Source organism: Neopelma chrysocephalum, unplaced genomic scaffold (assembly GCF_003984885.1).
Source record: "Neopelma chrysocephalum unplaced genomic scaffold, ASM398488v2 Primary Assembly neopelma1_97017, whole genome shotgun sequence".
NCBI classification, from domain to species: domain Eukaryota; kingdom Metazoa; phylum Chordata; class Aves; order Passeriformes; family Pipridae; genus Neopelma; species Neopelma chrysocephalum.
This window is the reverse complement of record NW_020925659.1, coordinates 4,306-76,394: the sequence shown is the minus strand read 5'-3', so window position 1 is coordinate 76,394 and position 72,089 is coordinate 4,306. Positions and strand designations below refer to the sequence as shown.

Sequence of the window (72,089 nt, the reverse complement as noted above, 5' to 3'; positions counted from 1 at the left end):
CAGAATTAGAGCAATTGAAAAGTCTAGAAAAGCCACATTTTCCTGCTGCACCAAAACATCAGCCCAGGGCATCAAATTGGATGCAGCACAGCTCAGCTCCTACAGCTGCAAAACACTGTGTGGGGAACTTGGATGGGTAAGTAATTCTGATTATACCAGTGCAAATTACGAAGGGCTCTGAATCCTAAATTCTGAAAATTTTCTCCAGAAGCAGTGACAGAAGGTTTTTTCCTTGCTTGTTTTTAAGATAACAGCTCCTTTTCTTCCTGTCCTATGCCATTGCATTCCGCTACTGGAAAAATCTGAAAATTACTGCTTCAGGAAGGTTTTATATCGACCATGCTGTGGCAGAACATTCCCCCAGTGATGGTTAGTTGTGGAAGAGACTCGTCTGTCTTTGTGTCAGAGCTCTGGAAGTTGGGAGAAGTTGTGAGAAGTTGTGAGAAGTGCAGAATGAAGCACAGAATCTGTTGTCCTTGCATATTTCTGCAGCGGAGGCAGCCACAGGAGCTGAGTTTGAGGAGAAACAGGTATCTCCTTAAGTTAAAGAAAAACAAGAGGAAGAAAAAAACAAAACTGCCTTCAGAAGCAGTCCCATGCATAGTCTTGTTTGCAAATAAAAATGTAACCAAGAGGGACCAAAAGAGAAAGAACTGAGAACAAAGGAAAGCACAGAGTCACAATCTTTGCTTAGGTTAAAACTGTCTCCGCTTTTATCTGTCTCCAGCTGTTTGCAAGAACAGATAAAAGAAAGCATTATTTTCCTCCCCAGCTACCATCTAGGCCTGGCCAACCTTCTAACACTGCAATTACAGGCACTCAGCTGAGGTTTGTTTATAGCAAACAGCAATGCTTGCTCTCCAGCCTCACGCTACATCCCGGGCCACTCTGTCAAACATGGCACGTCCCGGCAAAGTAGACATCTGTTGCCACAGGTTCATGCATATGCCCTCTCCACATGCAGCCACGTTTGGGGCAGGGGGAAGACCCTCAAAGAGAAATATTTATCAGATGATCCACGGGCCCCAGAGCCTTAGACCTTTGGCTGCTCACAGCTGACTCCAGAACTACAACAAATGGTGCGATTGCTCCAGGCTCCACCACTCCGGGGGCATCCCACAGCTGATAAGGACCCAGACTGGGGAGCAGTGTGTTGGAGGGGCTCCCTACTCCCCATGGTCAAGAGCCCCTGGAGCTGGAGCTCTGCTGCCAGGCACAGGTCCCCAGGGGGATTCTGCCATCTGCCTGTTTAAAGTGATTTCTTTTGCCCAAAATCCACGCAGTGCACCGAGGTTTCCCCACACAAACCTGGAAAGCTAAACTTGCAGGTACCAGATGCTGAGAAAGTGTCACTCATCTGTCTCTCTGAGTTTATCTCCCAAGGTGACTTTACACCTAGCAAGTAAAGTTTCCAGGCTCATTCTTCAGCCTGGAAATGTTTGTTCCTGATGATTTTTTCATGACCAATCCTTCCATCGGTACTTTGGACTCATCAGCACTTGTTTTCTTCATGCTGTGTTTTGGGGTTCCCAAAGGAGATGAAAATTGAACTGAATCCTGCTAAAGAAAGGAATTTTATGATTAGGAATAGATATTTAATTTAAATTCTAAGGAACCGGTGCACCAAGGTTCAAGCTGCAACAAATTCCTGTCAAAAACTACATATTTTATTTGAATGGCCAAACTTTTATCCAACAACCTTAACAGCAGATGAAAACATTTTCTTTCTTAGAAAGTTCATTCCAGCAACATTTCCAAAAAAGCTGTGAAATTTTTTCAATGAGAAACTAATTCAAAATTACAGGGTTTTGCACAAAACAAAAAAGCTGTCATGTACTCCTAGCAAGGAGTAAAGTTGCCCCTGGGAAGTGTTAATGGTACCCATAGGTGCCAGTAGCCTTCCCTAGTCTAGTGAAAAAGGCCTGTTATTCCCAGCCAGCCAAAAAGAGGATTAGAAGTAATTCCCAGAATGGTTTATGCAGAGTTGTTTGGTTTTTTGTTTTGTTTTTTTGTTTTTTAATTGGTTTATATGAGATGGCTGAGGTTTACCCCCACATATTTCACCACTAAACTTTCATTTATTTTAACAGTGTGTCAGCAGGCTGTATGTCCAGATCATTACACCCACCAGCTTCCTATCATGATCAAATACACAACAACTTTATATTTTATCTTCCATCTATTGGGAGGGTGATATAATACAGCAGGCTGGCTCATGTACTGAGTAGCCCTGTGAATCACAGAATCAAAGATTCACGGAACATCCTGAGCTGGGAAGTACCCATAAGGATCACCAAGCCTGACTCCTGTATCCACACGGGGGATTAACCTAAAAGTTAAACCATATATTTAAGAGCATTGTCCAAGGTTACAGGGGTATGTCTTGTGGAGGTCTACCTAGACACCCTGCAATCATCACCTGTAATTCACCTTCTGCTCACCTTTTACATCATGGTCATGTATAACTGTGGGAGAATTAATGACACCCCAGCAGCTGTATACTTGCACTCTGCAAAACTACCCAAGCTTTACTGAGTTACCCTTTGTGATTGCAAAGCACATTCTTGGTCAGAGAAGATATTAAAACATGTCATTCCCCCCACATTTGGCTGATTGGCCTTGTCCTTGGCTGTTGCTGCTCTCAGGGTGACTTCTTGATAAGGACGTGAAGCTGCCATATGCCACTGGAATAAAACCAGATGCCTAATGCATGTTGGGCCCAGCATTTGTCTTCAGGTACATGCTGGCACAGCAATAGCTTTTATTAGCAGCTGCCTTCATCTTCTGCAGCCCAACCACATCTTTACAAAACCACACTTTATAATCCAGCCTGTGGGGCTTCAGTTTGGATATTATTTGCTTTGTGATGTTTGGATGAAATGCTGGTGATGGTTTATGCAGAGTTGTTTGGGGTTTTTGTTTTGTTTTGTTTTTTAATTGGCATATGTGAGATGGCTAAGATTTACCCCCACATATTTCACTACTGAACTTTCATTGACTCTAACAGTGTGTCAGCAGGCTGTATGTCCAGATCATTACACCCACCAGTTTCAGACACTGCTTCAGGGACAGAAGCACTGGTAAAGGCTCAAAAACAAGCCCTCAGAAAGGCACTGGCATTGCAGTAATAGTTAGAGAAAGCACATGTTCCAGCTGAGCCTCCAGCAGCTGGTTCCATGGACTCAGGTCTCCTTCTCTGCCAGCTGAGATAACTCTCTGAGCTTCACATGTTGCCTGGGGCAGAGCAGGGCACCTCTCACCTGGCACAGAGGTTTGTGAGCAAAAATAGACACACAGCCTGCCGTGCTTCAAACCACAAGACTGGGTTTGGCAGGATTGAGAGAGACATTTTCAACCCATCCATCAAGAGTTTTCTGTCACTGGACAGCACAGCAGTGCTGAACATCAGCTTCCTTTACAGGACTGGCACACAACATCCTGCATCTCTCACCAGCAATGTGTTCTTTTGCCTCTTGCCTGCAATATGATGTCTGCCCACTAAAAAGAAAGCTTCATATGACTCACACTACTTATAAATCATTGTAAAAGGTTTTTTTAAAATAATAAGAATTATTAATAAGAATAAAATAAGAAATAAATAATATTTCTTCTTTATAATAATATAATAAGAAATAAATAATATATTTATATTATAATAAATATATTTGTAACAAACCTGGGTAGAGCCCTTCCCAAATCTTTGCTCGTGAAGCCTGGCCATGGAATAAATATATAAATTTAATAATAAGAAGAAAAATAAGAATAAGAAAATAATAAGAAAAAAATAAGAAAAAAATCACTTATATAGGCCAAAGAAATAGACAGTTCTGCCTCCTGTACTGTCATAAAATTTCTAGTCCAAGCCTAGAAAGTTCTGTGGGGAAAGTTGTGCTTCTGGTTTTCATATCAACATTTTGGTAACGTAGCTGGAATTTCCTATTGCCTTCAAACATTGCTCTTTAGGGGAAAGAAGAAGTATAGCAGCATGCTTCCTGCTCTGTGTCTCTGCCTTCCCCTGCTCTTCACAGAGGCTTTTCACAAAACCCCAGCACTTGTCTGTGTGGACACGTGAGAAGCAATCCTGTGGAAAAAAAAAAAGACTTGTGCAGAAACAACGTGCAGCACAACATCTCCAGCAGTGTGATAACACCCAACAAAAGCCAATCCAGTCCATTCCTATACTGTGTTCTCCTTTTATCTGACCACAGCCTGTCATTAGCTGTGCTAACCAAAAACAACTGGAGAAGTTCAACAGTGCGGGAATATCCGCAGACCAAACTCCAGCCCAACAGCTGGAACAGGGAATCACCTGTGCAGGTAAAACTAAGCATGAAATGTGAATTCCAGGAGCCAGTGTTGCAACTTTCTCAAGTAGTTTGAGTTGATAATAAGACCATGAAGGCATTTGTCTGCTGTTCTCTTTGTACCTGTATCAGACACAGACATGCAGGTCCACTCACTCACCCATCCAAAATTTTCTTTTCTGGTTCTACTGGCCTAGTTTCCAGGTAGAGCATCTTTGCTGGCAGAGGGATGTAGCAGAGACATGCAGCAAAGGTGAGGGAGAGCCCACAGTTAGACAAGCCAAAACTGGTTACACAGTCACTGCTTTAACGTTAATAGCTTAATTAGTTAGAAAGATTGTGGGTTGTCTGATCCTGAAATGCAAAGGTAATGGGAAAAATTAAAAGCCAATGGGCAGAAAATTTGCTTGTGAGTTTCCATTGCAGTGTGTAAGCAGCACAAAATCCCATGGGAACAAGAGAAAAGATAATTATTTACTTGGCAGTAGTAACACTATTAATGGAATATTACAGAGCGTTTTGTCACCTTCAGTTCATAAAGGATATTGAAATTTGTAGAATTTTCAGGAAAAAATATATAGGTGTCATTTAAGATACGAAAATATACACTACAGTGAAAAGCACAGCAGATTCAGTTCATTATGAAAGCAAGAATTATGAGTAACTCGTTCCCCCAGAGTTCACACGGGAAGATACTCAGTCCCATAATTTTGTCGAACTGACAGAGCTATTTTGACTGTTTACACAGCAAGTACCCCAACAAAGCCAATGTAGCTTCCACCAGGAGACAAACACACCATTCATCACCAGTGGTTGGAATTTAGATTCACCCAGTATTTGCAGAGAGGCTGCTGAGAAGGAGACTAAAAGTCCACCAAGCCAAGAACTGGCACTGCATCATGCATATTGGTGTGTGTCCAGCCAGTGAAGGCAATTCTGGGGCAGGTTGTGATGCCACAACCACTGAAGGTTCCACAAGTGGAGAAATCCCAAAGTGATGCCACAACCACTGAAGGTTCCACAAGTGGAGAAAGAGAAACCCCAAAGAAACGGTGCGAGGAAGATGAGACGTTATTTGCAAGCTCTGCATTGATTCACTGCAAACAAGAACATGAAAAGTCACGGGCATGAATTGCAACCAACATCACCGTGTTAAAATGCATTTGTATTATTGGTAGTGTGCAGGTTGTATTGTGCCTACAAGCCCTGACCAAGACTGGGATTTTGCTGTGGTAGGCACTGTACAAATGCTGACACACTGATGGATTATTTTCTGACAGCTAACAAAGCGTCTGCCACCACAGAGTCTGGCTCCATACTCCGAGGCAAAACCCTCAGCATGCACACACTCCTTCCTCAGTCATGTTTTTATCTGTCCTGTTGGTTTTGAGGTTTATTTTCCATCTCCTCTGCACTGCTCCTGGATCACAACACCAGCACAGGCGCCACTCACCAGGAGATGGCATCATTAGAAGACAATAACTCTTAAACTTTGCAGTCAGATACGAGTGTGAGACTGAACGCAGCACTAATGAATGCCTTCCCGAGCCTCACAGTGCTGATAAAACCTGACATTGCCAAGGCAAACCACAGCAAGTGTTTGAATGCAAGGTGTGAATTCTTTAAACCTAATTTTCAAAAGATGAAGCTGCTATTATGTGCTGCTTTGGCTGCTAACTGTGTAACTCCCTTTATGTGCTAAGGCTGCTCATATTGTCCACACTTAGCAAAGACTGTTCTTACAGTTACTGTCGAATCAATGAGAGGGAGTTTTTCGGAGGCAATTAGGAGAAAGAAAAATCCTGGGCTGGTAAAAGGAGCATACAATTACAGAAATGTTATCACAGAACTGAAGTTATGGGCAATAACAGATATTTTTTTTTCAAGTGGCTTTCATATCACCATTCTACTCATGTTAAATCAAACTTGCAGTGAGTGAATAAGCTCTGTCTGACCTAGTGCATGGATGAGTAGTGATTCTTGTATCACTGTGCAAAGACTTAGAGAAAGTGAAATAATTACCTTTAATCTTACTGTTCTATCAAAGAGACCGAGGAACCCACTTGCTGGGTTAAGTGTGTCAGAAAGACAAATTATACCAGCCCTGTGTGCATGGATTCTGAGGTGCTGAATACTAATTTTAAAGGAATTTTATCAGATAGCCAGATGAAAAGAAGTAACAGGGACCTGTTACTTTTCAAGAGTATATGCTTTGCCTGACTGCTGGCAATTAAAGTTTGACAGCTTGTCAAGATAAACATACAAAATAGGCTTGAAAATATTTGTTTGCAAAATCACCATTTCATGTAAATATTCAGATCTTGGAACATTTTATAGAGCGGAGGTAGAAAAAAAGATTATTGTATTTTGATAATATCTTTTGGAGACACCATAAATAAGCACAAGATGATAGGTTAATTAAAGCACTTCACAGAGCTCAGCCTTATGGATGGATGATAAAGAGGAAAATGTGTCAGTGCGTGAAATAACATTCCCAAGAGATAAATTAGTTATCTGCTGCTGCATATATTGTTTTTCCTTAACACTTTCCTGCACTGACCTTGATGTTCTGCATATGTGATTATCTTAGTTGCAATAAAAATATTTCTCTAATAGCTCAAACTATATTGAGACAGGAGCTGTCATAGATGTTACCTGGTCTCCTTTGCTGTATCTTTTTTTCCTGAATACTGGTGAGAACTGCTGCTAGGCAAACTAGAGGGTTTCTTCAACCTTATAAAAAGCTGTGAGTAAACAGCCCTGCCTGTGATAACGTTCTCAGGAATTAAGAGTAAAAATGAGACTGGTACTCTAGTTATGCCAGCGTACCCCACACCACAGAAACACTAAGGTCAGGATAAACTGTGTGGTGCTCTGGGCAGTAAACTGCTTTCTTTTAATGAGTTGAGGAAAAGTCTATGTTGGATGCCCATTTTCCATCTTCATGCAACATCCTTAAGGGCACAGCTAAGCTGATATCACACCCATGCACCCATTAAACAGAAGGCAGCAAAAACCCCACAGGTTTTTACCTCTTCAGACAAGAATATTCCGTGTATTGACATAATGCTGTCTGTCTCTCTACCTATTTGTTCTCTCCCTGCCATAACCTGACTGCAAACCCATAGGCATTCCACAAGTGCTACCCCTTCATTTCCAAACAGCACGGTCAACCCATCTTCATTCTTGATATGTAGAAGTGTTTCCTGCCCAAAATGCTTTTTAGCTGGAACGTGGAGCTGACACACACTCACAGAGCTGTGGAGGATAATTCAAAATTAAACCCAAAAGACCCAAGATCTGATTTCTAACTCTTCTGTAAAGAAAAGGAACAGAGAAGAGCCAAGGGAGGTGGATTTCAGGAACATCCTGAAGATAAGGCAGGCAAAGATCAGCTCTGAGAGCCAGCTGATCAAAAAAGAAATCTGAGTGACTTTTCTTTTCGGATTTAAGGATCAATTTAGGGAAGAAAAAATGCAGGAGCAATATCATACTTCAGAGCCTGGCAAATACTACTCACCATCCTTAATCCAGTCAACAGAAACATAACAGGAAGAATTTTTCAGTTATGGCTGAAACTTCCAACAGATGATTCTACAGATAGTGGGTAGGATTTCATTTTGGTTGAAGGGTCTGTGCTTCTCCACAGACTGGCTTGCAGCACATTTCCTTGATCCCCTTCTTATTCTCTACTAGCATTTGTGTTTCAGGCAGGAATGACAACCCAGAATCCATGACTAACATGTTTTTCACCATTTTTGCAGTTGCTTGGTTAAAAAAAATCACCCCAAATTTCTCCACCGTGAGTGGTTGCACAGTGACCACAAGCCTGGAAATTCATGCCAGAACATCAGTCTGTAAAGGAGAGGTTGGTTTCTTTATAGTATGTGGTGAAAACCTGAAGCATCCCTCTTGTTGTTTAGTGAGGTTTAAGAATGCTGAGATATGTACAAAACACAAAGGAGCAAATCATGGGTACAGATGTGAAGTCACAGGGTGTAGGGACCGTGTTACTTGAAGAAGGAGTCATTAACATAAGTGTTAGATTTGCACATTTTATTTTTATTACATTTATTACATTTTATTTATTACCTTACGTGGTTTGCCTTGGTCCATGCAGTCTCCTAATGCAGCTGGTTAGAGGAACAGCTCAAGGACACAAGTTTGTAGATAACTTCAGCACCAGCTCATGGCAAAACCATGGCAGAAAAGAGGGAAATGGTCATATAAGAGCAGTAACTTCCAGGAACATAACAGGAGCTCAACCAAATTCCCCAAAAGGCCCAATGTCCTTGAAAATAAGTGGTCAACTCCCTTATAGTCTTGAAAAAAATCAGTTTAGAAATAGTGGCAGGACTGCTGAAAGACACCTCCAAAGGATGAACGTAAACAGGATCTATTTTTGTGATGAGAACCACAAATGTCTGTCAACTGCCTACACGAGGTTGTGAATATGAAGTCAAATAAATGGGGGAGTTATAAGGGATTCCAGCTTGCCAAGGTCAGAGGAAGCATTGGTACTGATTTCATGGGGCTCACATTATGTTGAAGGAGGTTACTATTTCAGGCCTATTTCTTTTATAGGGCCGCTGATTTACGTGGTTACCTTGACACTAGCATGTAAGAGGGATGTTTTGCTCTCCCTGCATCAACAGTCTCCTTTGTCCATGTGGCTTTTCATTTTCAGAGCTGCTAAGTACTCATCAAAGTGTGTTCTGGCTGCTGACCCCAAGAATATCTACATGACTTGTGGCACAGTTTGAAAAAAGAGCAGAGGCAACAGGAGTAAAACCCACTCAAAGAGTTCTCAGAGATTTCCCCACTTTCGTGTCTTCGCCCTACTAGTCTGAGGCACTCAAGCTAATGCACTTCCACTAGGAAATTCTACAATCTCCAATGCCTTTATCCATTAGGCAACCCTCTGACAGGAAAGACAGACATTGACTTAGATTCCTGAGATCTATTTGAAAGACAAAATATACAGCATTAGTGTATTCAAAGGCAGAAGGCAACTGATACATAATATAGTCCACTAGGGTCAGGTTCTCTCATCACATTAAAATAGGTAGAAAGTACTGGAGAGAGATTAAAAAAGAAAAAAATAAGGAAAAAAAAAAAAGACTGGCTTTAAACATGAAGTAGTGCAGCAAACATCTCTGCTGAGTGGTGAAGTCCAGTTATCCTGATCAGAAATGACAGTGACATGAAAACTGTCAAGAAAACTCTTCCCTTCAAGACAAAACAAATTTAAACACAGGTGGGAAGCAAGAAGTATATTGCCTCCTGGTGATTATAGGTCTTGTTCCAGATATAAATAATCTTTCAGTGCTTAGAAGTTTCTAGTTTTGTTATTAATGAAGTTATTGATTCTTTTGCAAACCTGTCAGAACAAGGTTGCCCCTATCGTCTGTCCTCATATGGAATCATAGAATCTTGGAATACTTTGGGTTGGAAGGGATCTTTAAAGGTCATCTAATCCTAAGCCCCTGTCGTAGGCAGTGACACCTTCCACTTAGATCAGGTTGCTCAGATCCCAGTCCCACCTGACCTTGAATGTTTCCAGAGATAATGCATCTACCATGTCCTTGGGCAACCTGTTCCAGCGTTTCACCAGCCTCATCATAAAAAATTTCTTCCTTTTATCTAGTTTGAATTTACTCTCTTTTGGTTTACAACCATCACCTCTCGTCCTATCGCAACAGGCCCTGCTAAAAAACCTGACCCCATCCCTCTCATAGGCCCCCTTTAAGTATTGAAAGTATTAAGTATTAAATGTCTTCTTCAGGTTAAACAGCCTCAACCCTTTCAGCCTTTCCTCACAGGAGAGGTGCTTCTGCCCTCTGACATTTTTGTGGCCATCCAGGCAATTCCTTACCCAACAAACATTCCACACCCTCCAAATCCACCTCTCTGCAGTTTAGAGAGAAGGGTGTTATCAGGGCTTGTGTCACAGGCCTTACAGATGTTGGGATAGATGACATCCATGGCTCTTCCCTTGTCCACTGATGGGTCACTCCATCACAGAAGGCCACTGAGGTGCTCAGGCAGGACTTGCCCTTGGTGAAGCTGTGCTGGTTGCCTTGAATCACCTCCCTGCTCTCCATGTGCCATAGCACAGCTTCAAGCAGGACCTGTTCCATGATCTTCCCAGCCACGGGTGGGAGACTGACAGGCCAGTAGTTCCCGGAGTCTTCCTTTTTAAGGATGGGCACGATGGTTGGCTCCTTCCAGTCACCTGGAAGTTCACCTGACTGCCACACCTTTTCAAACAGAATGGAGAGGGGCTTGGTGGCTGCATCAGCCAATTCCCTCAGGACATATCAGGTCCCAAAGACTTCTGTATATTCAGATCCCTCATGTGGTCATGAACCTGATCTTTATTTACAGTGGGAATTACTTTGCTCCCCCAGGCCCTGCCTTGAAGTCCATTTACTGGAGAGGGGGGGAGAAGAGAGATTGACATTGAAAACCGAGGCAAAAAGTTGTTGAGCACCTTAGCTGTCTCCTCACCCATTGTTTGACAGTCATGCCAGTCCCATTAGGGTTGGATCCATTCATATTTTTAGCTAGAGCAACAGGAAGACAACATGATATTCCAGGGAGCAGAGAAAACTACAGGGATCTGCTTTGAAAACACCCCTACACACTGACATGATTCTATAGAACTCTCTGACCATATTCAATCTTGTACTCAGTTCCTGAAAAGAGAGATTATTTTCAGGATAAAGCAACTCCAGAGCAACTTTAGCACAGGTCAAAGTCACACTGAAGAAATTTTGCCTCCAAGTTAAAGTTGTATAATACAGCTTTTTAAGGTTCTTTTGGCAATTGCTAGGGATATAATAGCTCCTTACATGAACTCGATTTATATGTCTGACACATTAAACATATTAAGATTTTGTCAGCAATACATATGTATACAACAGACAAGGAAAGACTTTGTCCTGCTCATGCTCAGAAAAAAGTTCCCAGCTGATACAACTTATCATTCCCTTTTTTTCCTTGCATTTCAAGTTAATGTGGTCCTCTTTCAACAACTATGAACAAAAGATTCAGCTTTTGATACATGATATTAGGCATTTAAATCCGTGCTTAGGAAGAGGTCTAAGTGGTCTAATTGGCCATAGCACTCACACTTAAAAGTATTTATTCTCTGTACTAATCTGCATTATCTATATGCACTAATGCAAAGGCAAAGAAACAGGAAAAAAAAAACCAAACCAACACTTCTATTTGCTTTCATCCATCCTTAAAGCTTGGCTGTTTCACAGATGACAGATCTGTGTCTCCAAACTATTGGCAACTAAACAAGCAGAGCTTTTGCAGCACTGGGATGCCAAAGTCCACTGCTCTGAAATGGCCCAGGCCACTCTTTGCTCTCTTGCAGTTATATGATCTTAATCTGCCATGACTTAAGTTTCACTTAACACATACCTGGTACCTTGGTAATCTTGCCACCAATCTTTGCTCACTCAGGATGGTTTTAGCAAGAGACTGTTGCAGTGGCAGCTTCTAAGAGCTGATGGTCAGTTTGGGTCTCACTGTTTACAAGAAACACGTTGGTGACAACCTTTCATATCAGACATTACTTTTCACGGCTGGGTTGAGTGCAAGGGTTGAAATCAGATTTATTTCCAGGGAGCACAGAATGGGCCCTCAGCTCTCACATTCATGTCCAAACTCTCAGGCCAGCCAGAATAAAGTCTGGGCTGTCTTTTTAATGCGAAGTGATACAGTCTTAATAGGAGCCAAGAAGCAGCAAAAGAGAGTCTGTTTATCATTTTGGTTAATTGGCAAGGTAAAGCCCTGAGATGCAACCCAGCCAGAGCCCTTCCCCCTGGTAGAGTGGAAAGCACCTACAACTGTGTTTGGTTCTAAGTAGAGTTTGAGTTTAATTAAAAGTGGGGTTCAGCTGGGGCACAGCAGGGGCACACCTACACTGTCCTTGAGGTATTTATACCAGCACTGCAACCACAGATTTATCCATGACGATTAAATTTACTTTTAAAAGCAAATAGGAATGCATAGGGACCTTTATCACCCTTCTTCTTACCTTACCTTCTTCCCAAGTAAAATAGTTCAAACGCATCCAAAGATGATCTTGAGCTTCTATAAAGAAAACAGTGAAGTGGTATTTGCCTCTGTCACAGGTACAGAATGGTCAGACACTGAAGTTCTGTGAAATATTAAAAGAAGATTAAAATGTTGTGCAATTAATGTGCTACCCTAACTCTCTGCTTTCCTATCACTAAAGTATCTGACATTACACCATGGAAATTAACACCAAAAACAAAGTCTCTGTTGACCTTTGCTAATTTTCTAGCAGTGAGTTTGAAGTCTCCAACAGCTTCAGGTCACCCCATTTAACTTTATCTAACAGAATCACCTAAAATTTGGCTATATAGGATCTGTAATGCTATAAAAAAAAGACAAGAGGCTGCATTCCCATTTCTCTCCTCAATTTGCATGCCCACAACCCCCATTCAAACAGTATGTGCAGTGGGGCATACTCTGCACTGGCTGATTTTAACAGAAGATCAAAAACCTCTTTCCTACATTCATTAAACTGATGCCTGAGGGTGTCTAAGGCAATTTTGTTCCTAACTCTGGTGCCATAGTAAGACGAAAAACATCCAGGGCAAAATTGCAGGCAGAATTGCAGGCAAATTCAACACATCATCACAGAAGCCTTTCTGGACAGGTCACTGTAGAAGTTCATTTGGACTGCAAGGTAATTTCAAACACATGGGAGTGCTCAGAGAGAGAAGGTGACACCAGTAGCCTTTTCCTTCCTTTGCAGCGAAATTCCCCCCTGCAGTGCATGGAGCCAGGCTAATTACACTTCCCTGGGAAAGCATCTGTCTATCTGGCAGCTCCAGTGGGGAAATTTCAGCCTAATTCAGCTTAAACTGCTCGAAAACTTTACAGTCCTGGAGAAAACAGGATCACGAAAAAGCTGCAGGCAGGCAATTAACAGGAGAATTAGAAAAAGGTACTAGTGGATCTTACATATCTAATTTTTCTGATCTGTCACAAAGGCAATATCATGATTACAATAAACACTAAGCAATCTCTAGAAAGGTTTTGGGTGTCATGTAAGTGGTGTCCATAAGAAGTCTCACTCAGCTAATAAAACATGTCAACTCTTCAGTCTGCTGCTTTACTGTCCTTGAGATTATCCTGTAAGTGGCATTATAAAGAAAACTGAAGTGTTTCATAGGCATGGATGATGTGATGTATGCAGAATGCATCCAGGATGCATTAAGAGGAAAAATCCAGAGTGTACATAAAAGATATTCTTGTATACAAAGAGGAATTCCCATTCCTACTTAATCCTGATTTTTTTTTCTGTTCTTTAAGCAAGTCCCCACTGGAGCACTAGAACAGCCAGTCTGACGTTTTTTTTCAAAGGCAAGTTTTAAAACCCTCCCACTGTAATTATTTGCAGAAGCACGAAAACCAGTTAACAACCAGCCTTCCCGGGAAGATAGACACCTAAACCAAGACTCCTCCTACCTACCATCTAAGTCATCTGCTCCATTCTGGAATTTGTGAAGCTTGGAGAAGGCTGCTAAGGCTGCTGTGACCTCTCCTGCTCCTAGACCGAGGAGGACAAAGTCCAATAGCAACAGAAATCCTCCCTCAGCTTATAACTCCCACTGCATCAGTCAAGAATTAGAAGGATGTGAGTACCAGATGCCCAGCTAATACAAAAGAAAGCTACCCCAAAACACAGCACAGCATCTGCTTGTAAAACTTACCTCTCTGGATTTTATTTTCTCTATCACCAAAGAGAAAAGAGGCATGAGGTGTTCACTTAATTGGCAAGCTTGTGTAGATTCTGTACAACGTCTTTTCCTTTCACCTCCTCTTCCTTAGGGTCAGGTCTAAGAATGCACACAGAGTGAAGGGGCCAGGCTGACAAAATACAGCTAAATGTACCAGGATTACTTGTGCAAGAGTAAGAGCTGACTGCTGCTTTTATTTCCAACTCTCCCACACATGGACAGCAGCACACAGCCAGAGCATCAAGGCAGAATTTGATGGCTGAAGGTGGTAACAGCCCGGGCCCCCCAAAGGTTTACACTTTGTCAGATACTTTGCAGATTCTTCTGTGTTGTCTGCTAAGCAGGTGTTTGCAGGAACTTTGGCAAACTGGAGATGAGAGCTGTTGTACAAGCAGGTCCTGGTGAGCAGCTCTGAGACTTGCTTGTGAAGTAAACAGTGGTTGACGTGCAGAAATACCTGTTCTGGTCTGATGATCCCGGGCGCTGAAGTTCCCTCCTGAAACTAGATCTTTGCAAAAGTTTATGGAAGGTATTGCCCACATTATACCATAAAAAAAACCCAAAACCAAAAAACCCAAGCAAACAAACAAACCCACCACCAGCCCCCCAAAAAACCAAACAAGGAACACCAAACAAACCAAAACAAAACCAAACCTCGAATTTGTTGCAATGTTGGCTAGTTGTGTTCAGTGAGAAGGGAAAATTACTCAAGCCCTGAGTCAAATAATGGCAAGGAAGCAGTTGTGCTGCTCTGCAACACCAGGGTGCTCAGCACCACTGCTGCACCAAGCCTGGGCATCAAACTCTCTTTATAGCACCATATTATTCTAATATCCACCCAGCAAATCGTATTTATTTGTGATCTCCAAAGCCAGCCAGAGTTTGAGCTGGTTTTCCAAAAGTAGAACAATCAACTTTACCCATGATATGTTTTCTTTTTTTCAATGCCACATGTGTGAAAGGGTTCTAAATCTCTGAGACCACCTTACCTTTGTTATCACACGTGTGGAGGGAAGAGTTGATTTCTGTGTTTTCATACCATAAGAGACGGAACAACACATTAGAGAATGTTAATAGGTGCTGGTTTTAAGGGGTTAAATGAAGTCACGAGTATTTGGAAATAGCTGGAACTTTCCTTTACAGAGAAAGGCTGCAGCTGCTGGGTTTTGCACAGGGTTTTCTCCTGCAAAACAGACTGCAGAAAAAATAAATAAGCAAATATGAACTACAGAAAGCATCCATCTAATGGCTGCTGCTTTTACTACTTGGTGTCTGAAAAATTACGACAAAGGAAGGTTAAAATAATCAGCAGTGGTATAAGTACTACTTAAGCCAGCAGTCACATATGGTGTATTAGCAATGTAGATGGATTTAATGAAAACTGAGATCAGTGCAGGCATCTGTCGTCAGCCAAACCTACAAAATATTTCCCTCAGAAAATGAAATGTAATGATACAAGTGTTCATCTGTAATAGAGTTATAACAACTCCAAATGGTAAAACTAGTGCTGGTCTGATGCATTTCATCAGCTGACACTAACCAAGCAGACAATTCCTGTGACAATTGCCTTGAAGAGAACAGACTGTGCAATGGGTCATAATCAAGCACACATCCTTAGATTAACAGCTCCAGAGCACCGCATACTCCTGTAAGTCATCCTGTAAAGCAAAACCAAGCATGATTTGTCACACCCTTTCAGCCTCCATTACAGCTAAGAATTTTTCGAGCTTCGTAGGGAGATTATTAAAATTGATAACACCAGCATGCATTTTAAAGAAAATGCTCCTCACTTGCCAAGTCGTGCTCTTTGAGGTATCTGCCAGTGTGGGAGGGATGCGTGCTCTCAAGGGGGCCTGTGTTTCATGGTCATCTCAGGCAGGGGGCTGCAAAGTTCATTAAATGATCTTATCTTGCTGCTGGTTCTGTTCAAAATAGCCTCGATACGATGAAGGATTTATGTTACCTCCACTTCAAATAAAAAGTACCGAGGGATGCATTTCATTACTGCCCTGTGACACTGGAGAAGCCGGGGCTGCAGTGGTAATACTCCTCATTTGTTTGTGTGACACGGAGGATTTATTTGCAAGAGGAGTCCGGCTCCAAAGGTAAGGAAGTGTTTGGTTTTTGTAGTGAGTTTTCCATAATAATGACAACGAGAAATGCATTTGTTCTCTAACTTAAACTCTCACAAAATTATGTTCTAGGAAAGATGAGAGTGTGAGGAAAATGCCAGGGAAGAGTGCCCAGTTTAGCAGAATTCTGAGGAAGCTGAGCAGCATTGATACAGAAAAAATATTTACGGATAATTTCCACGCCACAATCCTGAATAAAACACCAAGAGATATGGCTGTACATTCTCAGCTGATGTGTTAAATGGTGCCCAAGGTTTCACACACACGCTCGTGTCTCAAAGGTTTTTTAACAGAGATCTGCTGCCGAGAGACTTTTTAATTCTTTTTAAGGTGGTAGACACCTTCACACGAATCAGAATAGGTTTCTCTTGCATGTTTTCTCTGAATTGGATGATCTAATGAAGAACATGGGCCCTGGGCAAGATTTATCTTTTTTGACCCTAGACCATTGAGTCTTCTGGCGCTCAAAAATCAAAAAACAAAGCAAAGTGTGTTCAAGATCCTTGACTAATAAATATTAATTTATTCTATATACTTGATCTTATGAATTCAGTAGTTCACAGGAGCAGACTTCAAATGTACCTGGCAGTGGGGAAAATCTGATGATCAGGAACAATATTTGATCTCAAAAGCAAACCTCAACCGCTTCAAATGTGCTTTAGATACTGAAAATTAAAAGTCAGTAGAAGTCGAACAAATCCATAGAAAGCTCAGGAAAGGCATTTGGGCATTCTGTACTGCACAAGGAATGCCTGTTCTCCTCAGAGGCTCATCCCTGTGCCACTGCCACCAGAGTCCTGGCTGTGTGTGCCCTGGGTAGGGGGTGTGGGAGCCAGGGGCAGGGAGTGGGGGGACCTGGGGAGCAGAGGGGCTGATGGAAAGCTCCTCCAGGGATAGTCTAGTGAGACCTGCAGGAGTGGAGTTTTGGGCAGCACAGTATGAAAAAGCCACTGATCTATTAGGGAGCATCCACAGGAGGGCCACGAGGACGGTGAAGGGTCTGGAGGCAAAGCCTTATGAGGAGCTGCTGAGGCCACTTGGTTTGAGGGGAGACCTCATTGCCTTCTTTAACACCCTCATGAGAGGCAGATACTCATCTCTTCACTCTCGAGACCAGTGACAGGACTTGAGGAAATGGCCTGAAGCTGAGGCAGGGAAGGTTTAGGTTGGATATCAGGGAAAAGTTCTTCCCCCAGAGGGTGGCTGAGCACTGGAACAGGCTCCCCAAGCCTGACAGAGGTCAATAAGTGTTTAGAAAATGCTCTCAGGCACATGTTGTGATTATTGGGGAGTGTCCTGCACAGGATCAGGAGCTGGACTCGACGATTCTGATGGGTCCCTTCCAACTCAGAATGTTCTGTGATTCTGCGAAACACAGTTGCAGCAAGAAGTGGAGAGAGATTTTCCAAATGGAACAACAGAACTGAGGAAACCAGCCAGAAAGGTGTTTGAAAACAGAGTTCTGAATCAGTCAGGCTAGGTTGGAGGACTGGCATGGGAGGTGGAGAGCAGTGTGTAACAATATGAGATGCAAAAACCACACAGCTACCACAAGCCTTGCCTTAATATATTTCTTTGTCATAAAGGTGTCATGTGAGTGGAGGTCCAAATTTTGTTACAGTGCAAAGTATTTGAAGAATAGTTATTCTCTATATCACAAAAATAGACTCAGACCCATCAGCTTTCCACAGAAAAGCAATAATGGGCTGTGGGAATAAGAAACAAGAGAATGGTTGAATAGAGATTTCTACGTAGTGCCTGAGTGCAAACATTTCAGCTTACATACTAAAACTGTTAAACTTGCCTGTTAGAATTGATTTGCTAGACACACACCTGTAACTCCTACTAGTATTGCTCAGTCACATGTCAATATAGTTGTCATTTCCATACGCTGAAAAATCCCACTACATGCAAAAAGTCCAATTAAATTGATTGAAGTTTATATGCAGAGAACTGACTGATCACACATCCTGGCAAGAGCACGTACTTCAAATTCTGCCAAGCTAGGAAATACTGCTGGCAGAATAAATCACTTGCCTGGAATACCCTCATTTCACTGCAAACCTGTTTACAAAGGAAAAGCACTGATTGATAATCTGTAATGCCAAACTGCAAATGAAAGCAGAACAGCACAGTACACGTGCAAAGTCACACATCTTTGCTGGTGAGACACACCAATGAATTTTTCAAAGAGACCAGCACAGTGTCAGGGACTTACATGCACCAGAAGACCACACCAGCCTTCCCCTATCCTCGGGATGGTGCTCCAGATCAGCTCCTCTTGTAGCTGCTCATCACTGAGGCAGGCAGAGCAGGCTGTGAGGAACCTCTCTGCCAAGCTGTTTGTGAGATAAACTGCCCTGTGCAACCTGCCACACACACTGAAGGGTACAGGGAACTCAACCAAAGTGCTTCCTTCTGCCTCCCAAGAGTTTTATCCAGAGCCTGGAGACCTAAGTTAGACTTGAAACTTAGAGATCCCCAGGGGGGATCTCAAGGAAGCTTCAGTCAGCCCCCTGAGATATGAATTGCTGCCAGCTGCAGGAGCACAAGGTGAATGACATATCCAAGACCCAAGGAAAAGGAGGGAAATCATGGCCGTGGTTACTGGTCCTGCTTTCTAAAATCAAAGCAGATTTCTCTTGTTTTAACATCAAATATTATCATTAGTTAAATAGTCTACTCTTTTATATATCATGCAATTTTTTGTTAATCCAGTGCATTTGTATAATAAACAGATCACAAAGCAAATCCATGAAAAGTCAGGTGAATACAGTGTTTTATTATTTTTAGGGAAAGAACTCTGACTGACTGTGCTATGCAAGAAGCACAAGAAGGGAGAAAAATAGCTCTCTTGGCTCATGCTTTGTAAATTTTTAAAAACATTTCATATAACAATCTGTGTTCTACTACGGGAAGAAAATCCACACTTTTCTTTACACACCATTTTCCAGCTAAGAAACTTTTGACTCCCAGTTATCTCCATGAAAAAAGTGTGTTTCTGGTGGTGGTAATGGTTTCTCATTAGTTTGAGGCTTTGGCCTCAAACTATTGATTTTTTTTTTTCCTTACAAAAAATCAAGATGTCACATCAAACTGATCTTTTGTTCTGCCAGTATAATTTCTGAGTTCTGGCTAACAGTGACAGTATCACAGCTCCCCTAGCTTTGTAAGATCCCCTTTAGCAAATTGAGTCTGAATAATATCAACCCCCTCTAAAATTATTAAATGAAAAAATAAGCAATCATCTTCATCATGTATTGGATAAAACCTTGCCAGAGTTTTATCATGTTATTCCCTTTGTTTGAGAGCAGCTACATTTGTTCACTGGCTTGCAACCAGGGCTCTGTCAGAGGAGATTACCAGAAAAAGCCTCTCGTTATTGTCCTCTGGAAGGATTGTCACTAGAGGCTTAAATAAAGCTTCATTTAGTCCTAGCTGAGGCAGGGTAGTTGAAGTCAGAACTAACCGCAAGATCTATAAAAGTGCATCATAACTTTCTTTGTGCTTTAACAGAGTATTTCTGCCCAGCTGTTGTATCATACACAGAGTTTATTTGTTCAGGCTGATTTGGAGGCTGCTTCCATGAGGTCTTTCTATTCTTCTCTTTCCCTATTACACGAGGTCCCTTATCCTAACTACTTTGAATGAGGCTCCAAAGCATGAAAATAAACTGTTTCCAGGTGATAGCAGCTGCTGCAAAGCCACAATAACAGGCTTAAGTCGTGCAGCTCTCCTCTGCAGAAAGCTGAAGTAGGAGGGAACATAAAGAATTCCTGTCACTGAGAGCCAGTGACACACTGATAGACCAGGTTTGATGTCCCTGGTTGCTCACACACGGGTTTATGGCAGCAGTTTTGAAATGGATGGCAGGACAGAGGGGAATTCCAACATAAAGGCAAAAGAAACCAGGTGAGTTACTTCAGTGGGGTTTTTGTGCAGTTCCTTCAATCACCACGTGAACAGGCTCAAAGAGACAGTTTGAAACACAAAGTAATTTAGGGTGGTGTGATTCTACAGTTCAGAGAAAAAAATGCTGGCACATTTACACACTGGTGTTTATCAAGGGTCAGCAAAGTAACGATGCAGAAATTCTACTTTCAGTAACTTTGATATTTGCCCATATTTGAGTGTTCTCCAGCATCAGGGGGAATGAAAACAAAGAGGAATACTTAGACTTGAGGGAGAGAAAATTCAACACCAGGATATCCATATGTTAACACAATATAAAAGGTTGTAAAGGAAGGGTGGCTTGGACAACGCTCTTGGTGTGCCTGATCGAGCACACAGAAAGAAAACTTCAGGGATAATAGAGAAAAGCACTAATTCCTTTCCCCATACCCCTCACAAAACAAAAACAAACAAACAAAAAAAAACAAAAAAAACCCAACAAAACCCAAAACAAACAAACAAACAAAAAACACACCAAAAAACAAAAAGCAAAAACAAACAAAAACAAACAAAACCAAAACAAAATAAACAAAACCAAAAACAAACAAATAAAAACACAAAACCAAAACAAAAAACCCACAAAAACAAACAAAAACAAAACAAACAAAACAAACAAACAAAAAACAACCAAACAAACAAAAAAACACCTCCCAAACCTGTAGTGGGTAGTATTACACACACTTTGTAGTCTCTACAGATTTCTAACATCCTACTAAATAATGCCAGCACCAGATGTGAGGTGAACAGCAAGAGAAACTAATTCTGAACATCTTTTTTACTGGCTTTACAATTTTTTCCTTGGGATTTTTTGCTGTAGGGGCAGGTCACATCTATAAAATACATTCAAGCCAGCATCAAGAATTTGTATATAATACAACCAAACCATAAGGCAGAGCACTTGAAACCAGTAAATGATATGTGTATTCTGAAAGTATATGAATGGGTTCAATTATACCTTGAAGTAATGAGTTCCAGAACTTTGCCTTATTCAGGAGTAGTATTTACCCTTTTATATATATATATATATATATATATATATATAAAAGACATATTCCCTGTGTATTAAACAAGAATTCATAATAATTCAGAAGGATGAAGTTATTATGCTTTGGTATCTCTTCTGATAAAGAAACCAGGAGACATTATTTCCTGGCAATTTATTTCAGAGCCCCAGGGATGTATGGGAACTTTGCTTTCTGCTCTCCAGAAAGAGTTATTCTCAGGGATTAACTCCTAGAGTGGAAAGTCCATTAGTCTTACCCAGGTGGCTGTTACCATACCTTTTTCATACATTTGTAGATTGTCCCTGGTACACAAAAGGTTTGAAAGGGTAGTAGCTGCCACCTGGAAAGAATTGTTTGGGTTGGCATTGATATATATGTGGATATTTATAGAATAAATATGTTTTATGAAAACCCGTACTCGTATTAAATGAGCTTTTTTACCTGGAATTGGTTATCCCGTAGCACAGCTTGAGATGTACTTGCAATTCACATTTCAGGCTGATGTCAACACTTATACATCCAGCTGTAATTTGTTCAGGACCTAAAAAATATGCCCAGTAATTTTTTTTTCTGCAAAATTCAGGCTCAAGTACTGTGCTTCTATCGTTTGGAGGCCATGAGTTAATATATGGAGGTTTTCCAGGGAACCACAGTGAAGTCACAGGGAAATCCCAGCGAAAAAGGGACCTCTTCAGAAGGGCTGGTTTTGTCCTCTGCTCACAGAGTCTCTCAATTTTTCACAAAACAGCCAACTGAAATTATTTGAAGATGATCAGTTCCCAGTTTTCTATTTTCTTATGATGCCTGGCAGGGGAATGGCTGCAATTTCTTCAAGCTTTTCCAAGCTAGCCTTGAGGGGCTTGTTTGTTGTCTCCCTATGGCTCTGACTAACATAAATTACAAACAATTGCCATGGATTCAAACAATGCATGAGAGAGCCCTAAATACTTGCTAAAAAAAATTAAATGTTCTGGAAAATATCATAATGCCACGTTCATGCAAAACCACACAGCAATTTGAAAGGCAGCACGGATACACTAATTCCATATTTAATGAAGTTTTGAAAGTAATGAAATGATTTTCTGGCTGCGATGTGGGATAGAGGGAATTGACTATTAGCCCATGAAAAGTCATCCTGAGACAGATATTCTTTCCCTAGGATAAGATTCACTCCAAAATTTATTTTTAAGATGACATTAAATAAAGGGGAAAGTACACAATTGTCACAAATACATAAATATATGAAACGAATTGGCTCTAATTTGAAAATTGCAGAAGAGGGTAAAGTATTTAGTAAGTAAGAAGGCTTTTGTGAGTCAGCATCCTATGAAATTATGTACAGATTTTAATACATACAAATTTTCTCCATTTCCAAATGGAGATAAGGTAAGTGTTAGAATGATTAGCAGCAAGTTACCAGCACAATAGTCACTCCATCATTTTTTGCACGTGAAAATAGTGAGGCCAAAAACCCCAACAGATGTGCCAATTTTTATATTTTCCTTCTATTTGTGAGTACGGCAAAAGGTGCCTTAATGGCTAAATCAGAGAATACGACAGAACCACCCTGGATTGTGATCTTAAAGGTCACATTCAGATGTAAGTGAGAGATATTTTAGGTGAACAGAGTAGGAGCTCAGATCACTGAAGACAGCACATCCTGGAGTGTCACAGCTACAAAAGAAAAGCTTAAGCAGTGAGTGATTCCCACTCTTATCCTGCTCCTGCTAAAACAGGGACTGTTTTCTCCCTCAGAGAAAATGAACAGCCAATACATGAGGCACGAGGTGCGGGGATGTGAGACCAGTGACCTGAGGAACTTCTGGGAAAAGACCATCGAGCAACAAACTCGGTACCTGCAAAACGAGAAAGAACGTCAGCGAAGGAGTGCCCTGACAAAGTGGGTAATCTGCACCCAGAAGGGTTGTTTGATTTCGCATTGTAATTGGGTTTTTTTTTTAAGGAAGAGCGATACCTGTACTTAAGTCATGCAGTGAAATCAGAAAGTGGTTTTGGTCTGTGGAAAATAATAGAGCTTCCCAAATTGGCATGTTAATGTTAGTGTGTCTAAGCTGTGACTTCTCAGGATAGGAGAATAATTCACCTGGTCCATCAATGGGCCCAAAACACAGAACTTCCTGGAGTTATGAGGACAACATCTAACAGTGCAGGTTTGTCTTGAACATAAAGGCCCATGTTCAGAGCAGAGTACCTGGCCTACACCCCTTCCCTGTGGCTTTTTTTTTTCATAAGAGTAGAGTCTGAACTATTTAGGACTGTTTTATTTATGTAGGGTAATTGAATTGTAAAGGAGATGGCCCAGGCATACTGGCTGACTAAGGCAACCACCATTCATAGCTATATTTACCTCATTCAGTCACATTTACTGTAATCAATCACAGTGAGAAAGACCAGTCTGCAACCAGATCAGCGCTTCTACTTCTCATTATATCTCTGCAGGTTGAAGGCGTATACAAAGATATATATTTTAGTTATTTATTATGGTTATTTTGGCTGGAGATCATTCAGTGAGAAAGCATTTTTTCAGTCTCCCTCATACCTCTCTGCACTGATGCTTGAACACTAAAAGCGAGGAGGGCCTTACATTAATAAACCTGGATGAAGGAGCACTGGAATGAGTCTCTAGTGAGTTGTGGTGGTGAAAAAAAGTGGTTTTTTCCCCCTGGAGTTAAAAAAAATGGGGAGGTGCTGGGTGCTGTGACCCAGCAGGTGGCAGGAGATGTCCAGGGTGGGTGACAAACCCCTCTGGCACACATCTGATGCAGAGGTGACAACGAAACACAGAGCTCAGGTGAGCCCTCACCGGGATTTATCCAGCAAAAGAACTCGGCAGGGACAGGGCGATTTGCATGACAACGGGGAAAAAAGAACCGAAAGACAGCACCAGTGGGAAAGATGGAGGGTATAAATCTGTTCCCTGGGGACGAGCTGATCCGTGTTTCTGTCCCTAGGCTCAGAAATGAATGGATGGAGAGGCTGGAAAAACGGATAAAGATGTTGAGGACCCAACCTGAAGACCCATCTAGCTGAAGATCCCACACTCATTACGTGCTGCGGGGGGGGAAGGGGGAGGGAGAAAATTATTTTGTAGGAAAGTGTGATGGTGTGATGCAAAAGCTGAAGTCAATTTTACTTCGCGGCTTAAATGAGCTATAATTAATTAGCTGTCGTTGTTAGAAGTTTCATATGTGAAATCTCAATTACTGCTTTTAAGATTATGCATCCATCCCATCGTTTGATAAATGGAAAAGGTAGTACTCTGAAGTATTTAATGCTAATAAATCATGCTTCACTGAGTTGTAGATGGCTAGAAAAAGAGTTTACTTCCACAGTTTTGCTCAGCAAATGCATTTCCTCAACATTTTAGGTTTCTGTATAGACTGACTGTAATATAATGAATTTAGATTGTTTGATGAATAATGGAGATTTTAATTTTTAACACGGCAGAGCCCAGCTCAGAGTAAGGAAGATGGGACATGCACAGACAATGCCACCACATCCCACGTCATCAGTGGAGCCTAAATTGCGGGAATTAAAAAGCCTGTGAATTAAAAATTAAACGTCTGTAAAGTTGTTAATATATGTCCTGACAAACAGTCTCTGTGAGACACCTATAAGAGCTGTTTAATTAACCCACATTAACTTAGCCAACCCACATTAGCTACATTGAGACGCTATATCAGCAAAGGTAAAATAACTGGAAGTTTTGAGACTGCTTCTGGTGCCTGATCTGTCTTGTCTAGATTGACATATCTGTTTGATGCACTTTAAAAACTGTCTGTCATCGTAAGTGATGAGCACATTTTCTCCTCCAACACTTTTTCCCCCCTAAGACCCAGTGGCAGTTTTCCTCTCCCGCATTTGTCATTAGTCAGAAATGTTTCTAGTTCACCTCCCAACGCTTCATTAGGAAATGTGGCATTTCCTCCGACAATATCAAAGCCTTTCAGTCGGGTGGTGTAATCAAATCGCTTCCTTTTTAGGGTGACTGCTTTGTTGTCACCAGAATGCTCAGGGTAATGTACTGCAAAATGAGTTGTTTTGAGCACGCTAAAAAAAAAAACAACTCTTCCCTGAATTGTATAACCTTTTAGTCCCTTTTTATAAGCCCGTTTCACTACTTCTCTGGTAATTCACATTGTTTCAGAGTAAAGAGGATTTGAACTGCAAGCGGGGTAAGAAGGGAACAGGAAGTGGAAGGGTTTGGACTTCTAAAATATTTAGAATATCCACGCCTTTTAAATCAAAACAAAAATTTGAAATGCTCTTTTTTTATCTCTTTATCCGTTTTTGTGCGTCCAAAATTTATTATGGGAATTTAAACGTGTAGATAATGTTTGGGAAGCCTGAGAAACCTATGAAAGCATGAAAAAAAAAAAAAAAGAGGACCTTGGAGTGCTTATTCAAAAAATCAAGACATCAGCAGGTATGTCACCACGTGTGAGAGCAGAGTTTGCCAAGCATCTGAAAAAAGTTACCAAACTCATGTTCTTCAGTTTGTTCCTTTTCTTAAACGATTTTCAAAGTAGCATCAGCTGTGAATATGAAGGCTAACAGTATCACTGCAATAAAGCTGTGCTTAAATAAACAATTACCAGGTAGGCACACGACTTAATGTTGGGCTTTAGCGAAAAAATTGATAGATTTCTTGGAAAATGCCACTTAACACACTTCAATTCCCACATCACCTGCCCGTGCTTGCTGCCTACTGAAGCTCTACCTGAACTCCATCATCAAACAGCTTTGGGTTTTATACTATTTTGGCTGAAATTAGAGCTTGAACTAAGCTAAGGGAAGTATTTTGCATTCCTCCATTCGTTGTGTGAGCGATTGTAAAAGGTGCAAAACAGAGGGTGTCAGAGTTGGTATATTTTAAAAATTAAAACCGTACCCCTGGAATAAGCTTTTCTTTGCTTCTCACATAGTCAAGATCCTTCTTTTCTCATAAAGTGAGTCAGAGTGAGGAAAACCCACAGAGAGCCAGGAAAAGAAAAGATGTGCAGGGAATTGACTTCCACCTGAGTTTCTCATGGCACTTTTGTGGTTATGTGGTCGCTTAAGAATGCTTCAGAATAGGCCCCTATCAAGCCAGAACACCCTAAAATCATCTCTTGAAAATAATAAAAAGGAACTTATTTTTTATGGACTGCATCTATTCCAGCCCAAGGCCAAGAGGAGTTCTGAAAATAAATTTCCAGAGTTAAGCCACTTTCCTCTGAGCTTTACAATTTTACCTCTAGTGTCTAGATGAATTATTTCAGGCTCAGTCTCCACAGTATTAGATTCAGGACTACGGGCCAGGTAATCTTCATTTTTCTAAATACTAGCAACATGTTTTGATACAAAACCCACCACTTTTGCAGGGGTAATCTACCTAGGATTTTTGTAAATTACCAACCAGAACAGAAAACATATCCAAGAAACAGGTATAATCTAGAGTCAATCAGCAAAAATAGAGTGTGATAACATGAAAATTCAAATCTAGATGTCAAGTAATAATCTTTGTCAGAAGCTGGAGCAGACTCCAAGATGAAAATGGTTCTGGCAATTTCAAACCAAAAATATAAATATATTCTTTACCTTGAAGGTTATAAGAGAAATTAAAAGGAGGAAATAAGAAAAAAAAACCCAAACAAACAAACAAACAGATTGAAATACCTGTGAGACTGAGAAATGAGCCATGACATTATAACAAGGACTAGAGAAACCTTACTGCAGGACTGGGAAAGTCATCAGCTAAAACCTGACAAACTAAGCTGGGTTTTGTAAAATCATTACAGTTAGAGAGGATGCTTGGATGCTCTTCAGACTATTTCCCACCAATATGAAGTTTCAGAGGAGTGCAGTATTCAGCTAAATAGGTTAGATGTAACTCAAGCATTTATGAAATAGCTCCTTAAAGACACACTTTGTGTCTTGATTTTTTTTTTTCTATCCGGATTTTCACATTGTTTTTGAGTGTAGCAGCGAAAGATTTTGAGTTATACCAACCTATTTTTATTAACTGTGCAATTAAAATGTGGTTCATACTCGGTCATCTTCCTAGCTTTCATTATTTTGCCATTCCTTTGCTTCATCCTGACACTCAGTAGCAAGAAAACGCACATCACTTTATCTGTACAAATGTATGGCACAGAACTTTTTGAAAGAGCTCATAACACTGACAAAAGCATAATGTAGTAAAGTTTTACCATTGTCTGAAGCAAACACTAAATAATCTGAACCCAGCTTCTTCTAAACAGAATTTATGGGAAATATGCTGCCTGTTGTTAGCACAGGAGTGACAGATGCTCCATTTCAGCTGTATTAATGATCCTTCTGGTGAACAGATAAGGGCTGACAGCTGTGAAGAATGACTCTGTCAGGAACTTAACAGAATCCTGAGCAGTTTAGCCCAAACTGAGACAGCTTAAATACAGTCCTTTACTCAGTAGTCCTTCCTGACCCAGGTCCTCCCTTCACCAAGGATCTCCTCTCTGGAGCTCTCTAATTAGAGGAGCAAAAAAGCATAACCCAACCACTGCAGCCAGGTTTGGAGTCTGAACAATTGACACAGGCCAGGTAAAGGGCAAGACTTCTTTCTGTTAAAATGGTAGGGACAAACCAGGGAGATGAACAGGAGCCAGAGTATGCCCAGGTGGCCAAGAAGGCCAATGGATCCTGGCCTGGAGCAGGAACAGTGTGGCCAACAGGTCCAGGGAAGTGATTCCTGCCCTGGACTCAGCGCTGGTGAGGCCACCCCTGGAGTGCTGTGTCCACTTCTGGGCCCTCAGCTCAGGAAGGACATTGAGGTCCTGGAGCAGGTCCAGAGGAGAGCAACAAGGCTGGGGAAGGGACTGGAGCACAAGTGCTGTGAGGAGAGGCTGAGGGAGCTGGGGCTGTTCAGCCTGGAGAAGAGGAGGCTCAGGGGAGACCTCCTCACTCTCTGCAACTCCCTGACAGGAGGGGGGAGCCGGGGGGGGGTTGGTCTCTTTTCCCAGGCAACTCTCAGCAAGACAAGAGGGCTCGGGGTCTTCAGCTGTGCCAGGGGAGGTTTAGGTTGGAGATTAGGAAGAATTTCTTTGCAGAGAGGGTGCTCAGCCATTGGAATGGGCTGCCCAGGGAAGTGGTGGATTCTCTGTCCCTGGAGATTTTTAAGGTGAGACTGGATGTGGCATCAGTGCCATGGGCTGGGAACCACAGTGATGTTGGATCAAGGGTTGGACTTGATGATCTTGGAGGTCCTTTCCAACCCAGCTGATTCTATGATTCTATGATCCTGCAGACCAGTGCAGCATCACCCAGCAGGTTGCCTTCAGCGTGGAGCACGATGGCCACGAGCTCCCTGCTGCACAATCGCTTCATGTCTCTGCAGCTGTGCCTACTCATGCTTCTGACCACGTTCACTGAAGAGGAGAATGATGTATTGGCCAGTTCTGAGGTGCCTGAAGTTGTCAGAAGTTAAATAAATCCACCATTCAACACCAAGTTTACCCACCCTGTGTTTGGCACAGCGTTAACTACAGAAGAGCTGGTTTTCACTCCAGAAAAGCCTATAGAGCACCTCAGAGATTCTGATCCCATGACACACAAGAAGTGTGAAAGACAATCCCAGGCACACAGAGTTCACTGTGTAAACAGGACAGAAGTAGTGGAGAGGGAGTAGAAAGATGGGCCAGAGCCAGGGGTCAGGGAACAGCCACGGTACCTGTGTTGGGTACGAAGTCAAGGTCCAATTGCTCTACAAAGATAATGTGATCCACATACACAGCAGCCCAGTGCTTCAGCTAAAATTGAAATCCACAGACAGTTTCTTCCAATAAACAGATCTGAAAAATAAGAACATCCTGAACTGGTCCATGGAAGGTGCCAGAACTGTGGGAAAACACATCACATGTGAAGGGAATTCGTGTAACTGGATTCTCTCCAAGCTTTGGAGAAGCAGTATAGATACATTTGGGGAGCGAAGTTAAAGAAGATTAAGAGGAAATGTCTTAAACAGAAGGGGGATTGAGGAGATTTGGCTGATGGCCTAACACTGATCACAGGCTTTTATTGTTTTGAACTCATCCTTCCACCTTTCCAGTTTGACACATGGAGCCTCTCCCAGACATCACTGCTGGGGTTGGCTCAGCCATGTGTACCTTAACCACACATGATCTGCAGCAACTGCTCATCAGAAATTATTTTAGAGACAAATCTGGACCCTAAGTCCTGCATTCACCCTCTTCTTGCATCAAGAGGACTCAGTTTGGGATAAAATAAGGCCACAAAGGTGGTCAGAGGATTGGAGCACATCTCCTATGAAGACAGGCTGAGAGAGTTGAGGCTCTGTGGCCTGGGGAAGAAAAGGGTCCAGGGAGACCTCATTGCAGCTTTTTAATAATTAAAGGGGACTTACGAGAAATATGGAGGGAGACTTTCTACCAGGATCTGTAGTGACAAGACAGGGGGCAATGGTTTTCAACTGAAAGAGGGTAGATTTAGATTCTACGTGATGATGAACATTTTTTTTCCTGATGAGTGGGGTGAGGCACTGGAACAGGTTGCCCAGAGCAGTGGCGGATGCCCCATCACTGGAAGTGTTCAAGGTCAGGTTGAACAGGGCTTTGAGTAACCTGGTCTACTGGAAGATGCCCCTGCCCACGGCAAAGGGGTCGGACTAGATGGCCCTTAAAGGCGCCTTCCAATCCCAGTCAATCTATAATGCTGTCATTCTGTGATTTTCTGACTCTGTAATTAGAGCAAAGATAGCACAGTGCCTGCAGTAAAAAGGGAAAATCAAACCATAGTACCCAAAGACATGTTCTGTCTGAGAGCCTCCAGAGAAGAAGGCTGTGATACACCTACCTCACAGCTCTTTAGGTTTATGCCTCACATTTGCAGGGTAATTCTCTGTTGACAACCTGCTGTCTATAGCTGCTGGTAGCAATTTGGAGAGTTAGCCCAGTACAGGGACAGTTTATAAAGTGCTGTCACAAGATACCCCACTTACATCTCTTACATCTCTTCTGCCAACACCATCTTTTTTCTAATGAATAAGTATGATATCCTCAGCCTGCCCTACACGACTCTCCCGAGGCAATTCATCCTTCTAGGATACATGTTACTAATGTGAGCATCACCAGGGCATTCCTCTGAAGTTAAAAAAAACCCCTCAGCTCTTCATCCTCATCTGTAACCATTTTCTTTTCAGTGAACACAGTGTGCTAGGTCGGTGTAGCTGCTTTAAAATCACTGAACCTTTTCCAGGGGCTTGTTTTTATTCCCATCTCGCTCCTTGCACATATTCCACTTCACGATCTCACCACTCTCCTGTGTCAGAGGATTCCATGCAGTAGCCCTGGTGTCAGAGGTCACTGGCAAAGTTTACTCTGAGATTTGAGTGTTTTGTATCTGTGACCCTTTGTCCCGACTCTGCTTCAGGAAGGAGAATGAACAAATCCTCCAAGAAGACTAATAGAAACCTGTAGAAAAAAAAAAAAGAGCTGGTTTGGAATTGCAAAACTGGCAGGGAATTTTCAGGCACTGACTGACTGCTTTAAAATGCACATAGGATCTCTAAAAGCAAGAAGTAGTCACCCAGTGTTTAAATAGTTTTTCTTCTCTTTATCCAAGGATGAGAGTTTAATACCAAATTCTATCCCAAAACGAATTTTTATGGACAAGTAATAAAATCCTTTGAAACTATGGGATTATAATAGAAATGCTGACACAGCCTTACCTATGGACAAGAAAAAAAATTGCTGGTATAATTATTATACACAACCTATCATCTTCATGGTGCTCTAAGTCAAAAAGAAAATGAGAGGTTTTGCATAATGCTGAAAATCTATGAGGGCTTTGATGCTGCTCTAATCCCACACTAACTAATGGTTCATTTAATGTCCAAGTGCTGTGAATGAAACTTCATATGATGTTTAAGGTTAATGGAATTAGAAAGTTTAGAGCAGAAACCAACTGGAAAAAAAATGCAATCTCTGTTTGACTTGATTTACCGAGATTAAATCCTATTGTCAGAATATGTTTCATGAATCAGATCATGTTCTAAAGCAAAGGTAGGGGTAATCTATTGAAAAAGAACAGCAAACTGAAATCAGCACACATAATCCTTGTATGGTTTGCAGGTTATTATAGGTAAAATCCTGGGGCAGCTTTTTTACCCACAGAGAGCAGCTTCAAAAATGAGGATCAGCTGTGTCCAAGGCAGGAGCAGCGGGACTCTGTGGGCTGTGGAATGGTCCCATGAACTGAATCAGTTCCAACCAAAAGAGGAGCTCTGCAAATGGTTCCTCAGTGCTCACTAGAGCTGCACATGCACGTGTTTGCACACAGAAATGGTACCAGAAGCCCCAGGCACACTTATTTGGCCCTCATCAAATAACACAACAGCCCAAAAGCTGTCACATTAACGAGGACCAGCGAGTTAGAAACACAAGGGGTTTTTTTCAGCCCCTGGGGACCTGCTGACCTGTGGGGGTGCAGAGACCTTTCATCCCAGATGATGCACAGTGTCAAAGGGAGCAGCTGAACTCACGAGGATGCTCCACAGCACAGCCCAGGCCCTCAGGAAGGGAGTCCTGCTGGCTCCATGCCCAGTCACTTGTGCACTGCAGGATTTTCAAAGGAGAGCTTTGCTTTGATCCCTGAGGTTTCACTTCACCCAATGGAAATCCTGGAGGGCCAGAAGAGCCAGAATCATAGAATCATAGAATCAGCTGGGTTGGAAGGGATCTCTGAGATCATCAAGTCCAACCCTTGATCCAACCCCGCTGTGGTTCCCAGCCCATGGCACTGATGCCACATCCAGTCTCACCTTAAACACCTCCAGGGATGGAGAATCCACCACTTCCCTGGGCAGCCCATTCCAATGGCTGATCACCCTCTCTGTAAAGAAATTCTTCCTAATCTCCAACCTAAACCTCCCCTGGCACAGCTGAAGACCCTGAGTCCTCTTGTCTTGCTGAGAGTTGCCTGGGAAAAGAGACCAACCCCCCCTGGCTCCCCCCTCCTGTCAGGGAGTTGCAGAGAGTGAGGAGGTCTCCCCTGAGCCTCCTCTTCTCCAGGCTGAACAGCCCCAGCTCCCTCAGCCTCTCCTCACAGCACTTGTGCTCCAGTCCCTTCCCCAGCCTCGTTGCTCTCCTCTGGACCTGCTCCAGCCCCTCAATGTCCTTCCTGAACTGAGGGACCCAGAAGTGGACACAGCACTCCAGGGGTGGCCTCACCAGGGCTGAGTCCAGGGCAAGAATCACTTCCCTGGACCTGTTGGCCACACTGTTCCTGATCCAGTGTGATACAGAAGACCAGCCTTTTCCTGAAAATTCCTCCACAGAGGCTCACGGGGTGATTCATGGTCTGCAATTCAACAAACAGCGAGCAGGCAACCACCAGCTGCCACGAGCCTTGCCCTCTCCTCTCGCCTGCTCACCTCCCTCCTTGCTCTGACAGAGCTGCTGGGGAGGCTGTGCAGTGAAGCCAGTCAGAGAACACATCCAGTTATATATATATAACATACCTATATTTTTGTTCAGATGGTTTATGGCTAGATCTGCTCCCTGGTGTTATTCTCTCCCTGCTCACACGGGAGGCTATCTAAGGAAAGCTCCACCCCACCCATATCCAAGCTATTTAACGTGCTAACTCCCCAACTTGTTTCAATGAAAAAGTATTTTGTTAACAACTGTTCCAAATACTTTAAAAAAAAAATAATCCCAGCTACCAAACAGCAGCACGTACCTAAAATTCAGATGGTGAATTTTGTTAATGGGTCTCAGAGCGTTTGAAATGAGAATTATTGCCTGATTCTTTCACTGATAGGGAAAATAAGGCAGGTTGTGTTTTAGGGCACGTAACTGGTCTGTGGTGTTGCTTGATTATAATTGCAACCAGAAAATACAGCTTGTTTGCCAAACACAATCAAAACCCATGCAAAAGGGCCAAAATATTGCAAACTTTTGGTGTGTATGGCTTTGGTTCATTCATTAAACTATGATTTACTCCATTCATTGTTTTGCAGAAAACAACAATCTCTATTACAATCACACAAGTCGCAAATCTGTCCTGGCCAAGTTCTTCAGTTCTCTTTAAAGCCACTTTTCATTCCCATGCTTAGATGGGGGAGAAACACCTTTTTCCCTTTGCTGTTTTGCAATCTAAGCCCTCCAGATCTCTGATGGCAAAACAACTTCCAAGAAAAACCCAGCATACATGCAACATGGAGTTTAACAATCCTTTATGAAAATTGATACAGGGTGATTTTTTTTTAAGACTTTCTGTGGAACTGTTTATCTGGAAGCTCTTAGTTTTGGGCATCCTCTGTACAAAGCATTTATTCATCCAACACAAATGGATTATGCAAGAAAGTGGTCACCTCAGGTCAGAGACTGTTATATTCAACCAAATAATCCTTCTTTACACATAGGTTATGGACACCACAAATTACTTTCATGATTGTGATGACATTGATCTCCTCCTTTATAATCTATTTCTGCTCAAGAGTAATATTTTTTTCAAGAAAATGGAAATAAAGCTCCTCAACTTCACAGTGCTAAGGATCTGCAGGAGACTTTGCTTTACCTGAAGAGAACAGCTCTCAGGAGTGAAAGATTGCCCCCAAAAAAACAACTCAACTCTTTTATTGTATGTAAATCCAGTTGTGAAAAAACAAATTTGCTGGCCTGAAATGGAGCATGTGTGTATACAAGCAATGTGTAAAAGGAAGCCAGCTCTGCTAAACCTCTCAGTTACATAAAAAATCTCTGTATCATTATAATTTATATATACTTTCCATCAGGAAGCTGATGGAAGAGGACCTGCAGGATTTCCCACAAGTGTCACAGCTTCTTGAAGTGGGACACAGCAGCCTTACAGCCCTTACAGGCAAGGACCCACACTGCCCTTCTTCCCTTCCAAGCATTTTGATATGACAAAAGCCCAAACAGAGGCTCAGGCTGTTTGAAAACTCTGGGCTGAGATCACCCATTATTATTATTAACAATTTATTACTGTAGTCTTTCGGGTTTCAGAGGCCGCTTTCTTCACTTTCATTTTATTCCCTCTTCATAGAAGTTGTCAGCTCACCTATCAGTTGATTTTCATTAATGGGTAAACAGCAGCTTTTAGTCAAATAGGGGATGTACGATGTACTATCCCCATGATAGTTTAGTAATAAGGATGGTGACACAGCAGAATGTTCTGACACAATCTACCTCCTTAGAAGACTCTAATCCCCATTAATTGCCATGTTAAACATGACTGGGAACTCACTTTAGGAGGCAATGAGTGAAGAACACCACAAATGAATGACTAGAAGCTTCCTAGTATTACAACCCAAATTACACCACCCCCTGGTGCCAGTTTCTCCTCTGAGAGAGGACCTGCTTCGTCTCCACCCACTTTTTGATGTCGGATGAAGAGGAACAGGTTAAACTGAACATGATCCCAATCAATGCAGAAGCAAGACAGAGAAAAGTGATTGTGGCTTATTCATGCATTTGAGTCACTTGGGACTGTTAAACCATTTCAGTGGAAGGTTCATTCAAGGAGTGATTCCATGACTAGTGTTCTGCTGCTTCATCTCCAGGCTGAGACTGGTGTAAGTTTCCATTTGACCTTTTTAACCTAGAACCTCTTCTATTTCTATTTTTTTCTGAATGTTGCTCTCTCTGCAAGTCTCTGCACAGTTATCTCCTTCCTGGACTCCAAAGCATTTCCCCAAAGCTCAGTTTTAGCAGGTGACTACCTGGCTGTGCTCACCAAACTACAGTCCCTCTCTTCTGATCTCCATCAGGGCTCATGGACATACTCCCATCTTCCAACAAGTCTTTGAACTGCAACCTTCTGAATTTCAGAGGAAAATTAGCTGAACTCCTCAGCAAGGTCAAGCTGACCCTGCTTTGGTTCTTTGGTGGTTTATCAGGGTCCTCTCTCCTTCACATTTCTGAGTGTTTCTACTGTGTGGCTGTAGGAGGATGATTTATTGATCTGTTTGATACCAAGACAGTGTCATTAAGGCTGTGGCTTCATGGCAATATTACATAAATCTACTTTTCTCACTTGCAGAAAATAACAGAATGGTTAAGCATAGCAGCACCCACCACAACTTATTTTCCTAGGAAATCCTTTGCCTCTTTGCCATTCTACCTGTGTTCATATAAACTGGTTTGGACTATGGGTGGAAGTCTCAGGATGGGAAAGCCATCACTTGTCATTTTTCTCCTCTCAATTGTAGCACATCTACAAAAAACTATAAAAATTATAGGACGAGTAAAACTAACACATTCCTCTGATTATCTTCTTGGGATTCATTATTTTTTCAGTGCCATTTCTGAACAGCCTCTCTGGCGGCGAAGACACAGATCTGGGTGATGTGAATTTGACAGTTCTTAATAAGAAGCAGATGGCAAATGTCTTTGCAGTAATGCAGGTGGCTGGCTTTGACTCTGCTGTTTCATAGGGATGCAGATGCTACTCTGACTCAACTAATAGAAGAAGAAGAGGAGCAGGGGATTTAAATTTAGGCAATCTGTATGTCTGGACCTTTCCGACTTGGGAAGTGATACATGAGGATGTTGTCACCTGGAACCTATTTACAGGAAAGACTCAGGTAGTGATGAAGAGCTGAGACACCTGCAGAAATAGCAGTTCTAGGTCAGAAAGGCCAAATGGAAACTTAGACCAGTCTCACCTGGAGATGTAGCAGCAGAACACCATTCATGAAATCTCTCCTTGAATGAAACAGAGACAAGGACAACCCTCTGCCTGTGAATCAAAGTAGCACAAAGTTGTCTTTGCATGTGCTGGAGAGGGCATGAGAGCAGTGTGGGAGTATCTGGAGTCACAAAGTCTTTGTGGACAATGTTGGAAAACTGTAATGTAGAAAGAGACAAATTTACAGGCACCTTGTCCAAACACTGAAAACTCCTGAAGGTGGGTAGGACTGGCACAGAACAGGATCACGTGCCCTCAGTGTGGGTGAGAAGAGCAAAAGAAATAGTGGCTGCATGACCAGTCCCAAAGAAAATGTTTTCCTTTTCACAGTTGTGGAAATATAGACAACTATTATCAATATTAATAAGCAGAATAATAAGCAGAATTCTTGATTGTTGTTCAAAGTTGAATATGTCAGTAAGGGCTTCAGAAGTCTTCTCATGGGATCTTAACTGCTGTAAAGATTCTGTGTGTTAGTGATATTTAGGTAGTTTTAAATATACTGTTGACATTTAAGAGATTTCTCTATGCTTATTCTCTAAATATAACACCAAGAGATATATTTCATTGTCAGACCCACTAATACCCATTTTCTGAACACATGTGGTCGGGGATGAAGTGCACAGACTGGAGGCATCAGAACAGGCAAGATGAGAAAAAACAGAAGAAAGCCATAAATATAAACAAGGTCGAGTTAATATACCAGGGAAATAGGTATAAAACTTCAAGACAACGATGGAGAGACCATGTTTGTGGTTGAGGTTTATACTGTGAGAATTCAGACAAACGTTCTTACCTCTGCCTCTTGTAGCAGTGTATAATTAACCCCTGAAGGAACGACCTGCAAACCTCAATTATGGATGTGCTGTGACACTGCACAAAGCACACGGAGGAAAAAGTTCCCACTGTAGCATTTTCACACGGGCTCTTAGTGAGATCTCCTCCACACTGTCCTTTGGAATGGAGGGATGGAGGGCCAGGCCCAGAGAGTGGTGGGGATGGAGCTGCATCCAGTTGGGATCCGGTCACTAGTGGTGTCCCCAGGGATCAGTGTTGGGCCCAGTCCTGTTTAATATCTTTATTGATGATTTAGATGAGGGGATTGAGTCCACCATCAGCAAATTTGCAGATGACACCAGGCTGGGGGGGGAGTGTGTATCAGCTGGAAGGCAGGAGGGCTCTGCAGAGGGACCTGGACAGGCTGGATCCATGGGCTGATTCCAAGGGGATGAGGTTCAACCAGGCCAAGTGCCGGGTCCTGAACTTTGGCCACAACAACCCCCTGCAGCCCCACGGGCTGGGACAGAGTGGCTGGAGAGCAGCCAGGCAGGAAGGGAGCTGGGAGTGGGGATGGACAGGAGGCTGAACAGGAGCCAGAGTGTGCCCAGGTGGCCAAGAAGGCCAATGGATCCTGGCCTGGAGCAGGAACAGTGTGGCCAACAGGTCCAGGGAAGTGATTCTTGCCCTGGACTCAGCGCTGGTGAGGCCACCCCTGGAGTGCTGTGTCCAGTTCTGGGCCCTCAGCTCAGGAAGGACATTGAGGGGCTGGAGCAGGTCCAGAGGAGAGCAACGAGGCTGGGGAAGGGACTGGAGCACAAGTGCTGTGAGGAGAGGCTGAGGGAGCTGGGGCTGTTCAGCCTGGAGAAGAGGAGGCTCAGGGGAGACCTCCTCACTCTCTGCAACTCCCTGACAGGAGGGGGGAGCCAGGGGGGGTTGGTCTCTTTTCCCAGGCAACTCTCAGCAAGACAAGAGGGCTCAGGGTCTTCAGCTGTGCCAGGGGAGGTTTAGGTTGGAGATTAGAAAGAATTTCTTTGCAGAGAGGGTGCTCAGCCATTGGAATGGGCTGCCCAGGGAAGTGGTGGATTCCCTGTCCCTGGAGGTTTTTAAGGTGAGACTGGATGTGGCATCAGTGCCATGGGCTGGGAACCACGGCGGGGTTGGATCAAGGGTTGGACTTGATGATCTCGGAGGTCCCTTCCAACCCAGCTGATTCTATGATTCTTTCAGACTGTGTGTAAGACTTTTGTGTGTGGCCGGTGTGCCGTGTCCCACAACCTTGCAGAAAGATATTTAATCACTTCTCTGTCAGCCTCACAAACAAGAGGTGAAGGCAACAGTGCCTTATACTGGATGTGTGGGTACTCTCCTGCATTCTTTTATTTGTGAGAGAAGAGACTGCTCAGGGTGACAAAGGCTCTGTGCAGAAGCATCAGGAGGGGTCACTCACGGTGTAGAGCTGCAGTGTGGGGTAGTGCCTGAACATTTTCAGATCACCAGTGTAAGCATTTGTGGGGTCAAATTGTAACACAGAGTACAGAAAAAAATCTGTCTCAAAACAACTCAGAAGAGAGTCCTTATATCTAGACTTTGAAATACCAAACTATTTGTTTCAGAAACAGCAGGAGCAAGCTGGGAGTCCCAAAGGACTTTAAAAAGAGGAATTCATTAACATTTCTGCGATAAAACATGACTGGGTAGGAAAAAACTTAACTGATTGCTCTTCTCCACTCTCATCTGCTTCTGCAGAACATAATTAAGCCCTAAAGCTATTGTCCATTTGACATCTCTAATGAGAAATTAACTATCATTTTATTTGTGTCGGTCCCATGCATGACCTCTCCTTAAAATGGGCAGCCCTTGAAAAACATGGCATTGTATCCTCATCTTGAACTTGACTGAAAAATGGATTTTTTTCTAAGCACCAACCAGTAAGATTTAATTTATATTTGTTTGAATGGGCAATGCCAGTAACAGATCAAGGCATACCTACTATGGCAGTGTGGTACACCATAAGGAATCACATGGGGGTTATCTGAATTTATAACAGACATACTCCAAGAAGAAAACAGTATACTAGCACCCACGTTCGGTTTTGCAAAGTGGGGCCTTGTACAGATTTGAATATACCACCTCCTTTCTTTGGATGTGTTGTTTTTTCTGATCACAAAGTCCCCTTGGATCAAAGAATCACAAGTGTCAACAGACATCTGCAGTATAAGCCAAACCTGAAAAAAAAAGAAAGAGATTCCTAAGTATGCACATAGAGAATCTCCCCTTAATTAACCCCATTGAAGGGAGATTTTCCCAGTTCCCTAAAGTTTGACAACAGGAAGAATCATAAGGATATATTTTAAGTATTAACATAACTTCCAATTATAATTTTACCTGTCAATTTTAACCTTGATATCTGATTTTTTTGCTGTTGTTTTCTTTTGCTTACCTTGACCATGAACTTTCCTAGCACAAAGAACCTGCACTTAGACACCTCCAGCCTTTTAAATTTTTGTCTTCTGCTCTTGAAGCCCGAATGTCTCAAGCATCCTGGGAGCCTTCATTTCCTTCAAAAAACACACCCGGGAATGAGTGGATAATGGTGCCACTGGGCTGCACAAAATGTGCCTGCAGGTCTGTAAATTATCTCTGGCCAAATGTGGGATATGAGCTGATATTTGACAACAGTGACTCAGGTGAAATTTCCACCAGCTTATGGAGAAGAGGATTATCCGTGATCTTCACAAGACCCGGAGAGATGCATTTTCCTGGCATAATGTGTGTATCAAAAAGATGAAAAACATAATCCCAGCGACTGCTTTGAAAATGGTTTCATCCATTAGAGAGCAGGCCCATTATCCTGAAGCCATTTATGACACCACTTTCTCAGCAATATGCTTATGAACACCTTTATGCAACTCATCATGTTTATGAATTAATGTGGGCTCATAACATTTCTCTGTTGCAAGGTAATACCTTCATCTCTGTGTAACAAAAGGGGAACCAAACAACAGACATATGAAACAACATGCAGGTAGAGAAACATCAGCACTTTCTGAATTGTATCTTTGGAAGAGGTGCAATTTTACCCCCTTTACTCACCTTATTTATGCTGTTATGATTAGAATGTAGCTGAGGGGTTTCAATCACTATAGGAACACTAGATTTCATCATACCCCTGCATACAAACACACCAGCAGGAGAAAGACTGCAAAATATATATTTTTATATATATATTTATATATTTTATATATAAATATATGTTTTAATATATGTTTATGTATAAATATATATTTATATATGTTATTTATATTGATATAACTGGGAAAAAAATTAATGTGTTTACTATTCTGTTCTAAAGTTATTGAAATTTAATCTTTGCTCCTGAGAAACCACGTTTATTTCACAGAGCTGGGCAAAGGGTAAGATAATGTTAAGACCCAAAAATTACAAACTCCAACTGTTTTTGTGCTAACTGCCCTGTTGTTTCCAGGCACTTCACCCTTATATACACACACACCCCGCTGCCCACATTATTTAAAAATAAACATTTACTGCACCTACCCAAAAGCATAGCCTTTCACTTTTGCCTTGTAGGAAAATAAAAAAGAAATCAGAAGTGAGAGCATTTAATTTGAAAGTAAAAAATTATTTTTATTTTAACATGAAAGCAGAAAAAAAAACCCAACACAAATTTATCTTCGAGATTTTACTTTTCATTTATTTATAAAAGAAATTTTAAAACAGTTGTTAGTATTTCAAAACAATCTTCAACGACCTGATCTTGCATGAAGTTTTCTAAGAATATACTTGGAGAATATAAATTTTTTACTAATAAAACTTGGGAAAAATCAAACTTTAAAGAAATGACAGAGAAAATAATAAGCTTTGATCCAAATAGCGTATCAAGGACTTTGAACTTCCTAGTAATGGCTGATAACTACACAAGCTCATTTTGCACTTAGTATTCCTGTGGTGACCCTGGACTCCTCAGGGCTCACTGCAGCAACTGCATATTTATCCTAATTTTTAATTAAATATTAAAAATAGATGTTGTAAAGAATAAAAAAAAAAGAAAATTTTAGATCTAAAAATTATTCATCTGTCATGTGTGCTGCCAGAATTTTAATCTCTAGAGGTGAAGTGGTGAAACAGTAATTCACACGAGATAAATGTGATAGACTGCACTGAATCACTTCCAGCGGGATTATTCAAGGCATGCAAAAGTTTAAGCCGCGCTTAAGGCCCCAGATTTCAGCCACAAATCCTGCTCATTTGCCTTGGAATGGGTGAAACTGTTCATCTAAATGACCTGGATGTGCTGTAATCGCTGGGAAGCTTTCAATGACAATGCGTTCAAATGCCAACTACTAATTATTATTTGCAATCATTAAACTAAATCAAAGCCGATAGAAATGACCACTGCTTCAATTTGCAAGTCTTATTCTCCTTTAAATTGTCCCAGGATGTTAAGGGTGGTAATTGTTTCAAAGCCCTTTGCGTGTGGGCGTGCAGAAGATCTGGTGGGAAGAGATAACATCAGTTTTGGGGCAAGGAATAGCTCTGGGAGACCAGTCCAGTAGAGCAAAGACTCTCCTTGCTCGTTATGCGTCTTGAATTGGTGCTTTTTCTAAATGGAACTCCAAAACTACAAAACCAATCAATCAACAGGACTCTGTGACACCGGCTTTGTCTCTGGTCAAGTTTCCGAAGTCCAGCAAACAAAAAGTATTTTTTTTAATGTACTTTACAAAAACCGGTTCCTGTACATAAAGCCCACCGGCCTTTTTCCTTGTGAGTCGATCTGCTGTTAATCTAAATTCCTGGTACCAGAGGGTCGCATAACAATCCTATTCTTCACTCAGTAAATATTCTGTGAGTGCAGAACAGTTTTTGGACAAGCGAACCACGAAAAAAAAAAAAAAAAAAGAAAAGAAAAAAGGAGTATAGAGAATCAGATTGCAAACAAAGTTAAGACAAAAGGCTCAGGCATTAGTCAGCTGAAAGTTCTGTGGTGAGGCCAACCAGTTATCTCAAAAAGGTGGAGATCTGGCATTGCTGCAAGTGATACATGAAAGGCATAAGCTTTTAAATATCCAGAAAGGTAATAGTTTTTATCGTGATTCTTTCCACACACACTTGCACTGGCTTAGTGACATTTGTTTAGCTAAAGCAAGGTAAATTTTGGCACATAATGTCATTTTGGTTAAGATTAGATCACAACGGACTAGGCTCAAAATTCCTTTTCACACCTCCCAGAACAGTGATATTTAGACCCAAATCTTCTCAAGCAAAAATAAACCAATCTCAAAAATATTGCATGTAACATAAAAAATCTACTCTAAACCGAAAAGCCACACAGGAAATAGAAATTTGTAGAGGAGAATCGAGTATAAAATATTACCTTTCAAATCTATTCACGATTTATTCTAGAGATTATAGTAGGTTGATCATCAGGCTCTATATTTATGTCATTAACCTGACCTGAGTCACGGCAATGATACTACATTTTAAGACAAGAGAAAAGGAAAAAGGGAAAAAAGAAAAAGAGGCTTTCACGTGGGAAATTCAATTTACTTGTGGCTCTGTTGCCCCCAGAGACCCGTTTAGAGCAGGTCCTGTGATAAATCCACCACCCAATGCCATTGCAAATTGCTGGGTTAATGAAGGGAGTTCAGGTAGGGAAATGAGAGCCAAGGGTAGAAAGGTGTTGATCATCTGTAAATGACTTTGCTGCAGGGAGTGCGGTGTTAAAGCTCGGAGAGTGAAATACACCTTTTTTTTCTTGGATGATAAGCAGAGAAATGACTTCACTTTCATTTCTATATTTCACTAAAACTTCCCTGTCAAACTAATTCTTTTTTCGTGTACCCGGCAGCGTGAAGTTACGGTAGAGGAACTTCACGTGCAAAGAAAGGAGTGAAAAACAGGCAGACCAGAGAGAAAACATGCAAAGGTTTTTAGGCGAGAAAGTACTTTTCTGAAATAACAAAATTGCAGGGTTTTAAAATGTTTGATACTGCTTACAGAAAAAAAACCTACTGTCAGTTTTCTTTAGTAAATTCTTGTATGTTGTACCTTCACACTTCTTTTTCTCGTAGTTATTTACAAACAGGGAAGCAAATCACTCTTCCCATAATACCTGTGTTGTCCACAGACAATGGATTACTTCGCTTCCACACATACGTTCCAAAACTATAGTTTCAATCAGATTTCACTAACTTCATGCCATGATTTAATAAGTTTTTCTTGAATTCATTATTCACATATCTTTATGTTTGCATTGCACCAATACCTTTATGGATGCACCAGTTTGAAACAAGTAAGACACAACCTTTATTTCTTGGCTTGTTTTGGGGGGATTCTTTGTTTGTTGGTTTTATTTTTGTTGGTTTTGTTATTGTTTTTAATGGGCAGTAGCCCTATCAAGCAAAGAAAATACTGTTCCATCCCCTTCTGTAGACAACTGGCATAAAATTAACTACTGTCTCAACTTTCAGACATCTTCAAGCATGAAAAGGGGTTACTCTTTTGAGTGACATTGTTCTCATGTTTGTAGGATTAGGATTTTCAGCAGTGTTGCTCTCTTTGGCCTCTTCAGAGGTCCACACTCCCTTGCATGATGAAAGATGCAGGACATCCAACTGAGTTTTCAGAGTGAGAAGAATCTGTTTGTGGTGTCCACCCATTGTTCAGGATCCATAGTGTGTGTCCTGATCCCTTGTTACTCTTCCTGCTAATAAAAAAAATAAGAATTTAGACATTCCTATGTCTTTTATTTTACCATTCCATCTCCTGAACCTGTGTAATAATGCTGGATTACACCGTGAAGCAGGAAGAAAAACAGCTAACACAAGATCTAAAACACACATGAGCTTCTGTATCACTTCCTAAAATTAAAGCTTTGATGCTCATTGCTTTAATAACAAATAATTTTATGCTGTCAGGTTAGCTAAGTAGCGTCATATGTTAATCTTGTGTTTTAATTGTTCCCGAAAATGTCGCTATCCCTTTTTAATTTGAAAGGTGCAAAGGGAAAACTGCAACAATCCCCCAAACCAGGAAAATCAGAGCACGCCTTTAAATGTTCCTCTTGAAGAAATGAATAATCTCTTTTCCAGAAGGAAAAAGAGGAACCCTTCTGACGTCTTGCCTTTTATCGAGTTAACACGTGGTGAATTGTTCATCACACGAGCATATAAGTTGATTTTTCACATCCACTGTGAGGGTGTTTCCAGAGGAAAGGGGGAGAAAGGGCAGGAAGGTCATGATAGAATGGTGTTGGTACATCCTGATAGGTACATTAGCCAAAACCAAACAGACAAACAAAAGCCCTACATATTAATGCAAATGTGCAGCCCCCGGGCAAAGGACCTTGACACCGGAGTGTGGCTTCCTTTGGCAAATAGCGGGGAGTCCTTGAATCTGTGAAGCACCTTTTAAACATATAAATTAAAAAGGGATAGCGACATTCTTGGGAACAATTAAAACACGAGATTAACGCATGACACTCCTTAGCTAACCTGACAGCATAAAATTATTTCTTATAAAAGCAATGAGCATCAAAGCTTTAATTTTACAAAGTGATAGAGAAGCTCATGTGTGTTTTAGATGCAGGAGCCATCGGCAAGGCCATCAGCAAGCCTTTCATGGACCCAGAGCACTCTGCTGCGCTCCTGATGTTGTGGAAAGCGCCGGCTAAAAGAGCCACTGGATTGCTTGGAATATGTTGGTCCTACGGGAAAAAATGGGAAGTGGCACATCACGGTTTCATTGCTTTCGAAAATTGGTGTGGAAAGTCAGAAAGGGCTGATGATTAAAAAAAAAGAAACAACAACAAACAGGAAGCAAATGTAGAGGGTGGGTTCAGAAGCTTGTGACAAACCCTCTCCACTTCACAGGTGATGCAAGAACTTTATACTGTATAGTCAAGTAAGCACTAGGTGGTGCCTGATCAGAAAAACACTTTTCACCTCGTGGTCCTGGTTTTGAGATGTAAGGGCAGCTCCAGACTCAAGATGCTGGTGTGTAAAGAGCAACTGCCCGTGTTTCACTCGTGGAACCTGAAATGCCAATCTCAAAACGCCCCTGGACATGTGTCAGCAGCACTGGTTATTGCCATCTATAAATTCACCTCTTCCCCTCACCTGGGGGAAAGGGGAATTTCTAAAATTCTAAATTTTTAATTCTAAGTTTCCAGAGGAGAAAAGGAAAATAGCAGTAACAGCCATGTCTCCCTCAGCCTGCCCTCGGTGCTGTTATCGTGGCTGAGCACTTTAGTTGCCATGGGACTATGAAAGGATCTATGCTGAAAGCCCTGCTTCAGAGAGAGCTGAAGTGTTCCTTTTGTGTTCCCTCATTTCCCCCAGCTCCCATGGAGAGTATAGAGAACTGATTTGAAGTAAGATGTGTGTTACCAGCTTCAGCTGTGTGCCCAGGTGACCAAGAAGGCCAATGGATCCTGGCCTGGAGCAGGAACAGTGTGGCCAACAGGTCCAGGGAAGTGATTCTTGCCCTGGACTCAGCACTGGTGAGGCCACCCCTGGAGTGCTGTGTCCAGCTCTGGGCCCTCAGCTCAGGAAGGACATTGAGGTCCTGGAGCAGGTCCAGAGGAGAGCAACGAGGCTGGGGAAGGGACTGGAGCACAAGTGCTGTGAGGAGAGGCTGAGGGAGCTGGGGCTGTTCAGCCTGGAGAAGAGGAGGCTCAGGGGAGACCTCCTCACTCTCTGCAACTCCCTGACAGGAGGGGGGAGCCGGGGGGGGTTGGTCTCTTTTCCCAGGCAACTCTCAGCAAGACAAGAGGGCTCAGGGTCTTCAGCTGTGCCAGGGGAGGTTTAGGTTGGATATTAGAAAGAATTTCTTTGCAGAGAGGGTGCTCAGCCATTGGAATGGGCTGCCCAGGGAAGTGGTGGATTCTCCATCCCTGGAGGTGTTTAAGGACAGACTGGATGTGGCATCAGTGCCATGGGCTGGGAACCACGGCGGGGTTGGTTCAAGGGTTGGACTTGATGATTTTGGAGGTCCCTTCCAACCCAGCTGATTCTATGATTCCATGGTTCTATGATTCTGTACATGCAATACCTGTTCCCTGGATACCCGTGACATTTGTTTCTCTTCACTATCTGAACCATCTCCCAAAACATTGGTAGAAAAGAGGGTTTCCTTCTTGGTGCCGTTTTCCTACTTGCTCCGTTTTTATTAAGAATCCAGACCCATTTCTCCCAGAATGAATCTCATTGAGAGCTGCAGTCGCCTGTTCAGACACCAGGGTTTGCATTTCTTTTCCAGACTTGGTAGCCAGAAAACTAGATCAAAGAAAGCAACTTTTAAAGAACATATGAAAGGTCAAATCCTTGAATGAGTGCCTCTACAAACTTTAGTCTCTGATTAAGCACAGGAACAACAAAAGCCTGAAGGCAACTGTATCTGTTAATGAAAGATTAATTAAAAGTTATGAGAATGCTGCTTAATTTAGTTTTTGACCTTTTGCATGTGCTAACAAGTCAGAATAACTGTGTAGAATCTTTGCAATAGGCAACCAAAACAAATTATAAAAGCATCAGGATTAAATTGGTGGCCTGTCTGTCTGCAGCTAGAGTAGGTGCCTTATTTGCTCAGCAAATTTACTGCTTGTTTCTGGCTGTAGCCTCTGAGCAAGAACCGCTGCCAAAATGGAGGAACCTGTTTCCAGGGGATTTTTTGCATCCATCCAAAATATTTCTGGGAACACGATAAACACACGAGGGGAGCAAAGGGAGGAGTGGATTTTTTTTTTCCTCAAATACTGTAACAAGCTTACTTTCAAGACATGTAATTCCACCTTCTAGGTTATTATTATTATTATTTCAATTGCTGTTATTTCTTAACACTGAAGATTCAGTGGCATGGTGAGGGTGGACCAAGGATCCAGCTGCCAGATCTTTTCTACAGTGGGAACAATGACATTTGACCCATCACAGTAGTGAAGAGACTCTGAAAAAAACAACTGCAGCCTCCTATACCCTTTCTAATTTGTATAAGAAAACCAGAAATTATACCAGATTTAGAAAACTTGGTGCAAGAAAAATTAACTACAATTGAGAACAAGAACAGTGACTCAGATTTGGAAAGCAATGAAAAATACATGTATTTTATGGATCAGCTTAAAGAGATGAAAAAACAATTTCGAACTATTTCGAACCCCTCTAGATCCAGATTTGAGTCATATGCATATGTAGAACAATTATTATATAGTTCCTATTTATTGTGACAGCTTCAAAAGTAGAGGTTTGTGGGATTTTTGGTGGGTTGTTTTCACCTCAAACTCACTGCGAGGCCTGAAAGGTTGGGATAAAAAAATATCAGGAGTTTTAACTTTGCCCAGATTTTGAAACTTACGCTTTGATGGAAAGTAAATGGAGAACACTTCAATTTTCCTACTTTCAGTAATGAATAATTCTAATTTGTCTGACCTGCCGGAAATTTAAGAATCAGATCTGATCAGTATATGTGTATGTTCATACACATAGATATAAATATGAAAAAATATAAATGCAGATACAGAGACATGAATGCAAAGTTAATTTATACATATAAGTGTTACTTATGTACACAGTGTATTTATACACACACAATGTGCTGAAATACAAAAACACTGACTTTCTGTATCCAAACCAAGTGATGTTGAACAAATTTGATTCATGAGCAAGTGTGCTGAACTTCTTCCAGAGGCTCTTCGATTTAAATAAAGGTCTTCTAAATGCATGAACTTATCTATGTTTGTGAGTGACAAAGAGGGCTCTTTGTTAAACATTTACCATGTTAAGCTATTAATGCACGAACTAAGCAAACAAAAGACCCACAACACTCTGATTACTGAATTTGCTAATTTACTTATTGGTTTTACCAGGTTAATTGGATTTTGTTAATCCCTCTAGAATTAATTTTTCTATCCGTGTTCCTTTGAGAGCTTTCCTTGCAAAGAAAAAAAAAAAAGCTTGAGAGCTTTAGCACTCTGACATTTTTGCTTCATATTAAAACAAATTTCAGAGTCTCTAGAGGGAACATTACCTCCAGCTACTTAGTCCATGTGCACTTGCAAAGAAAAATATAGCAGTACTTAAAATGGAACATTCTGGTGAATATCTGAGATTTACATATGAATACTCAGATATTTTCTCTCCTAAGCACCATAAAATCTCACCAGTCATTTCTAAAACGTTCTGGTGCTCTTTCAAACCTGTCTTTAAGGACTCTCCATCACTGCCTGTTCAGCTGAAGTATCTTCTGGGAGGGCTGAAAGGACATGGTTTAGAGCAGTAAAGAACTTGAAACAACACAGGAAAATCATTCTTGTTTCCGCCTGATTTAAAGCTATTTAAATGGAAGGGGGTTTGTTTCTGCAGGTCTCACAAAAAAAAAAAAGTGTCATGTACTTGCCAGAATATTGAAACTGCGTTTTCAAAATGTAAATTGTGTAAAAACCCCACCTTGTTTAACGAGACAATGCAGAGTAGAGAGATTTTGATATCAGAACTTCCTCTCAAAAAGAAAAATAACTTAATTGATTTTCTTTCCTTTAATGTTTTTGTCTTGGGGTCTCTTCTCAGTTACACTTTAATTTCAGCAAAGCTGGAAAAGTCGCATGGGAAGTGTTAACACCTTAAAATAAGATGTCTCTGTTCTCAGTGTGCACACACAAAATCCTTTCAGTTCTGGTAAATAAGTAACTGACCAAATTGTTTATTTTCTACTTTAAAGAGTTTCATTTTAAACTAAAAGTGGGGCAGGAAGAATCACAAAATTCGATCTCATTTCCGCTTTTCACGTGTTTTTTTTCCCTCTAGGAAAGATTCTGAGACTCTTGCAGAGCAGATTTATACCTGTGCCCATCACAACAGAGCTAGTACATCACTGAAGCCAGATGCTAAAATATATGTTCAATGACAGTTTATTGTCATTTGTTTATTAAGTCTGATGCCTTTAAATCTAGAACCAACTGAATGAAAACCTGATCTTCCCATCAATCTTGGGAAGGTTGCTTGTGATACACAGATCACTGCAGCAGGATCCATACTATTAATATTTATATTAATATTTATATAGAGCAGCATCCTTGAGTCCTGGTTGTTTCATTAATTCTCAGTGACTGATTTCTTTACTCCCAAGAACAGGTTTTATTTCTCTGTTGTTTTGGGAACACAGAGGAAGTTCAAGGTACCCTACACAGCATCGTGTCTCACAATATCCCACCCAGCAGAGCTCCAGCCTCACAGTCAGTGAGGTAGGTGTGTGAAAAACAACCTGTCTTATTCTAATGTGGACTGCAGAAATCTTGCTTAAAAACACATTAGGTGATCATGATGGAGCTGATGTAAACGAGGTCAAAAATGTCTTAACATTTTCTTCAAATATTTTCTGGTTCCCCTTAGGGCTTAAGATTTTTTGCCTTTTCCTCCACTAGGGCAACTGATTAAAATATTTTCATTCTTCCAAGAAAAGACAAAGAGGTCATCAAGGCTTCAGAAATGGATTCCCCTCTCTCCAACCCAGACTAATCTGGGACAAATAAGTTTATGTGGGACAAGTTCTGTTTTAAACCAGCAATTTCTGGCTCTACACCTCCCATCCCCAGCCACACACACATGTATCAATATCACCAGTCTTACTGATCTAATAACTGATTTACCTTGCTCCAGGCTAAAAAAAAAAATTGATGCCCCGTTAGGCATCCCATAAAACCCTCTCTGGCCATCCATGTTATTATAACACAGCAAACACTGACATGTACTTAAGATAACAGCAGAAGTTGTACTAATCTTTTTTAGCCCTTTTTTTTCCTTCTTTCTAGTAAGGTTTAAACACTTAAGGGGTTATATTTATATATATATTAAATAGTATATATAAAAATAGATATGATATAAATACATTCATATATTTATATATTTATATATTTATATATTTATATATTTATATAATAAATAGTATATATACATGTATATAATATAAATATATTAATATATTTATATATTAAATATATAATTTTATATATTAAATAGTATATTTTTTCCTTATCCATGTACAAATAAATGAAAATGAGGAAGGAACTGGAACGCTGATTCTCCACTCAGTGTTCACTCGATGTAAATGTGGGAAGAGCAGTTCAATGGAGTCCAGTTTCTGATATTTCCCTCATCACAAAAGGACCATCAGAGTTACCACAGAGAAAAAATGCTACTTAATTTAGTCACAATTGAATTAGAATAAACACATTATCACACTATACAGAGTACCCCATCATGGAAGCAATCATTATTTCTTATTAGACATCAGAAGAGGATGGGACAGGAGTGCACAAGATTAGGAAAGTATCAGTCAAACGACAACACACAATGTACTTCAGCTTTTCTCATGAAATCTGCTGATTACAACTGGTACTCCTCAACATCCCAGTTACCAAGGTGAGTTTTCTTGTTCTTTTGAAACACATCTATTTTTCTATTCATTACCTTAATTTAAATATTAATTACACTGAAATATGGGGAAGCTTTCTATTTCTGGGTTTGTTTTTTTGTTTTTTTTCCTGCACTTCTTTGTGGAACTGCTGGTGTGCACAGAGAGTTTGCAGCTCCTGGACAGGCATAGGAATGGCTGCCAGGAAGCCACAAAAAACCTGAATAAAAAACCTGTTACCTGTTATGCTGCCCACAAATCTACAATTGATATTGTCTACAAAATGTTGGTCTTGTTTGAGTTTTTCTTTCTCTTGGTTTTTTTTTTTGTTTTTGGTTTTGGTTTTGGTTTTGGTTTTTTTTGGGGGGGTTTTTTTGTTTGTTTGGTTTGGTTTGGGTTTGTTTTGAAATTGATCTCTACCAGACTTCTCCTGTTCAAATAAGGGCATCTTAAAAAACCAGCCCTAAATCTTTAGAACTTGGTGGATCCAATAACATATTTTATAATAATTGAAATTCATTATTCAGTCCAGATTCCATGCTTGGGCTCTTTCTGTCTGACTTGGGCTCTTCTCCCAGTGTTATGAAAATACAGATTTGGAAGAGAACACACACTGGATCTCTCATTAGAGAAGCTGTCGAGGTGAACTCTCTCTTACCTGACACACCAGAAACATCAGAAATTTCAATAAAAATAATCATTGTCGCTACAGGACAAAATCCACGGTGCTTTCTTCTGTGCTAAGGGGGTATGAACGCACAGGTCTTTGGTTTCTTGATGTCCTTTATGAACATTTAAAGCACCCTGGCAAAGTTTTTTGAGAAGCCACCCTTAGGAGTGAGGTCTCCTATCCAATTTTTATTGTGCTGTTAAGAGCTGACAAGTGTTGCAGCCACCACATTTCAACACCCCCGGCCCAACCCCGTCTTTTGAAACGCCCATCTATGAAGAGAAAAGCTCATTTCTCGTTGCTAACTCTTTGTCCTTCCCTTTGTGTACCTAAATGTCTGTTTTCAGGCTGCACCTTGCAGTGAAGGTCAAGCAGGACACTGATTTTATGGCCCGGCCTCGCAAAATTTCCCTCTTCAAAAACTCCCTTGTCCTTCAGCAGGACTTTTCATGTCCTGCAGCAGGACTTCTGCAAAATATACAGTTGCAGGTTTAGACCCCAATAAACGGCACTGTCATTATTATTTATACCACATCTGCACTGCTGGACACTGCAGAACCAACAGATGCTCGGGGAAATCATCCAGTGGCACGTGGCTGACCTTGCCATCCCAGAGAAGGTTTTGAAACGCTGCTTGTATTTCTTTTTTTTTTTTTTTGTAACAAATATATAATTACAGAAAACTATTTCGTGTTTGCTCGTGCTTGCTGAGAATAAGGAGGGCAATAAATCTGGATTACGGAGGAACATGAGCACAGCTTGCAGCGACGGTGTGATTTAAATGAAGTGCCTTATCATTTCATCATGAAATTACATTATTGTAACGTTTCAGAGGCTTGAGTGAGCAATTACAGAGGTAATTTTTCTGCAGCGCTGCAGAAGCACAGATTCTTTCAGAAGAAAACCAAAGCAAAAAACCAAAACAGTGTTCCTGAAAACCTTGCCATGAAAGTATTGCACATGTTTTCAATCACCCCATAAAATCTTCTATTTCTCATGACTGAACTGAGTCCCAAGGATCACTTTACATAACATATCAACTTTGACTGGATGAGAGAACTATTTCAGCTTTAAACGTGGGCAAGAAATTACAGTGCACAGAAATTACGAAATATAGTACAAAAATCTCTTCAGAGAAATGGTAATAACCTATGTCACTGGTATGCAATTTTTTGACAGTCATCTTTGTCTTCATGGTCATATGACAATGGATTACTTCTCAACCACAGAAATACTACTATTTTTATACCAATTATCTTTGACTGATGGTCTTTATCATTAAGTCACTCATCATTTTTCTGTTCTTCTGTCAAACTTTGGTCATTCCATCAAGGAGCAGATACAGATTTTAGGACTTGGATCCCCTAGTTACATGAGAACAATTAACAAATTGAAACTAATAATAGTAATATTTCATATATAAAGGGCTAAAAAATTATTCTTGAAAAAATTAACAACACAGTTGGCCACTTTCTCACAGTCTTATTCTTTCTATCTGAAAACTTTCACATCCTGGGATGACGATGAGCGACCACGAAATGTAAAGGTTGCCATCTGTAGTGACATCAAAGACCTCTTTCCCTGCCTGTAAATTGCCACCAGGAACGTCCTGTCACAAACCACAATGCTCAAAGGCACGTGCTGGCATTTCTCTGGTCCAGAAATTATACAACCTCAGATTGGTTTTCAGCACCTGCACTGTTTCCAAGCGTTTGAGCCCTCGCCAACTCGGTCCCTGAGGACAGCAATGCAGTCTTGTGACCTGTTAACCAGGAGGATTCATTTCTGTTGTCATGTTTTACTATAATTAAAACTGCCCGTTCGGTCATTTATAGCCAGCCTGAAAACCCAACTCTGAACAGAGGGGCAGGGAATGTTGACTTTCCAAGCCACGTATGGGCTACTCGGGGTATATAAATAAAACACTCCCTTCACTTTTTCCACTTTCATAGTTTTGTTTTCTTCCACCTCTGTGTCCCATTCTCTTCTAGCCCCACTGTTTAGATGCTTTCCAGCATGTATAGCTTTCTAACCTTGTTTCAAAACCCTAGAAACTCCTCTTCTAAAGAAATAAAAGGAGGATGAGTATCTCCTGCCTGTGGTGGGGAGTGATGCAGGGTTTGGAATGGTCCGGGAAATCCACAAGAGATAGTTTCCCATTTTATAAAATATTCATACCAAAATTCATTGGCATGTTCACATACTACCAAGCATGGAATCTGGACTGAATAATGAATTTCAATGATTATAAATTGTGTTGTTGGATCCACCAAGTTCTAAAGATTTAGGGCTGGTTTTTTAAGATGCCCTTGTTTGAACAAGAGAAGTCTGGAAGAGATTAATTTCAAAAACAAAACAAAACAAAACAAAACAAAAACCAAGAGAAAGAAAACCCAAACAAGACCAACATTTTGTAGACAATATCAATTGTAGATTTGTGGGCAGCATAACAGATAACAAACCTGTCACAAAACAAGTGCAAAATGTGCAGATTTTGTCTGGAATTAAGTCAGGTGCCATCAGGGATTTTTAACAGGTTAAGTGAGCGTCTTTCACCGGGTTATTCGAATTAAAATCATTAAGACTGTCTGGAAATAAAGGAGAGCAATAAAAAGGTGAGTCAAATGTGAGAACACACTGAGAAAAAAATACAGAAGAAGCCAGTAACTTCTTATGGTGTGTCTGTAGAAGATATAGAGTGATAATATTATATCTGTTCTTCAATGCCCTGATTTTTGTTGGTAGAGCAGACTAAGCTTGCTCTTGTAATACACACTGCCATTTTTTCAAAATGCACATTAAATGGAGTGAAAACAGTCAAATACTTTGTTGAAGGGCCTTGGGGTTTTGTTCTCTCTAAAACAGATTATCAACACCTGATTATGGCAATTCAGAAAACAGTAGGCTGAGCGACATTAAAAAGTTATTACTCACCAATTCACAGGCACATTAGCCCTGTTTGCAGGGTTACTGAGCTTCCATGGCAAAAGCAGAGTGTTAAAGATTTCTGATGCTTCCTGGTTGTTCATGCCCGAGAGTGGCTCAAAGAAAGCACATTAAGATGAAAAAGGAGATATCAGGGAAGGGAGTGACTCAACAAAATTTCTCTCTCAGTCCCAGTGCAAGTGTAGGACAGGGCAGGTTCACTGCAGTTAATTAATTAGTGGATTCCATAGAGCTGCTTTGAACAAATCACTTTACTCCTCAAAGTCCCCTCTATAAAATGAAAACATTAACACTTATACTTCAAATAAAATGCTGCAAGGTCTGTAAACAAAAAGCTCTGTATGTAAGCAGAGCATTCCTCACACTTTCACTGCTGGTGTGTCGCTCCCGCTTTCTAAATTTTGGGGGAAAAAAAAATCAGATCTCTTCTGATATTGGCTTATCTCTTTTTTTGGCTTTATTGCCTGAGTTGTGAATGTAAAGGGCAAGTTTTGACTTGATGTACAGTGCTGTGCCTTCCAGGTCAGCTGGCTGCAGGTGCTCAATATTCTTTCAACCCTGGCAATTTAGTGAGAGGGTTTTGGTGAATTTGTTCACATGCAGGTTGCAAATTAAGCAGCCCAGTAATCACAGACGTAACAATGGAATAAAATGACAATAGGAGTTATGTCAATTTCTCAGCTAAAGCTCAAAATTACTATTTTTCAATAAAATAAACGTATGTGCTACACCTACCAGCTGATAAAACAAGAACAAATATTGTGGTTTTTTAATGGGTCAAAATTTCCTTATTTACAGGCTTCAGGAACTGACACCCAGGTCCTTGCAGGAAACACTTCAAGGCACAGCTTGACTGAAAGAAACACAACAGCTGAGAAATTGCACGATGTTCTGTATTTTACTACCGAAGAAACAATTTTTTTTTTACTATAAAAACCATTTTTTTTACCATAAAAAAATTCAGGTCTTTTCTATGTAATGTTTAAAGAAAACTTGCATTTATGTCTGCTTGGATATGAGAGATGATGTCTCTCTGTCACACTTTTCACTGACTTAGTGCAGTTATCTTTGATTTATGGCAGTTTCATGAAGATTAAAATTTGACCCCTTTTCTTGCATTTGCTTACATGAGACATGAAAAGTGACATGTTTTTCAACAAATTAATAGCTGAGAGACCAAACTAATAATAAAAAGCTTGTAAATTAAAATGTCAAGCAGACTAACGCAATTTTTGATAAATGACTGTGTTGCTTCTGAGGATTACATTTTAATGTCATTCTAATGGCTTGATTATAAAGAACAATTGCTGCATTTAAAGCAGGCTGGACAGAACATAACCACACTCAGCCTAATTTTAAATTAACCTGGATGGAACATCTCAACACAAATATATTTATTAACCGAAGAAAACGAAACTAAATTATTAGAATGTGTGGTTTTATTTTCCCTTTTCCCACCAGTATAGCTATTAATTTAATTTCCTTTGATTTTTTTTTTTTATTCTGGCTTTTTTCTAACTGTGCTTTCCAACATACTTGGAGCCTTTCCTTTCTAGGACAGTTTGCAAATGACAAGTTCACATCCCTACCTGCAGCTTTGCATTCGTAGCATATTCCAAAGATGTAGGAAAGGACTAAAAGTGACATGGAGGAAGAAAAGAACCAAAAGTTAGAATGACCCGTTGGTGGGAAATATATTTTCTGAAAGACCCTCCTCTAAAAAAAATAATTTCCCCTCTTTTGTTGAATTTTTTTTTTTTTTATTTCGGTGAAAAATTGAAGGAAATAAATGTTATAAAATAACCATAGTGTGGTGGTTTGAAACCCTCAGAAATCCAATTTCCGAGTTCAAGCCCCCCTCCCACAATTTGCCCCAGTGTGAGAGAGTTTTCAGACAAAACACAATTACTCAGCATTAGGGGAAGGGGAAAATACAAGGTTTATTTACATACATATATATATAGGTAACAACTCAACTATCACTTCTACGATGAAATAATATATATACATTAGATTAAATTTCTCTTTTTTCTTCAACAAGAGTCCAAGAAGAAAAAGAGAAAAGTCCTTTTGCCACCTTTCAGGTCTCAGTTCCTTCATTTCAGTTTCTGTGGTGTTAGTTAGTGTTTTTCATTTTTTTAAGGCAGCAGATTTAAGTATTGCAGTCAGGATTTTCTGCTCTTACTTTGTGAAAATTCCAATATCCCTCCAACCCAAACCTTTAAGGGACTTCTTTGGAGATTTTCATTCCTCCTGTGTTAGGACACTCAGGGCAGCTCTCAGTTCAGTCTTTGCTATACTTAGCAAAATATTTTTATTTCTCAAAAAAAAACTTACTTTTCCAAATCATCTGTCCTAGGCTCATGAAGACATAATTTCTTACCAGCAATTTGTGCCTTGAAGGGGAAGCAGTGGATGGTAACACTTATATATGTTGACAGACATCAACTGTACCTTTTATAACTGATTTAATCTTTATTATCAGCCTTTTGGCTATCACTTAATTTAAATTAAAGACACTTCAGCAACTGGGTGTTCACTGTCCTTAGTGCTCACTGTGCACAAAACCCAGTGTAGCAAAATAGCCTTTTCTCCACCTACAAACATCTGTCACCATGATGGATCTTTGCTCTTTGTAAATGTTTGTGAGCAGTTTTATTTCTGTCACCTTCAGGTGATGTTTTTCTCATTTAAAAAAAAAATATTTGTTGCTTTTACAATTTCCTCCAGATTCCTGGAGTTAAGTGCTGCTCTAAAGTAAATTATGACCAGGACAAAATGCTTTTTAATTCAAGGTATCTACTGATTATTTAGAAAGTAAGAATCCCCACTGTGACATGCCTCCCTCTGGTTCTGCCATAGAGGAAGAAGGGGTTCCTGTCCCTTATAAATGGCCAGAAAATGAGCTTTATTTCCACCAGAAATTTCAACATCGCCTGTGTCTGTTTTTAAATATTTGGTCTCACCGTTGCCAGACTCATTGTGTGAGGTCAGAGATTTCCCTCATCAAATCTCGTACCAAGACTCAAGAGCAAAAATATTTTTTAAAAAAATGCATCTTACACCTGCATAATTGTGAAACACTGAACACAGTAAAAAGCTGATCCTGAGCTGCTGATCCTTCCGTTATTGAGTTTTGTGCCTCGTGGAATGAATTTTTTTTCCTCCCTCACTTTAGCCTATCTGTCATTAAATTAAAAAAAAAAATAAAGAAAGAAAATAAAAAAACCCCAACAAATAATAATTAAAAAATAATAAACCAACCCCCCCCCCAAAAAAAACCCAAACCCAAACATGTAAAAGCAAGCAAATATAGGGATATTGAACCCTAAAAATCATAAATGGGAAAGATTAATGAGGTAATTTAAAACATTTCTGTGCCATTTTACTCCGATTCCTCAGAGCACTTGCAGGAACTTTGCCCAGTCTAACTTAAAATGTCTGAGACAAAGGGGTTTTGGCCCTAGGTCCAAAGCAGAAAAAGTTACCAGAAATAATGGGTGATTTGTCTTTGCATTCAAACCTTAGATATTCCTGGACAGCAGTCAAAGATTCAGAAGCAGGTTAATATTTAAGTACTATTAAAATGAAACAAAGGTTTTAAACAGAAGTATTGCTTATTTGGATTATGTTACACTATCAAGGACCAAGCAGCCTGTTAGGATTAAGGACTGATTTTGCTGAATTCTCTGATGTAAAAATTGGTTTGTGTCCTGAACACCTTGGTGCCCTGATGATGTAGGTAGGATATGATTATTAAAGGCTGAGTTCAAAGGAATGGCTCGGTATAATAAGTAACATGGAGTTGGGAATAGTTCACTCATTTATTAGAAAGTAATTAAAATTTAAGTATTTGTATCCATATACTGATTTCTTAAATTGTTATCAGAACATGAAAAAGTTGCATGGAGAACCAAGAGAAATGGGTTTTTTTGGTTGATGAACTAATTAACTGAAAATACAAAGAAAATGCTGCACTACTTCCTTAGCAAGTCACAGGGTAATTAGTAGATTTGAACATATTAAAATGAGTAAAACATCAACTTGCAGTTCTTATACAATTCCTTTCTCACCTTGCCAAGAGTCGCTGCTGTCAGGTTACAATAGGAAGGGTAACTGGCACCTCCATGCTCTGTGGCATCACGTGTTGCTCATCTGCATCAAATCAGCCATGGAGCTGATCTCCAGATGCTGACTTCAAGTTCTCCCGTCTCTCACAACCTTTTCACATGGCAACACAATCCATGTGTTCTTGTCGTGAGCTCAGACAGTACAAGGAAATTTGCTTGGCTTTAAGGAATCTATTTTTAGACACCTGGTTCAGATAAAGGTACCTCAACACGTGCAACATCTGAATATACACTCTGCTAGGGCAGTGCTTTGTGTCCAGCTGTCCTCCACCTTGATGTACGTGACAGTAATAAGGAATTCCTTCAGTCATTCAGTTAAAGCAAAACTGTTCTGAACCACTCATGTCAGTGCACCTCAGACACCCACACAACCATGGGAGCAGCAAAATTAGTTTTATTTCTCAAAAAAACCCCTTACTTTTCCAAATCATCTGTCCTGTGCTCATGAAGACATAATTTCTCACCAGCTGAAATGGGGTACTTGGGCAGAGGTGTGGGTCCCAGCTGAAATAATGGAAGAAATGCTATGAAAACGTATCATCTTGAAAGTACCTGATAATCTATTAAAAAAAAAATCACGGTTTCTTTATAGGTGAACATTTATGAAATTTGTTCTAGCATTACATGGTGGAATAATTTTGAAGGCTATTAAAATGCACTAATGACAGAACACAACTCTAGAACTGACATTTGTTCAGTATTCAGAATACTGAGGAAACACTCCAAAATACACTCTTATAGGCACTGAGGTTCACAGCCACATCCTGCATCACATAAAGCAAAAAAAACTGTGTAAGTGGCAATATCTGCACCAACTAGCAAAAAAATACAAGGTGATGATGAAAGGGTAACAAAAGTGAATTACTGCAATACAACATCCAAAACACAGTCAGTTATACCAAAGCTTATGGCAGTGCAAGGCAACACTACCTGAGAGCTATTAGCAGATCCAAATCATAACAAAGGAGCAAAAGCAACTGTCAGAGCCTTACTGAGAGAGCTACACTGTAGACTTGTCCAATCTTAGATGAAACTGTCAAGCTGGGCTGTAAAACTCCGAATGTGTAGTGGAATCTACGTGCTTTATAAAGTCGAAATAATTTACTCAAAATATTGATCTGTCTGGCAAGTCTACAGAGGAAATCTGTGCTGCTTCTAAAGTCACATAAATTGCTGCAATTGACTCTGTACTACCAGTGGTAGTGTATATTGTTATCTCTGTGTAGTATCAGACTGATACTACAGTGATCAGTCTCGCTTCCCAAGTCTCAGTCACTTTATTTGCAGAGACCAAAGAGCTCTGATTATTTCTCTATGTGCCCTGTAGCCTTGTCCTCTGTCCAGTGCTCCTTATGCTTTCTTGCTGACATTATGCAGTGGAACTGTGAGTCCTCAGAAACGCTGAATTTGGGCAGTTCCAACACAAGAACACGGGCAGCCTTTCAAGGTGTGTTTTACGTCTGGGCCGCGGCGAAATTCAGATTTTACAAAGGAAATTCCGAGTAACTCACTTGCCATGGAAAAACATGCCTTTGAATACCCAGTAACCAAAACGTGAGGCAACACATTCAATAATCTGGGAAAGTGGAAAATACATCTCTGGGATGTGCAGAAGATCAAACAAGCACGCTGTCGGCACTTCCTCTCCAGCCCAGGGTTTTGCATTATTTATACGATGTGGAGCAGCTCCAAGGAGAGAAGCTGTGAGAGTCTGAGACCACCAGCAGCAACTTGGGCATTTATCTGGAGTGCAGGATCAGCTTCTTGGTCCTGGAACAGTGAATTGCCAACCTCATGTTACATTTCATGGCCACCTTCCACCGACAGTAGAGGTGCTGAGTGTCTTACTGAATGATTAGTGGAAAAACTGATTTTGCTGTTCATCTAAACTGACCATGGACTCTGTAGGGACACTTAATGACACATTGCAATTCCCTCTCTCTTCCTTTTTGGCACGTACTAACCACATCCAGCAGACAAGAAATAACCTGTTACTCTATATGGTGAGAGATAAGGTGGACTTCACTACCTCTTCTTCACTGTCTTCTCCTCTTCCCTGCAGAGGATCCAGCCTTTATCTCTGGTGGTCTCACCAAGGGTTATCCATTTAAACTCAGAAGTGACTAAATTCAGCTAATATATTTTAGTGAAAGCTCCCTAACTGCAAGAAGTTTAAAAAAGAGAATTCATCTCTAAGAAACAGTCTTACTGCTGTTTTGGGCAGTAGCATTCGGCACAAAATGAAGTGGTGACTTAGAGAAATTTTCTGGAGGACACAAAAGTTGTCATAAGCACAGGGGACTTAATTTCAAAGACACAGGAAGCAAATGATCTGAAGGACTGATATAGAGAAAGTGGCGCAAAAGGCCACTTCACAACCAAAAGGTTGTCAACTTAGGATTTAGTTAAAAATTCTGTCATAAATTGGAACTTATAAGTTGGAAAAAATAAGAGGAGAACTAGGTGGGTGCATGTGCCAATTAGAAAGTTGTTATGAGCATTGTACTTCTCTAGAAGAGATAAATATTTCTCTAGATTCAGATTATTATATCCAAACAAAACAAGGATGTATATAAGGGACTAATACTCAGCTGGAATGTGATGGACAGGTCCCATCGCCCGTGTTCAGTGAGACCACAGAGAGGGCCATGAGAGTTATCAAGAGAATGAGCATGAGAAGAGTCCAAAGTCCTCCAGTGATCTAACAACAAAACAAAGAAGGGGAGAGGAGGTGATTTCTATCCTGGAGCCAAGGGAAGGGTAACTTGTCTCTTGAACACATTCAGGTCGTAAATTAAAAGCAAATTTACAGCACTTGGCACAGAAAATTCTGGAGCAACCTTTCACTGGAAATACCTGGAGCAAGAAACATAATTAATTTCGAGATAGAACTTGCCAGACTGTTGGAAGGGTTATGCAGTCAGGCTGCCAACAACAGCTGAGAGCAGGAGGTCTGTCACTGTCTGCTCTCCCTCTGAGTAAGCAGAGGGAGAGCCTGTGCTTTGCCTGTGTTTTCCTGTTCACCCAGGGCTACCAGTGCAGGGAGGAAGAATCTGTCCAAGAAACAGGAGTGCTAAATTCTGTAACAAATTACATATATGCTGTGTTTCAGCTCGTTCAGATTCCTGCACTATTCAGTGTATTAACAGCTTAGCTGGAATCCTGTCCTGTGGCCCACCAGGTGCTCTTACAGACCAGCACTTCAAAAGGGGTGAAAAAGAAATCTGTTTATCTGCCAGTCACTCAGTGGCACAATCCTGAGACGAGCTGTGTGTTCTTTTCAGATCCATCCTTTCTCTTGGAGCGGGCGGCGCTGAATTCCTGCAAGTCCTATGGACGTTTTCTGGGCTTGTCAAAGAGTAAGTTGCTCCTCCAGAGCCAAGTTATGACATCAGTGGCACCTGCCAAAATTTATAGCACAGATCAAATGTGGCATCCAGAGTTTGTGCCCTGTAACTGTCTGGTCATTTCTCTCGGTGCGTCGCAGACTTCGCGAAACGGGACTGTGGGTTTGGGTTTTTTTTTTTTCCCCTCCTGCCATTAAACTAACCCATAATAGCAGATGTCATCACTCACAAATAAAAATGAGTGACGGGTGAGCAGATTTCATCAGTTATTCCTGGCAGCTGGAGTTCTCTTGAAAAGGGGAACCCAGAGGTAAAACTGCCATGATTCAGTAATCACTCAAGAAAACCATACTTTGACAGAAGAGGAAGCTACTATACAATCAAAGTAAGCATTTATATTCTTGTATTTTGGCCAAAATAAGATTTTCTCTTCCTGTCTTAACTGTCAAACATGCCTAGAAGTACATGGATATACATTTATTTTACACTATGTTTAGTCATGAGTTTGAACAAGGTTTTCTTCTTGTTTCCTCCATGACCTTGAATTCTGTATATTACAATATAATTTTGTGGAAAAATAATCTGATCCTGTGTGATTTATAAAATGTAAGAGGCATCCTGCCTCTTTTGCTCTAGCCATAACTTCAATTATTAATCTGTTATTTGTTACTATCTTTTGTGGTATTACTAGAACTTATGTATTACACATAATTCAGGGGAAAGGAAAACCACCATAAAAGGAATATGTAAGGGGAGACTCATCCAAACAATGCATTCTATGAGTGCAGCTTAAAACTTTTTAGAACATTAGGCTTCTTTTTTTTTTTTTTAATGCTTTGAACTCAGGCAGTGTGCTGCAATATTTATATAACGCTGGAAAACATTCTGTGCTTAGGCAAACAAGCCCTGGTGAAGGGTAAAAGGAATAGGACATTAATTAGTGTTCTGACAAAGATAAGATAGCTCATGGTCATGATATGACCCAAGGGACTGAGTCTAGTTGAAGTCAAAGATAATCTTTGCATTGTTTACAATGATCTCCAAAAACCTCTGAAGTGACTGAGGAAATTCTTTCATGCTTGCATTACACATTAAAATTGGCTGAATACTCAAATCCATTGCAAGAGTTAAAAGTAGACCTATTTCACTCCACCTTTTAGAAAAGAAATATTTTTTAAGATGTTAAAAAAAAATCATTCTTGTTAAAGTCTTTGTCTTTCAAAACAGTTTGAAAATAAAAAGTCTTTCTCTTTCAAAAGATTTTGAAAATAAACCTTGGAAATGTTCAAACATTACTTCACGCTGCTGGTTAAAATATTTTACAGTAAGACAAAAAAGCATAAGGTTGTTTTGTTTTTATTGGCAAAAAAAAATTAATTTTTTAAGTTATGCATGATTTAGATTAAAAAATATTTTGACATTTTCTCCAAAATCTGTTCAGTTAACAGGTTTACTGAATGGATTAAAAAGTAAATGTACTGAATTTCACTAAAAGGAAAAAGCTTTTCGGAGAATCTCATTGTGAGTTTTTGAGACAATGGCTATCTTAAGACACATATTAAATAGAAAGACTGAAAAAGGGTAAAAAAATGCCTTCTGAGGCTTTGGAAAAGATTTTCTTCCTTTACTTGCTTATTTCATACATAAAGGTAACTAAAAACAGCAATTCTGTTCCAAACATCAAGAGCCATTTCTGATTCTTAAAATTCCTCCAGCAAGAGTCCAAAATAGGAATTACAAAGTGGGCAGAAGAAAAATTACTTGCACTGGATATTTTTCATAAGTCCTTTTTGTACCTCAGTGGAGGTTGTCTGAGATTAAAATAATTTAAAATATTGAATTAGCCTCAGGTAGGGGTTAAGACCAGAATCTTTGGAAACTTGCTAATTTAACAAAGCACATTCAGATTGCAGATCAGATTAAATGAGAGATGATTGTACCCCTGGCTGTTTCTATATTAGTGCTGTGCCAATTAATAAAAAAATCAATAAAATATGATAACGTACAGCTAGAAGTAAAATTTTAAAATTTGCTCTCTCTTGCACTGGAGAGATCTGCTCATCATTCATATTTTGCTCCTCATTCCCCCGTGCTCTGGGACAGGAGCTCAAAGAGTTTAAACTAATATAATGTCTGTAGATGTTATATTTGATTTATGACTGATTGACTGTTTTACAGATTGCAGCACAAACCACACGATTTATGGTTTGGTTCTAAACGTAGGAGATTTTTCTTTCATGGTGCCATCAATTTTTTTCTTTAATTACTTCTTCTTGTGGACGTTCTCCATAAATTAATAGCTTGTTAGCATATAAATTAGGCCCCAAAAATGATGAATGCTGTAAAAAATTCTTTTGTAAATGCATATACGTATTTTTGGACAGCTGAGCGTCAGAACTACCAAATACATAAGCCACCTTAGCCAAGATCTAATTTTACCTTTATTTAAATGTTGTTGACTCCCTAAAAAAGCCACCAACTACACTTCAAATGGGCAGGCAGGACTGCAAAACCCACACAAAAATAGTTCCTTCCTTAACTATCTTAGCTGAAGATTTAATGAGGGACTCTGTCTTGCACCACTGACATGCACATCTTAGTAGGCCTTCATAGGAAACATACTGCAGAATGTATCATAACATAAATTTTCAGTCCATACCTTCTGAATGAATAATTTTGAATGTATGGAAGTGTTGCTGTTGCTTAATTTTACATTCATATCAGTGGATAAGAACGTTAAAACCACTCTCCATTAGAATTCAGAAAGACACCTCCCCAACTTTCCCTGAATGTGTCTGGAATGATACCTGGAAATCCAAAATGAAAATAAGGATGATAAAGAACCTCTTTTCCTTGCTCACTTTCCACCCAGACAAAACTGGCCAAGTGGGGTTTTTTTTACTTAAGAAAGTGTGTTTTTTACTTACAGAGAAAATCTAACTGTCCTGCCAGTTTCTGAACCTTGAGGTATATGGTTGAAGGAATCAAGAAAACAGGTTTGATAGAATTAAGTCCAACTGTCAATGTAAGTCTAATTTATATTACTGGGGCATCTGAAAAGAAAGAAGAAAATCACACATCAACAAAACATGTTTTGTAGAGCAATAATAAGGGATTTTTACAAACACCAAACCTAGAGAGTTACTGGGAAATCCAGGCCAAGTTCCTAAGTAGAATCTTTCAATTAGAAATAAAACCAGAAGGTATCACACAGTGCACGTGAACCCTGATCTCCACACATGGATGTTGCAATGCCAGGTTTAAAGAAAGGATGCTTTCACCCATGATAGCATGAGAGATGCTGGTCAGCCATGCCAGACAGAGCTGTATTCCAAAGTTTTACAGCAGGAATCTGTCTCAGCAAGGACCATGGCAATAGCACGTGAAATATTCACTCTCACTGACATTCCTAGGAACTATTACCAAGTCAAAGATTCTTGACTTGTAAAAAGTTCCCACAGACAAACCAGGCCAACATTTCCTCAAGTACCTCCATATTTTGGGCACCTCTCTGACCACACCTTGTCCCTTTGGGTGGAGCAGCCAAGACCTTCACGCATCCTCTCAAAAATCTAACAAATCTCAGACGAAGACCGTGGACCTTCTTTGTACCACTTGAAGAATATCTACTAGAAGTTTAATAATCGTAAAAATTTAATATCTAACGAAAGGTTAATGTGTTATGGCAGATTCTTACATGAGGCAAAGTATAATAGGGTTTGGAGGGCAAACTGACTCAGACAGTTTGTCAGCAACTTGCACTTGGCTTCTGAGGCAATGGGATAATTATCTGTGGAGTGTCAAGTGGGCAGCTGCTGCTGATAGAAGAGCTTTTAAACGGTGCAAAGACCCAGGTGACCTGCTGATCTAAGAATGATGAAATAATCAGATTCCATCCCTTGCTGTAACAAGCTATTACCAGAGCACTTATTTTAGCACTGCTCGGAGCCTGCAGAGCTCAGACACAGGTGGGGCATGTCCCAGTGCACCCCTGACGTGCACATCTTTTTGCAAGATGAAGACTTAAATAACACCATCATTTTGGGGCCTCAGAGTGAGATGAAAGATCATTAAGATTCCCCACGCTGCCATTTAGACCCTATTCATCAATAAACACAGCAAGTGCAGCAAAAGGTTTTTAGTGGGACTGCTGCACCCACGCCAATGTAACAATTTGTCCTGCATCCCACTGTGCTACAGAGACAGCATCCCCAGCCCACAGCAAGGGAAAACACCAGAAAAAATGTTATTTTTCTCAGAGAACAACACCTGGTTGTTTCGGTGACATTACAGGACCAGAATCCGAACCTCTCGAGATATTCCATCACATAGGGGATTATATTACATGGACTAACCAGTTCACACTCACTACTCTAGCTGGACTGTGCTGGTCTTTAAGGAACTGGACTTCTCAGTGGAAAAATGCTGCGTGTGGAAGGGGTTTTTCTTCTTGTTAGGCACTTTTTTCACACCAGTCAGACTTAGCACCAAGTTTGGGAAAATTGTTGTTATTTCTAAAAATCAGATTTGTGAAAACCATGACAAATATAAAATATTCAATCTAGGAAGATGGCAAGAACTTACTCATGTGCCCTTTTAAGGTTTCAGGAGTTTATAACAGAGTATTTGATAATAAGGCCTTACACGAGTCTGCCTTAATTGTGTTACACCAACTGTCCTTTCCTTTTCCTCTGATCTTCCACTCAAAGCACTGCACAAAGCAAAGGTTTCCTCCTTTGAAAAAAAACAAGAGAACTTAACTTTTCAAAGTGCAATTACAATCTGATAACCAGTGCAATCTGGTAATATCAGCAAGGACACCAGACATGATGAGAATTTTAAAACCCCCCATGTTTGAATAACAGGCATTTAGCAAGGACAAATTCACTTAATTTCTGCCCTTTTTCTCGTTTATTGGAACTCATCCTTGTATCTTAAGAAGGTCTACTTTTAATAGTATTTAAGACTGAATTTTGATAAAATAAAGGGCAAGGCCATAACAAGTTCCCCAGAGCTTTGCACTTTGTGTGCTTCAACTTTAGATTCATAATTCCTCTGCATGTTTTGGGCAAGGCATCATTTGGAGCAGTGAAAGGAATCATTTAAGAGCAATGCATTTCCCTTGGATAAAACCATCTGTTTTAAAACTATAGGAGATAGAAGAAAAGGAAAGCCCTTCACATCTAATCTGAACTTCAGTGACAATGGCACTGTATTTGAAAGCATTTATCCCAAAATCACTTAAAATCTCACATATACTGAGGGACTCGCAATATTTCAGTGATTTGTGCCATGTGTAGTCATTACTCAGTAAGAAAAATACAGTTGTACCATTTAACTGTCACCCAAGGCCTGTTTCAATGCCTTATATTTTGGCTCAAGGCAACGTAACCATCAGTCACCTATTCTTTTAGGTGACATACTTTATTTTAATAGCACTTGGCAAGAAGGAAATTTCGAGGGGGCCGAGCAAGGCAGCACCTGCCTCAGGTCAGGCTTCTGACTGCCCTGACCTCCAAATTGCTTTTTCAGAAAATGAGCAAGCACACCAACTTCAGGATGGGTGGTCAGGATGCAGAGGGGCTGAAGAACTTCTGGGAAAAGGTCATCCAGGAGCAAACCAAGCAGCAAGAGGCTGAAGAGTCCAGGTTAAGCAAAAGTGCCCTGAACAAGTAAGTGGTAATTTTTTTTTTTTCTTGCCATCATGTGCTTTAAAATAAGGTAACCTGTTATTGTGCTGCTTTATTCATAGCACAGATTGTGTTCTGGGGCTTTGGCACTTCTACGCTGGCAGCTGCTGGTCTCGTGTTACTGTGGCTCTCCTGCATGGAAACTCAGACAACCCCTCACCCTCAAACCTCATGGGCATTCTTCAAAGGCCTTGGAGCCCAGCCACGAAAAAAAATAAAGCACTTTGGAATCGTGGCTTGTGACAGCCAGAAAATATCAGGAGTTTTACCTGGAATTGATACGGCTCCACAAATAAATAAAATAATGTTACATTAAAGGGACAACCGCCCACTTTAATCTGTAGTATTTAAAAAAATGGTATCTTTGTCTTGTTTAACAGCCCTTCACAAGCCCAAAGATAGAAATGACACAACAAGATTTTCCAGTTCAGTGGGGGAAATGATGGGGTTTTTGTTGTGTTGGGGTTTTTTTTCCTTTTTTGTTTTGTGGGGGTTTTTTTTCAGGTTGGTTTGGTTTGGTTTGGTTTTTTACAAAACAGTATGAAACAATGGGTCTCCCTAAAAAGAGCTGTGGCTGTGGTACAGGTATTCTGCACAAGTGGGATGGACTGTTTCAAATATTTGTTTCAAACTCAGGAGTTTGAACCAGGGTCTCCTGCACAGGAGGTGAATTCCCTGACTGATAATGACCAGAGACAGAGGATGAGAAATTCCACGTCTCTTGTGGTTTTCTCTTGTGCTTTCCTCCTGAAGTTAACAAAAATATTACTGCATACACTTTCCTCAAAACTGTGGCATTCACATAAACTAATTGCACTTAACAAATTGGAATGTGTTGCCTTAAGGGCTGTTTATTTTTAAAAAAATTCCCGGTACTTTGACCCCAGTGTCCAAGCAGGGAGCTACTGTCATCACTTAAAAACTTGGAAATCAAGATCTGGGCAGACCTTGTCCCCCAACAAAGTCAGAGGCAGACAATCTTGCTTCCAGTATCCTACTCCATCTAGTCAGTAATATTCCCTAAACAAAATCCCAAAGTTGTCGGAGAGAAAACACGTGGGATAACACCCAGGGAGATGTTCAGCTTCACTGGAAGCTTTGTCAACTCTAGATCACAAAAAAACTACCACAAGAAGACCGTGCAAACAAATTGCAACTAGTGGTGTAGGTAATATCTCTAACTTCACAGAGCTAAAAATGTTAAAAGCTTTTATGAAAATCTTCTCTGAAGAGGAAAAAAAATGCAGCAAAAGAACTTTGAATGTGTCTTAACATGCATATTCAATATGTCTTAACTGAGTGGTCACAACTCAAACAGACCCAAGCCAGTTCCTTCAAGGTCACCAACTCAGTCAAAGCTCAGATTGTTCACAAAATGTTCTCCATTTTGGGAAAAAGATCCTTTCATTTCATTACAAAACCAAGAGGTCCACTACCTCATGGAAGTGGCACCTGGGAAAACTACATGGTTTTAAGGAAAGGCAAGTGCTCCCTTTGTGACACCTGGGACACTGGCTGACAACAAACATTGCAATTTTCAATGGCAAATTTTTCCTAACTAACTGCACCTCTTTTTGGGGCTTAACTATATGCACAAAAGAATAGTGAAGACTAGGTGGTTTAAAACACAATCTAAAATCAAGCTTAGAAGCCAAGATAACAGAAGCATCCATGTGAACCAGATACTGCTGAATTATTCTCAGATTAAATCATTGGCTGCTGTGCTTTTCATCACACCAGAGGTAATATAAAAACCCATGTATATTCAATGATGCATTTGGCATTGCCATATGATATCTAATGTTATAACATTGCTGGGTCAGGTATTTCAAAACAACATTTCCTTCAGAAAACAAGCCAGACAAAAATATCTTCCAGTGGTCCTTAGAGATTTTGTCTTCTGTTTGTGCTATAATAGTGTCTTGAAGCTATGTAGCTCCTCTTGCATGTGACATCAATGCCTTTCATTAAACACATACAGGTTCTGAAGAGGTTTGTTTTTTTTTTTCTAACCCAAAGGACATATTTTAAGTTCTGCTTGCTCTTCTCCACAGCATTTTGCAGTAAACCGGGGGGGGGGGGGGGGGGGGGGGGGAAGAAATGGTATTTTTTTAATTGACACATTGAATGACCTTACTGCATAGGCAATACTTCTGGGTGGCTTTGAGAATACCCCAGAGAGAAAAAGCAGTTCTTCACGGTGACAGTATTTCAGCAGTTGTTTGACTCATTCGGAATCCAGCGATGCCAACCACTGATAGCATCAGCACTATCCCTTTCTCCCCTGCATTCCCAATCTAGCCAAGCTGGAGAGATGTGTAATTGGTAAATAAATACAGGACAAGTGCTCTGGTGATGAAAGAGAGGAAAGCCTCCAACCTGCTGAAAAGCCCCGGCTCCATTTGAAGGCTTTGGCTGAGCAGTTGCTGAGCACTTTGTGCTCTCTTTGCAGGCTCCGCCAGGAATGGGCCCTGCGGCTGGAGAGGAGAACGCGGCAGGTCCAGGCACACACGAAAACGCGGGGGGAACAAACGACACCGCTGTCCATCGAGGCTCTCCCCTCACCGGACAAAACTGTGGCTTAAAACAAGAATTGAGCCCAACTCCGACCTTCTGCACACACCTGTAACCCAGCAGTCGCCCTGCCCAGCGAGCAAAAGGTCAGAATCCGGCCCTTTTCCAGACTACTTATTATACCTACAATTAAAGCCCTGCTGAAATTCAGTGTGAGAATAATGCCACGGTACAAAACCTCAAAAAAAAAAAAAATAAAAAAAAAAGAAAAGAAAAAAAGAAGGAAAAGGCACAGATGAGAAGCAGACAACTCTAATTCTCCATAATTCTCCATTCTCCATTATTACTGTGATGCATCAGGAGCTCGGGACTCTCTTATGTAACTGCATTTCCAACATATTGCCAGGAAAGAGGGCAGCCTTTTTAATGGGGATAATACATTCAGACAGCTGCATGCAAAATTGCACATTTCCACGTGCAAGCTCACAGAGCCTGGCTTAATGCAGATATAAGATGTTCTGTCTGTCTTGATGAGCTACAGTGAGGAGAGTTAAGGATTAGGTTGATAAGCTGGACAGGAGGAGAAATTTCTTCTTTAACAGAATTGGGGAGAGGAGAGGAGAGGAGAGGAGAGGAGAGGAGAGGAGAGGAGAGGAGAAAAGAAAAGAAAAGAAAAGAAAAGAAAAGAAAAGAAAAGAAAAGAAAAGAAAAGAAAAGAAAAGAAAAGAAAAGAAAAGAAAAGAAAAGAAAAAAAAGAAAAGAAAAGACTTTCTCCCACAGAAAACACAAGGTTTCACAAAAATGTTGTTATCCCATGAAGAATTAAAAACTTATACAATGTTATTCTGTTATTTAAAACTGTAGGGGTTGTAATATCAGTTTCTTTTCATAAAAACCAACCAAAAGAAAAAAACGTAATTGTTTCTTTCTGTGGCTATTCTCTATTAGAGAAAAATAATAAAGTTGTAGTTGCTTTTGCCTTTGCAGGCTGGTCTTTTTTTTTCTTCTTTATTCATTTATTTCCCACTATTCTCTGAAGAGTTCTTTCCTGTAACCTGATATCCCGGGTTTGGCCAGGGCAGAGTTCACTTTTCGTAGCAGCCACGAGGGGCAGAGCCTGGAGCCACGTGGAGTATCTCGGTTATTCTGTGCCACCTCAAATCACCGGGAATGAGGGAGGGGGGGATAGATTTTGCCGGAGGGGGGGGCAGAAATAAGGAATTCTGGCTCCAGAGAAGAAGGTGGGCTGTGGTTTCCAGTCGGGAGCAAGTGTGGCTATGGAGTAATTGGGGTGGGGAACTCATCATGTTCGTTGTGTCGCACCAGTGGTGCTGGTCCTGAGCTTTTTTGTGATGCAGATCACCCTCTTTTTGAATACTTTTCTTTTTAATATTGTTGCTGTCTACTGTTTGGTTTTCTTATCTCGCTGCTGTTTCCAGCAAATTGTTCTTATCTCAACCCCAAATCTCTGCCTTTTGTCTCTCTCACCGATGGGAGGAGGGGAGCAGCTCCTGGTTTTCTTTTTAGTGGAGGTACTAAATTGAGAAACTACCCCTAAACCGTGACACCCGAGTGAAATATTTCCTTTGGTGACGTAGATCAAACATGACCTGAACCAGCTGCCCCTTACATAAAAAAATTTAGCAGTTTAACTTACTGTAGCAGTAGCTAAAGGACAAGGACAGGGCCATTGAAATGGAGAGATGTCAGATTCTCCAATTCTGAAAACCAGACCTACTGGATTTGCTAATTTGCCCACTGTTTTATGGGGTTGTAATGTATCTCCCATCAGTGCAGCTTACCCCTATTCTGTGTCAGTGTGACAAGAGAAGAGCAAATAAAAGCTGCCTCAATAAGCATGTATGGTTCTTTTGCACTTAATCTCGATGTTTTTAATTATTTCAATATTTTTATTAAAATATAAAATATTTTATTTCTAAAATTATTTTTAATTATTAGACTTTTATGACAGTGTATCTGACTGCTTATGAGGTACAGGAGGAAGACCACACAAGCAGATGCAATTCTCACAGAGCGATTTTCAGCGCTCCCCGGTGATTACCCAAAAACAACTGTAGGTCTCTGAGGGATACTTTTGCTGTAAGGAGCTCTGAGCACATCCAGGGATATGTGAAATCATTTCCACTACGAGCAGTCGGCACCAAACCAATGCAAAGCCAAGGAGTGTTGTTTGCATTCACGAGCACACAGCCTATTTCAGCTGTGAATGGGTTTCTGACAGCACAGAGTGTGTGTGTCACAAGTGTGGAAGACTAAAATGCCCCCACACTTGGCAAAAAACAGCTCTTTGTGAGCTTCCCAAGTCATGCTTACCTATTCTATCACATATTTTACACGACAGCAGCAACCTGACACTCCCGTGGTGTTGAACATCAGTTGTTCCTGTTCCCAAATGTGGGTGTTCATCCATTTTTCACACCAAACCAAGAAAGGTATCAAGTGCTAGAAATAGTAAAGTCTAACAGTCAGATGTAGCCAGATCTGCTGCTTGCAAATTGCAAAGCTGAAAGCAGGCGGGAAGGTGACAGATAACATTTCATTCTTTTGCTTTATTCAGTGAGTTGGTGAAACTCAAGCCTGAACTTGGGCATTTCGGACATGCCTGAAAATGTAAAGCCTGGTCCTCAGTAAAAAAAACCCAAGCAAATAGAAATCAGTTTAATTGCTATGTTTAAAAAAGC

The 72,089-nt window shown here is 40.7% G+C and overlaps 2 protein-coding genes across 2 annotated transcripts; both read left to right on the top strand.

The window, feature by feature from the left end:
• The first annotated feature begins 16,062 nt into the window (after nucleotides 1-16,062).
• Nucleotides 16,063-24,516, top strand: LOC113961025 (protein FAM240B-like). The gene is made up of 3 exons (XM_027671017.1): nucleotides 16,063-16,197; nucleotides 22,935-23,079; nucleotides 24,152-24,516. Exons 2-3 carry the CDS (start codon nucleotides 22,940-22,942, stop codon nucleotides 24,228-24,230), a joined length of 219 nt encoding a protein of 72 aa, XP_027526818.1. The 5' UTR covers nucleotides 16,063-16,197; nucleotides 22,935-22,939; the 3' UTR covers nucleotides 24,231-24,516.
• Nucleotides 24,517-61,513: 36,997 nt separating this feature from the next.
• Nucleotides 61,514-69,591, top strand: LOC113961015 (protein FAM240B-like). Its single transcript, XM_027671001.1, has 3 exons — nucleotides 61,514-61,568; nucleotides 66,716-66,855; nucleotides 69,326-69,591. Exons 2-3 carry the CDS (start codon nucleotides 66,719-66,721, stop codon nucleotides 69,456-69,458), a joined length of 270 nt encoding a protein of 89 aa, XP_027526802.1. The 5' UTR covers nucleotides 61,514-61,568; nucleotides 66,716-66,718; the 3' UTR covers nucleotides 69,459-69,591.
• The last annotated feature ends 2,498 nt before the right edge of the window (nucleotides 69,592-72,089 follow it).

Coding starts and splice junctions, on each gene's coding strand:
- LOC113961015 (XM_027671001.1), top strand. CDS start 66,719: ATGAGCAAGCACACCAACTTCAGGATGGGTGGTCAGGATGCAGAGGGG. Junction 66,856..69,325: donor AGCAAAAGTGCCCTGAACAA/GTAAGTGGTAAT, acceptor CTCTCTTTGCAG/GCTCCGCCAGGAATGGGCCC.
- LOC113961025 (XM_027671017.1), top strand. CDS start 22,940: ATGAACAGCCAATACATGAGGCACGAGGTGCGGGGATGTGAGACCAGT. Junction 23,080..24,151: donor CGAAGGAGTGCCCTGACAAA/GTGGGTAATCTG, acceptor TTCTGTCCCTAG/GCTCAGAAATGAATGGATGG.